Here is a 72,089-nt window from a genome sequence, read left to right on the forward strand (position 1 = left end):
TGACCTCTAAAAATCAAACTGCCATGGAAACTGCTTTACCCAAAATTTTGGTTCACAGCCTTCATTGGATTATCTATTGGGGCAAACAAAGTAAAACCAGTAAGCTTATATTGCTCTCTCAATACTAAGGTTCCAAGCTATTGGATCTTCATTTATGTGTGTGTATACATGTCTAGATGTGTTTATTTGTATGTACATTTATTGTTATATGTGTCTACCAAATTAGCTTATAAGTAAAAGAGCACACATAAATTAAATAAACAAGTCTAAGCAATTTTCAAGTTCATGTGATTTATACTTAAATCTTTACTGAACAAGCTGGCTTTAAAATTATTGGTAGAATAAAAATAGAAATGCCTTTAGAATTGCTAGCAGACATTTTGTCTGGATTTTATGTATGTCTTTGCTAGATATTTTAGGATGTCAGTGCTTGGCATAGAAGGTTATAAAACTATAAACACAGCTAATACAAGATGATCTTGGTTTGTATGCTTCCTTTTGATGAATAAGAGTAATTTATGAAAGGAAAATATCTTGGGCCCCCAAAATCACCCAGCTGAAGGGAAAATTCAAGCTGGGAATGCTTAGGCCAAACCTTCCTCCCATTCTATTCAAAGTCATCCCTCTGCTCACTGAGATAAATGCATATCTGATTGCCTTCTTTGGAAAGGCTAATCAGGAACTCGAAAGAATGAACCCTTTGTCTTCCACCTACCTGTGACCTGGAAGCCCCTAAGCCCTCTCCCCACTTTGAGTTGTCCCACTTTTCTGGACTGAACCAAGGTTCATTTGACTTATGTTGATTGATGTCTCATGTCTCCCTTGTTAAAAGTGAAAGAATTGAGTACAACGAATGGCATAAATGTTTTAGGTAAACTTTTTGTGTAAATTAAAATGTTAAAGTTATTTTTGATGCTCATTTAATATATGGGTAATTTCCAATTAAGGTTGTGATATGAGGAAATACGTTTCTAAAATTGTGGAATTGTTCTTATCTATAAATGCCCATATCTGATAGTTCAGGATTTCTTGCTTTTTAGGATTTCAGTAAAGTTTTAGGTTACTAAGGATAAGAATTCTAGTTAAGATATAATTCTGTATACAAAATGTGCCAGAAAGGGTTATGTTATTAGTGAGAAAAAGAATAATTTTGTCTAATTCAAAAGTTATCCAAAAGCAAGTTCAAATTACAGATTTTAAAAGGTCATGTATGAAACAATGTAGTGAGGAACCACTAAGTAGGGGAAACACATGAGAAAAGTTTAAATAACAGAATATTCCTTAAAACCTGATAAAAAAAATTGTCGATATTTGACTAACATTTTCATAGTTGAAGCTTTTAGTCTTTTTTAAAATTATTATTACACTTTAAGTTTCAGGGTAAATGTGCATAACGTGCAGGTTTGTTACATATGTATACTTATGCCATGTTGGTGTGCTGCACCCATCAACTCGTCAGCTCCCATCAACTCGTCATTTACATCAGGTATAACTCCCAATGCAATCCCTCCCCCCTCCCCCCTCCCCATGATAGGCCCGGGTGTATGATGTTCCCCTTCCCGAGTCCAAGTGATCTCATTGTTCAGTTCCCACCTATGAGTGAGAACATGCGGTGTTTGGTTTTCTGTTCTTGCGATAGTTTGCTGAGAATGATGGTTTCCAGCTGCATCCATGTCCCTACAAAGGACACAAATTCAACCTTTTTTTATGGCTGCATAGTATTCCATGGTGTATATGTGCCACATTTTCTTAATCCAGTCTGTCACTGATGGACATTTGGGTTGATTCCAAGTCTTTGCTATTGTGAATAGTGCTGCAATAAACATACATGTGCATGTGTCTTTACAGCAGCATGATTTATAATCCTTTGGGTATATACCCAGTAATGGGATGGCTGGGTCATATGGTACTTCTAGTTCTAGATCCTTGAGGAATCGCCATACTGCTTTCTATAATGGTTGAACTAGTTTACGATCCCACCAACAGTGTAAAAGTGTTCCTATTTCTCCACATCCTCTCCAGTACCTGTTGTTTCCTGACTTTTTAGTGATTGCCAGTTCTAACTGGTGTGAGATGGTATCTCATTGTGATTTTGATTTGCATTTCTCTGATGACCAGTGATGATGAGCATTTTTTCATGTGTCTGTTGGCTGTATGAATGTCTTCTTTTGAAAAATGTCTGTTCATATCCTTTGCCCACTTTTTGATGGGATTGTTTGTTTTTTTCTTGCAAATTTGTTTGAGTTCTTTGTAGGTTCTGGATATTAGCCCTTTGTCAGATGAGTAGATTGCAAAAATGTTCTCCCATTCTGTAGGTTGCCTGTTCACTCTGATGGTAGTTTCTTTTGCTGTGCAGAAGCTCATCAGTTTAATTAGATCCCATTTGTCAATTTAGGCTTTTGTTGCCATTGCTTTTGGTGTTTTAGACATGAAGTCCTTGCCCATGCCTATGTCCTGAATGGTATTACCTAGGTTTTCTTCTAGGGTATTTATGATTTTAGGTCTAACATTTAAGTCTCTAATTCATCTTGAATTAATCTTCTTATAAGGAGTAAGGAAAGGATCCAGTTTCAGCTTTCTACTTATGGCTAGCCAATTTTCCCAGCACCATTTATTAAATAGGGAATCCTTTCCTCATTTCTTGTTTTTCTCAGGTTTGTCAAAGATCAGATGGCTGTAGATGTGTAGTATTATTTCTGAGGACTCTGTTCTGTTCCATTGGTGTATATCTCTGTTTTGGTACCAGTACCATGCTGTTTTGGTTACTGTAGCCTTGTAGTATAGTTTGAAGGCAGGTAGCATATGCCACCAGCTTTGTTCTTTTGGCTCAGGATTGTGTTGGCAGTGTGGGCTCTTTTTTGGTTCCATATGAACTTTAAAGCAGTTTTTTCCAGTTCTGTGAAGAAACTCATTGGTAGCTTGATGGGGATGGCACTGAATCTATAAATAACCTTGGGCAATATGGCCATTTTCACGATATTGATTCTTCCTATCCATGAGCATGGTATGTTCTTCCATTTGTTTGTGTCCTCTTTTATTTCACTGAGCAGTGGTTTGTAGTTCTCCTTGAAGAGGTCCTTTACATCCCTTGTAAGTTGGATTCCTAGGTATTTTATTCTCTTTGAAGGAATTGTGAATGGGAGTTCATTCATGATTTGGCTCTCTGTTTGTCTGTTACTGGTGTATAAGAATGCTTGTGATTTTTGCACATTAATTTTGTATCCTGAGACTTTGCTGAAGTTGCTTGTCAGCTTAAGGAGATTTTGGGCTGAGATGATGGGGTTTTTTAAATATACAATCATGTCATCTGCAAACAGGGACAATTTGACTTCTTCTTTTCCTAGCTGAATACCCTTTATTTCTTTCTCTTGCCTGATTGCCCTAGCCAGAACTTCCAACACGATGTTGAATAGGAGTGGTAAGAGAGGGCATCCCTGTCTTGTGCCAGTTTTCAAAGGGAATGCTTCCAGTTTTTGCTCATTCAGTATGATATTGGCTGTGGGTTTGTCATAAATAGCTCTTATTATTTTGAGATATGTTCCACCAATACCGAATTTATTGAGAGTTTCTGGCATGAAGGGCTGTTGAGTTTTGTCAAAGGCCTTTTCTGCATCTATTGAGATAATGATGTGGTTTTTGTCTTTGGTTCTGTTTATATGCTGGATAACGTTTATTGATATGTGTATGTTGAACCAGCCTTGCATCCCAGGGATGAAGCCCACTTGATCATGGTGGATAAGCTTTTTGATGTGCTGCTGGATCTGTTTTGCCAGTATTTTATTGAGGATTTTTGCATCAGTGTTCATCAGGGATATTGGTCTAAAATTCTCTTTTTCTGTTGTGTCTCTGCCAGGCTTTGGTATCAGGATGATGTTGGCCTCATAAAATGAGTTAGGAAGGATTTCCTCTTTTTCTATTGATTAGAATAGCTTCAGAAGGAATGGTACCAGCTCCTCCTGGTACCTCTGATAGATTTCAGCTGTGAATCCATCTGGTCCTGGACTTTTTTTGGTTGGTAGGCTATTAATTATTGCCTCAATTTCAGAGCCTGTTATTGGTCTATTCAGGGATTCAACTTCTTCCTGGTTTAGTCTTGGGAGAGTGTAAGTGTCCAGGAAATTATCCATTTCTTCTAGATTTTCTAGTTTATTTGCGTAGAGGTGTTTATAGTATTCTCTGATGGTAGTTAGTATTTCTGTGGGGTCAGTGGTGATATCCCCTTTATCATTTTTTATTGCGTCTATTTGATTCTTCTCTCTTTTCTTCTTTATTAGTGTTGCTAGCAGTCTATCAATTTTGTTGATCCTTTCAAAAACCCAACTCCTGGATTCCTTAATTTTTTGGAGGGTTTTTGTGTCTCCACCTCCTTCAGTTCTGCTCTGATCTTAGTTATTTCTTGCCTTCTGCTAGCTTTTGAATGTGTTTGCTCTTCCCTCTCTAGTTCTTTTAATTGTGATGTTAGAGTGTCAATTTTAGATCTTTCCTGCTTTCTCTTGTGGGCATTTAGTGCTATAAATTTCCCTCTACACACTGCTTTAAATGTGTCCCAGAGATTCTGGTATATTGTATCTTTGTTCTCCTTGGTTTCAAAGAACATCTTTATTTCTGCTTTCATTTCGTTATGTACCCAGTAGTCATTCAGGAGCAGGTTGTTCAGTTTCCATGTAGTGGAGCGGTTTTGATTGAGTTTCTTAGTCCTGAGTTCTAGTTTGATTGCACTGTGGTCTGAGAGACAGTTTGTTATAATTTCTGTTCTTGTACATTTGCTGAGGAGTGCTTTACTTCCAATTCTGTGGTCAATTTTGGAATAAGTGCGATGTGGTGCTGAGAAGAATGTATATTCTGTTGATTTGGGGTGGAGAGTTCTGTAGATGTCTATTAGGTCCTGCTTGGTGCAGAGATGAGTTCAATTCCTAGATATCCTTGTTAACTTTCTGTCTCAGTTGATCTGTCTAATGTTGACAGTGGAGGTTTTAAAGTCTCCCATTATTATTGTATGGGAGTCTAAGTCTCTTTGTAAGTCTCTAAGGACTTGCTTTATGAATCTGGGTGCTCCTGTATTGGGTGGCATATATATTGAGGATAGTTAGCTCTTCCTGTTGAATTGATCCCTTTACCATTATGTAATGGCCTTCTTTGTCTCTTTTGATCTTTGATGGTTTAAAGTCTGTTTTATCAGAGACTAGGATTGCAACCCCTGCTTTTTTTGTTCTCCATTTGTTTGGTAGATCTTCCTCCATCCCTTTATTTTGAGCCTGTGTGTGTCTCTGCACATGAGATGGGTCTCCTGAATACAGCAAACTGATGGGTCCTGACTTTTTATCCAGTTTGCCAGTCTGTGTCTTTTAATTGGAGCATTTAGTCCATTTACATTTAAGGTTAATATTGTTATGTGTGAGCTTGATCCTGTCATTATGATATTAACTGGTTATTTTGCTCGTCAGTTGATGCAGTTTCTCCCTAGCATCGATGGTCTTTACATTTTGGCATGTTTTTGCAATGGCTGGTACCAGTTGTTCCTTTCCATGTTTAGTGCTTCCTTCAGGGTCTCTTGTAAGGCAGGCCTGGTGGTGACAAAATCTCTAAGCATTTGCTTATCTGTAAAGGATTTTATTTCTCCTTCACTGATGAAACTTAGTTTGGCTGGATATGAAATTCTGGGTTGAAAATTCTTTTCTTTAATAATGTTGAATATTGGCCCCCACTCTCTTCTGGCTTGGAGAGTTTCTGCCGAGAGATCTCCTTTTAGTCTGATGGGCTTCCCTTTGTGGGTAACCTGACCTTTCTCTCTGGCTGCCCTTAACAGTTTTTCCTTAATTTCAACTTTGGTGAACCTCACAATTATGTGTCTTGGAGTTGCTCTTCTCAAGGAGTATCTTTGTGGCATTCTCTGTATTTCCTGAATTTGAACGTTGGTCTGCCGTACTAAGTTGGGGAAGTTCTCCTGGATGATATCTTGAAGAGTGTTTTCCAACTTGATTCCATTTTCCCCCTCACTTTCAGGCACCCCAATCAGACGTAGATTTGGTCTTTTCACATAATCCCATACTTCTTGAAGGCTTTGTTCATTTCTTTTTCCTCTTTTTTCTTTAGACTTCTCTTCTCACTTCATTTCATTCATTTGATCCTCATTTGCTGATACTCTTTCTTTCAGTTGATCGAGTCGGTTACTGAAGCTTGTGCATTTGTCACATATTTCTCGTGTCATGGTTTTTATCTCTGTCAGTTCGTTTATGGCCTTCTCTGCATTGATTATTCTAGTTATCCATTCTTCCATTCTTTTTCCAAGATTTTTAGTTTCTTTGCGCTGGGTACGTAATTCCTCCTTTAGCTCTGAGAAGTTTGGTGGACTGAAGCCTTCTTCTCTCAACTCGGCAAAGTCCTTCTCTGTCCAGCTTTGATCCGTTGCTGGCGATGAGCTGCATTCCTTTGGAGGGGGAGATGTGCTCTTATTTTTTGTATTTCCAGCTTTTCTGCCGTGCTTTTTCCCCATCTTTGTGGTTTTATCTGCCTTTGGTCTTTGATGATGGTGACGTACTGATGGGGTTTTGGTGTGGGTGTCCTTTCTGTTTGTTAGTTTTCCTTCTAACAGTCAGGACCCTCTGCTGTAGGTCTGTTGGAGATTGCTTGATGTCCACTCCAGACCCTGTTTGCCTGGGTATCAGCAGCAGAGGCTGCAGAAGATAGAATATTGCTGAACAGCGAGTGTACCTGTCTGATTCTTGCTTTGGAAGCTTCATCTCAGGGGTGTACCCTGCCGTGTGAGGTGTGGGGTGTCGGTCTGCCCCTAGTGGGGGATGTCTCCCAGTTAGGCTACTCAGGGGTCAGGGACCCACTTGAGCAGGCAGTCTGTCTGTTCTCAGATCTCAACCTCTGTGTTGGGAGATCCACTGCTCTCTTCAAAGCTGTCAGACAGGGTCGTTTGTGTCTGCAGAGGTTTCTGCTGCTTTTCTTTTTTTTTTTGGTTTAGCTGTGCCCTGTCCCCAGAGGTGGAGTCTACAGAGTCAGGCAGGCCTCCTTGAGCTGCTGTGGGCTCCACCCAGTTCGAGCTTCCCAGTGGCTTTGTTTACCTACTTAAGCCTCAGCAATGGCGGGCGCCCCTCCCCCAGCCTCGCTGCTGCCTTGCCCTTAGATCCCAGGCTGCTGTGCTAGCAATGAGGGAGGCTCCGTGTGGGACCCTCTGGGCCAGGTGTGGGATATAATCTCCTGGTGTGCCCTTTGCTAAGACCCTTGGTAAAGCACAGTATTGGGGTGGGAGTAACCCGATTTTCCAGGTGTTGTGTGTCTCAGTTCCCCCTGGCTAGGAAAAGGGATTCCCTTCCCCCTTGCACTTCCCAGGTGAGGTGATGCCTCACCCTGCTTCAGCTCTCGCTGGTCGGGCTGCAGCAGCTGACCAGCACTGATTGTCCGGCACTCCCTAGTGAGATGAACCTAGTACCTAGTTGAAAATGCAGAAATCACCCATCTTCTGTGTTGCTGGAGCTGGGAGCTGGAGACTGGAGCTGTTCCTATTTGGCCATCTTGCTCCGCCCCCCCAAAGATAACAATTGTTGACAAGATTTTTTTTTTTTTTAGATGGAGTCTTGCTCTGTTACCCAATCTGGAGTGCAGTGGTGTGATTTCAACTCACTGCACCCTCCACCTCCCGGGTTCTAGAGATTCTCCTGCCTCAGTTTCCCGAATAGCTGGGATTAGAAGCATGCACCATCATGCCCAGCTAATTTTTGTATTTTTAGTAAAGATTGGGTTTTGTCATGTTGGCCAGACTGGTGTTGAACTCCTAACATCAGGTGATCCACCCACCTCGGCCTCTCAAATTGCTGGGATTACAGGAGTGAGCCACTGTGCCTGGCCAACAAGAATATTTTTAAAAGATAACTTTTGTATGTTGTTTTTTGGAATGTAATTTTTGCAATGTAAATTGGTGCAGCCACTATGAAATCAGTATGGAGGTTTCCTAAAAATTTAAAAATAGAACTACCATGTGATTCAGATGGTAAATCCAGATGAAATGAAATCAGTATTTTCAAAGAGATATCCGTACTTTCACATTTATATTTAAATAATTGTAAAATTTCATACTTATATTTAAATATGAAAGTACAGATATTTAAACATATCCATATTAATTGCAGCATTATTAACAATAACCAAGATAATGGAAACTACCTAAATCCCCATCAATGGATAAATGCAAAAGAGTGTATATATATAGATAGGTACATAAAGTGTGTTTGTATGCACATATATACATACGTATACCTACACATGCATTTTATATATCTGTACATATTCACACATTTATATATATATGTGTGTGTGTATATATAGATTCTCTCTATATATAGAATGTTGTGTGCTTGAATATATATATACACACACACATACATTCAATCTTAAAAAAAGAACGAAATCCTGCCATTTGCAACAACATGGGTGAACACTGAGGTTATTGTCCTAAGTGAAATAAGCCAGACACAGAGAAACAAATACTGCATGATCTCACTTATTTGTAGAATCTAAAATAGCCAAACAAATAGTCAAACTCATAGCAACAGAGAGTAGAATAGTGTGGTTGCCAGGGGCTGGAGGTGGAAGAAACGGAGAGATGTTGGTTAAAGAGTACAAAATTTCATGCCAGGTGTGGTGACTCACATCTGTAATCCCAGCACTTTCGGAGGTCGAGGCAGATCACAAGGTCAGGAGACTGAGACCATCCTGACTAAGACGGTAAAACCCTGTCTCTAATAAAAATACAAAAAAAAAAAAAAAAAAGAAAAAAAAAGTTAGCCGGGCGAGGTGGCGGGTGCCTGTAGTCCCAGCTACTCGGGAGACTGAGGCAGGAGAATGGCATGAACCCGGGAGGTGGAGATTGCCGTGAGCCAAGATCACGCCACTGTACTCCAGCCCGGGTGACAGAGTGAGACTTTATCTCGAAAGAAAGAAAGAAAAAGAAAGGAAGGAAGGAAGGAAGGAAGGAAGGAAGGAAGGAAGGAAGGAAGGAAGGAAGGAAGGAAGGAAAGGAAGGAAGGAAGGAAGGAAGGAAAGGAAGGAAGGGAAAGAAAGAGAAAGAAATTTCAGTTATGCAAGGCAAGCTCTGGAGATGTACTGTACAGCAGTGTGACTATAATTAACAATATTTTATTAATTGTGACCTTGAATTTTGCTAAGAGGATAGATCTTAAGTGTTCTCATCCCACCTCAAAAAAGAAAAAAAAAAGAACAGAAAAAAAAAATAGTAACTATGTGAGGTGATGGCTGTATTATTGGCTTAATTGTGGCGATCATTTCACAATGTATACATATATCAAAACATCAAGCTGCACACCTTAATTATATACAGTTTTATTTGTCAGTTTTACCTCACTAAAGCTGAAAAATAAACACAGAATTTCTAACTCCTGTTGGAACTGAGCTGCTTGACAAGTTCTTATCAAATCAAATCAAATCATTCACCACAGTGCCAAGAAATACAAGGGTGTTTTACCTAATGTACCATGATATCTAATCTTACCGAAAAGTGTGATTCAAACAGGCCAAAGTTTTTCTCACTTGTTGGATTTGTAAGTTTCACAAATAGATCACAGCAGTTAAATTACAAGGATCGTGAAGAGATTAGGAGAAAATCCAGAATGGAAAGAATCTGTCTATGACACTTTGCCTTACCTTTTCCACATCGCCCAGATCATTAATGGGTAGAAAAAGTAGTTAGAAAAGATGAATAAGGCCTAGTTTTTTATAGCACAGATGGAGACTATAGTCAATAATAATTTAATTGTACATTTTAAAATAACTAAAAGAATGTAATTGGATTGTTTGCAACAGAGGACAAATGCTTGAGGGATGGATACTGCATTTACAATGATGTGATAATTACACATTGCATGCCTGTATTAAAGTATCTCATGTTCCCCACAAATATATACAACTACTTAGTACTGACAAAAATTAAAAATTAAAATTAAAAATATATATACATCAGGGATATTGGCCTGTAGTTTTCTATTTTTGATGTATGTTTCTATTTCTATTTTTGATGTCATCTGGTATCATGATGTGTCATAATACCAGCCTTGTAGAATGAATTTGAAGTATTCCCATTTCTTCTATTTTTTTTTTGGAATAGTTTGAGTAGGAATGGTATTAGTTTTTCTTTTAATGTTTGGTAAAATTAAGCAGTGAAGCTATTGAATGCCAGGGTTTATTTGCTGGGAGATTTTTTATTATGGCTTACATCTCATTACTTATTATTGACTTATTTGGATTTTGGATTTCTTCATCTTGGTAGATTGTATTTGTCTAGGAATTTATACATTTGTTCTAGGCTTTCCAAGCTATTGGCATATAGCTCCTCATAGTAGTCTCTAATGATCTTTTGAATTTCTGTGGTGTCCATTGTCATGTCTCTTTTTTCATGTCTGATTTCATTTATTTGCATCTTCTTTCTGTTTTTCTTAGACTAATGGTTTGTCAATTTTATCTTTCAAGAAATCAACTTTGTTTTGTTAGTTTTTTGTATTTTTTTAATTTTCACTTCATTTATTTCTGCTCGGATCTTTCTTATTTCTTTAAGTCTACTAATTTTGGATTTGGTTTGCTTTTGCTTTTCTAGTTTTTTAAGATACATTATTATGTTGTTTACTTGACATTTTTCTACTTTTTTGATATAGATATGGTTTTCAATGATCACCTTATTATTCATTTCTATTTATAATTTCAATTTTTTAGACTGCTTTGTGGCCTAACATACTGTCTATTCTTGAGAATGATACACATGCTAAAGAGAAGAATGTGATCAAGCAGCTGATAAAGTTGTCAAAATCCATGTTCCCTCCTTCATCCAAGTAGTGTCAGAATATTATGTTGTAGTTGTTCATTCAGGTGGAACCCTGCTGCCCCAAAGGCCCCTGCAAGTTCACTGCTGCAAACGGTTCCAGATCAGTCAACATCAAACTGCTTGTATATTGTCTGTCACCTTTTGATGTTGTTCCACAAGTACTTGAATTCCTCAAAGTCCAGCTTGCCTGTGATGTCACTATCCATCATGGCCACCATGCTTTGACATGTATCAATGCCAAAACCATGAGTTTTCAGTTCAGTCCTACTGATAACAACCTTGTTGAGAACATTCATCAGTTCTGTGCCACTGACCTTGATGCCATCTCCAGCCAACTGGGCAAAGACTCTCCAGAAATGATGGACCTCCTCACTCTTGTTGGCCTCAGTGTTGGAGCAATGTGTGTGTGGAGGCAGGGGCTCTAGGTTGTGCTGTGTAGCCACCTCCATGATGGAGCTAATGACTCCACCTAGGAAGCACATGACCACTCTGCCACTTCTTCTGCCTCTGCTGAAGAACTGACTGCCAGACCTCTGGATGTGAGGAGACATGTTCCTAGTTAACTCATTCTTGAAGGGTGGAGGTGACAGTGGCAGGAATAGGAGAGATGAAGACCTGGATAGGGGCCTGGGGAATGTGCTTGGAGGCCTGATCAGTGGAGGATCACTCTATGTCTTTTGATTGGAGAGTTTCGTCCATTCACGTTCAATGTAATCATTGATAAGTAAGGATTTAATCTTGCTATTTTATGTGTTTTCTAGTAGTTTTGTGGTCTTCTTTTCTTTCCTGTCTTCCTTTTAGCAAAGGTGATTTTTTCTGGTGGTATGTTTTAATTTCTTGCTTTTTATTCTTTGTGTATCTGTTGTATGTTTTTTGATTTGAGGTTACAATGAGGTTTGCAAATAATATTTTATAACCTATTATTTCAAACTGATGACAACCCTGACTGCATAAACAAACAAATAACAAACAAGCAAAGAGAAAATGACTAAAAATTCTACACTTTAATTTCATCTCCATGCTTTTCAAATTTTTGTTGCTTCTATTTATTATTATACTGTGTATGGCTTGAAAAGTTGTTATAGTTATTATTTTAGATAGGTTTATCTTTTAGTCTTCCTACTTGCGATATGAGGAGTTTACACACCACAATTATGGTGCTATAATATTCTTTTTTTTCCTTGTGTACTTGCTACCACCAGTGAGTTTTGTACCTTCAGTTGATTTTTTTTAATTGCTCATTAATGTCCTTTTCTTTCAGATTGAAGGAGTCCCTTTAGCATTTCTTGTAAGACAGGTCTGTTATTGATGAAATCCTTCAGCTTTTGTCTGTCTGATATTATAAAATTGACTCACTTGAAAAAATTGTACATGGGATAATTTTATAGCATTATTTGCAATGAACCATTTATCTTTATTGTACATTATTCTAAATATAAATTGAAAGCAGTTCATAAATAAATCTTTGGTTACCTATACTTTTTGAAAATGGATTAATCCCGTTTGAATTTTCAATAATAATCTCAGAAAACACCCATATAATTTCCCAACGTTAAAATAAATTGATTTTGTTGAAATAAGTCCTATTTTTGTTTGTTTTTTAATTTAAATTGGTTACTTTAGGAATAATACAAAGGGATCTGGGGATATGATTTTTCCTCAAAATATAAATTATTTCCAATCTTCCAGATAGAATCTGTTGAGAATCTGATCAAAAAACCCCCAAATTATACCAAATTATAAACTCTTGATGGCAGTAAAACTATAAGCCAAATCTAGAATTCTGGTATGGTTTGAAGATGTCTAATTCTAGTTTCCTGATCTTCAAGTCCCTTCTTGTCAAGCCCTAATCTCATTTCCAGTCTCATCTTTCATTTCAACACACCTATTCAGTGCTTCAGTCAAACGGAATAATTCTACAGTACCTTTAGCAAGACCAACACTTTCTAACATATCTGACTTGGCTTATGCTGGTCTTTCCACTTGAATGGTCCCTTTATCTCTACAATTACACCTTGTATAACTTTTTAAAAGACCAGTTATTTTAAGCCTAGGGCTGTTTTTTATGGTCATAGTCTCTTCCTGTTCTGAACTCACAGAGTACTTGTTCCTCTTTATTGGAATTACCACATTTTCTTTTACATTGTAGCTTTTCATAACTTTTCTGGCAAACATTATCACCCTGGTTGCATTTATGTTTTTACTTGTTTATTTCCCTCACCAGAAAGTCATCTTTGTGAGGGCGAAGACTGGTATATTGAATCATACATAAAATAAAACGCAGTGCCTGGCATTTAGTGGATGAACAATAAACTTGTTGGGTTTAATTCATAGCATTTTAATCCTCAATACAGCCCATAACTGATAAAAATTTGCTAAAGAAATACTTATCCACATCTGAAGTTTGAACTTGACTGTCTTCAAAAATATGTGTTTTTTGTCCCATTATCTAGCTGTATATAGCCTAGCTGAAATAGCGAGTGAACAAATGAATGAATGAAGAGTAGACGCCTAAATCTCTTGCTGCCATACACTTTCTAGACTGATTGCAAGAACGACTTGTGGATTTTTGCACTGATAGTGCTTTCGAGTGGACACTGTGTCACAACACCATGAGCACCATCACTCACCAGGCTCAGGAGAAGCTGTGGCATCCTTCTAGGACCTGAACCACCATGATTTATTGATTTTACAGGAGTGGCAACTAAGACTGTTCCTCTTTCCTATAACTCAAAATCAAGATTGGAGAGAAGAGGATACAAGGCCAAGGAGAAGTTCATAAAACTTGTTTCTAAGTGATATTTGGAAATCGTGAGATAGAGTGCTTATCTTTCCTTAGATAAGGTCTATCTATGTGGTTGAACTAACAAAGCTAACCAGGGCACGATCCTCACTTAGAGTGGAGGAGAGAACTCCACTGAGTTTGGAATTTCTTTTTAGCTTAGTTTCAATTGTATGGGATTTTGTGCTGTAATGCCCATTTTGTGTTCAATGCCCCACTACCAGAGTTGACTATCTGAAGGATGTCTTAAAACTGATTCTAGGTGACAGAGCATGACCTTGGTGGTAGAAAATTCAATGGGAGGTGGGAATCAACCTAAAAATTTGATGTCAATTTTTAAGATTGATCAAAGCCTGTTTCAGTGCTGATTTCTGGTTGCTGAAAGGTGATTGATAATTTATTTTCATGGGTTATGATTCCTTGAGAAACTCCAGCAGCTAGAGTTTGAACACATTAAGGAAATTTGGGCCCAGTGTTGGATCAAGTGATTTTGGGCCAATTAGTACCATGAAATTTGTACCATATCCAGGTTACAATCAGTGTTATAACTTCTTAAGTCTCATATACATATATTCCTTAGTAAATACTTTTTCCGTTCTATATGAAGAAAAATAACTACAGTCATCCCTCAGTATACATAGAGAATTGGTTCTAGGACCACTGTGGATAATCCATGCAAAATCCTTGCATACCCAAGTCCAGCAGTGGCCCTGCAGAATTCGTGTATACCAAAAGATGGCCCTCCATATATGTGGGTTTCACATTCCTCAAACAGTGTATTTTCATACTGTGTTTAGTTGAAAAAAATCCATGTTAAGTGAACTCAAAGTTCAAACCCACGTTGTTCAAGGGTCAACTGTAATCAGATTGGAAGTTGCTAAGCACAGAATAACAATGAAATAAAATAAACTACTTTCAAAAACATATACTTACAGCATATTTTGCTAGAGCCTAGTTACATCTTTCAGAGAAAGAATATTTATACTTTAAAAAGTCAAGAAAAAAATAGACATATTCTTCCAGTAAGACAATACAAATCTTTATTTTGTATTTCTCATGTTATCACCTTCTTCATTCTTTAACACTATCTAATAAAAGATTAATTCTGTAAGAAAGGTCTGGCCCTCAACTGGTTCCTGGGACATAAAGGGTAGGCCCTTAGAATAACCAGCCTTATAATAAATGTTTGGACATGTTGAGGGCTTGGGTCATACCAGGTACTTTATGCTAAATATGTGATTTATGGTAGAAGTCTTAGGATATACCATACCAGTTTGACCTCTGAAGAGGGAGGAGTCTGAACAAATAAGATTAGCCACATGAGCACTCCATTCCTACATGACTGCCCTCTAATAAAAACACTAAATTTGTGTGACCATCCCTGGTTGACATGTGTCACACATTATTTGTGGGAGAATTAGATAATGTCTGTGCAACTCTCAAGGGAGAACACAAATGCAAGTCTATGCTTGGTGTCAGACTCTGGTCCATGTCCCTTTTGTTTTTGCTGGTTTCAATTTGTAGCTGTTCAATGTAATGAGTTGTAACTGTGAGCATAACATTTTTCTGAGTTCCATGTCTTCATTTTTTAATATTTTCAAATTGTACTTTAAGTTCTAGGGTACATGTGTACAACGTGCAGGTTTGTTACATATGTATATGTGTGCCATGTTGGTGTGCTGCACCCATTAACTCGTCATTAACATTAGGTATATCTCCTAATGCTATCCTTCCCCCTTCCCCGACCCCAGACAGGCCCCAGTGTGTGATGTTCCCCTTCCTGCGCCCAGGTGTAATCATTGTTCAATTCCCACCTATGAGTGAGAACATGCAGTGTTTGTTTTTCTGTTCTTGCGATAGTTTGCTGAGAATGACGGTTTCCAGCTTCATCTATGTCTCTACAAAGGACATGAACTCATCCTTTTATATGGCTGCATAGTATTCCATGATATAGATGTGCCACATTTTCTTAATCCAGTCTATCAATGATGGACATTTGGGTTGGTTCCAAGTCTTTGCTATTGTGAATAGTGCTGCAATAAACATACATGTGCATGTGTCTTTACAGCAGCATGATTTATAATCCTTTGGGTATATACCCAGTAATGGGATTTCTGGCAAATGGTATTTCTAGTTCTAGATTCTTGATGAATTGCCACACTGCCTTCCACAATGGTTGAACTAGTTTATAGTCCCACCAGCAGTGTAAAAGCGTTCCTATTTCTCCACATCCTCTCCAGTACCTGTTGTTTCCTGACTTTTTAATGATCGCCATTCTAACTGGTGTGAGATGATATCTCATTGTGGTTTTGATTTGCATTTATCTGATAGCTAGTGATGATGAGCATTTTTTAATGTGTCTGTTGGCTGCATAAATGTCTTCTTTTGAGAAGTGTCTATTCATATCCTTCACCTACTTTTTGATAGGGTTGTTTGTTTTTTTCCTGTAAGTTTGTTTTAGTTCTTTGTAGATTCTGGATATTAGCCGTATGTCAGATAAGTAGATCGCAAAAATTTTCTTCCATTCTGTAGGTTGCCTGTTCACTCTGATGGTAGCTTCTTTTGCTGTGCAGAAGCTCTTTAGTTTAATTAGATCCCATTTGTCAATTTTGTCTTTTGTTGCCATTGCTTTTGGTGTTTTAGACATGAAGCCCTTGCCCATGCCTATGTCCTGAATGGTATAGCCTAGGTTTTCTTCTAGGGTTTTTATGGTTTTAGGTCTGACATTTAAGTCTTTAATCCATCTTGAATTAATTTTTGTATAAGGTATAAGGAAGGGATCCAGTTTCAGCTTTCTACTTATGGCTAGCCAATTTTCCCAGCACCATTTTTTAAATAAGGAATCCTTTCCCCATTTCTGGTTTTTGTCAGGTTTGTCAAAGATCAGATGGTTGTTGATATGTGGTATTATTTCTCAGGGCTCTGTTCTGTTCCATTGGTCTATATCTCTGTTTTGGTACCAGTACCATGCTGTTTTGATTACTGTAGCCTTGTAGTATAGTTTGAAGTCAGGTAGCATGATGCCTCCAGCTTTGTTCTTTTTGCTTAGGATTGTCTTGGCAATGTGGGCTCTTTTTTGGTTCCATATGAACTTTAAAGTAGTTTTTTCCAATTCTGGGAAGAAAGTCATTGGTAGCTTGATGGGAATGGCATTGAATCTATAAATGACCTTGGGCAGTATGGCCATTTTCATGATATTGATTCTTCCTACCCATGAGCATGGAATGTTCTTCCATTTGTTTGTGTCCTCTGTTATTTCATTGAGCAGTGGCTTGTAGTTCTACTTGAAAAGGTCCTTCACATCCCTTGTAAGTTGGATTCCTAGGTATTTTATTGTCTTTGAAGCAATTGTGAATGGGAGTACACTCATGATTTAGCTCTCTGTTTGTCTCTTATTGGTGTATAAGAATGCTTGTGATTTCTGCACATTGATTTTATATCTTGAGAGTTTGCTGAAGTTGTTTATCAGCTTAAGGAGATTTTGGGCTGAGATGTTGGGGTTTTCTAAATATACAATCAGGTTATCTGCAAACAGATACAATTTGACTTCCTCTTTTCTTAACTGAATACCGTTTATTTCTTTCTCCTGCCTGATTGCCCTGGCCAGAACTTCCAACACTATGTTGAATAGGAGTTGTGAGAGAGGGCATCCCTGTCTTGTGCCAGATTTCAAAGGGAAGTCTTCCAGTTTTTGCCCAATCAGTATGATATTGGCTGTGGGTTCCAATCAACAGAAAAAGAGAGAATCCTCCCTAACTCATTTTATGAGGACAGCATCATCCTGATACCAAAGCCTGGCAGAGATACAATAAAAAAAGAGAATTTTAGACCAATATCCCTGATGAACATTGATGTGAATATCCTCAATAAGATACTGGCAAACCGAATCCAGCAGCACATCAAAAAACTTATTCACCACAATCAAGTGGGCTTCGTACCTGGGATGCAAGACTGGTTCAACATACACAAATCAATAAACGTAATCCAGCATAAACAGAACCAAAGACAAAACCACATGATTATCTCAACAGATGCAGAAAAGGCCTATGACAAAATTCAAGAGCCCTTCATGCTAAAAACTCTCAATAAATTAGATACTGATGGGATGTATCTCTGAGTTCCAGAGTCATTGATGACTCTGAATGACTAAAGAGTCATTGATCCTGAGGATGGCCTTGGGGTCTCTTGATCCCACTTTGCTGTCAAAATGGGATTCACTAGAATGTCTCTGAATCATTGAAACATGTCAAAAGCATGCTCAGAAAAAAAGGATGAGTGGTGCTTATAAGGTGTTCTTATTGTGCCCCGACTGAATAGTGTCTTAGTCTTCTTGAACTATAGTCCTTAGATAACATTAAATGAGATTCTTATTGCGAGCATCAAAGCTAACCGAAATAGATCTATCCAGTTTTGAAAGTATCAGATTTGACCTGATGTGAAATATCAGATATTGAAAGCTCTAAAATTGTCTTCATTTCTTTACAGATCTGGGTGAATCACTCTATAAAGCAGAGAGAAAAATTCTTTGATACAGTTTTATAGAGACTCTGATACATGAAGTTACAGATTTGTGTGAGCTCATAGATTTGTCTGAGTCACTGCATAAAGCACAGAAAAAAAAATTCAGTCTTTGGCCCAGTTTCACAGAGACTGTAAGACATGAGTTCGAGAGTACACTGTACCAGGAAAATTTCTTTTCTTCTCATAGCTTTTATTGTATTGTATTGTATTGCATATTATTTTTTGAGACAGAGCCTCACTCTGTCACCCAGGTTCTGTTGCCTAGGCTGGAGTGCAATGGCACGATCTCGGCTCACAGCAACCTCTGTCTCCCAGGTTCAAATGATTCTCCTGCCTCAGCCTTCTGTGTAGCTGGGATTACAGGCATGTGCCACCACACATGGTTAATTTTTGTATTTTTAGTAGAGACAGGGTTTCACCATGTTGGCCAGGCTGGTCTCAAACTCCTGACCTCAAGCGATCTACCTGCCTCAGCCTCCCAAGTTGCTGAGATTATAGGTGTGAGCCACTGCACCTGGCCTCGTAGCCTTTAAATCACCTCAGAGACCTTAACCTGGAGTCGATAATTCAAACAACTTATTACCACTGATCTCTGGGAAGTTCATGAGATTTTGCCAATTGAAAATAATCATGCATGCACCATCCTATTGTTTTTATAAAAGAAGCTTATTTAGCACATCCTATGCCTGAACATACTCCCAAGGGGATGGACAGAAAAATAAGTAAGGTATCTGTCTTCAAACAAACATTACCTTTTAATTTGAAACAAATACTATATTGCAATAAGTTTATGTGGGCCAAGACTATATTTATAACCTGGAGGCCCTAACTTCCTATTTTAACAAGTATTTTATGATGGCTTTCCATGATCTGGGTACCATGGGCAACTTGGATCCGGATTCCAAGGGTCCTTGAAATATTTGAGTGTTTGTATTTCCCTAGTATATGGGTATCCAGTAAATGGCTCCAGAGGTTTCCTAGGGGGAGAACTTGGGAAATCATCATCATTTATTTGAGTCCTCGAGTTGCAGTGTCCTTTTCCTGGGGTACTGCCCTCCACTCCAGCTGAGTTCAGGGTCTGAAATTAGCTCAGATCAAGGCTATGGATGTGACACTTTATCGGGGCTACCGCTCAACCTCCTGGTAGAAAGCATTTATTTCACTTGATTGTTTTCTCTCCTTCCCATTTAACCCTATGGCTGGTCCACTGCATTGGCCATCTACAGAATTATGTCAGCCATTCAGGCCTAGCTGTCTGCCACTCATTACTATAACTGAATCTTCTTAGACTCTAACAATGAAGGGTCAACACCAGGCCTCTATGTGTCTGGGTCTATCATCCCCCATCAGGGCGTTCAGTTCTGGAAAGGCACATTGTCCTTTCTATCTGAGCCTACTGCAAAGAGACCACTACTGACAAGGTTGGCAGGATCCCTGTTATCAGTGCTTAATCTTAATGTTTGGTAATTTATGCTTCTAACACCTTAAAACTTGAATTCAGAGAAAGGAAGTAGAGGCTACTATAGCTGAGATGTCAAAGGCCACAGAAAAGTGTATGCCTTAGTCTCAAAACAAATAGAAGCAATTGGAAAACCAGGCCAAAATGAAAACAAGAATAGGATTCAATTTTTTTTTGCATTCTAGTACTCAGATCTTAGTCTTAGACCCCTCATTGGGCTGGCTGATATAATTCCTGGAAGCAACAAGCAATTTCATCATCTGATAGCCAATTTCACTATTTTTTTATTGTTATCATTATTAGCATTTTCTCTTACATTTTCTTATCTATTTCTGAATAGGTAAAATAAGATTTCTTTATAAAATTCAAGAGTTTAAAGTGAAGAGTATGTGTTCCTTCAACCTCTACATTCACCTGGTTCTTCCCAGAAGGAGCTAATAATAATAGATTTTCATTAATCTTTCCAGAGATATATTTGCATGCTTGCATGTAATAATTGCATTTTTTCCTTGGTGATAAGATAATCTACATTGCTTTACAAATTGTTTTTTTTTTTTGTTTTGTTTTGTTTTTTCATTTTACAATATCTCTTCAAGACCATTCTTTACTGGTATAAAGAGAGCTTCACTGTCAATTTGTTTACTGGCTATATAGTATTCCAGTACATGCACATACTAAAATTTATCTTACCAATCTTATGTGAAGGACATTCAAGTACATTCCAATATTTTGTCATTAAAAGCAATGCCCCAGTGGACCTCTTGTATGTAAATTATTTTTCAAAATTATATTTTCTAAAAGAGAACATAGTGTTTCAAAGTGTGTATGGATCTGTTCTATCTCATGTGGGCCAGGCAGTGATATCCTCTAACAAGCACTTTTTATGTTTAAAACTTTGCTAAATGAGGGCTGGGTGTGGTGGCTCATGCCTGTAATCCCAGGACTTTGGGAGGCCAAGGCAGGTGGATCATTTACGGTCAAGAGTTCGAGACCAGCCTGGCCAACACGGTGAAATCCCGTCTCTAATAAAAGTACAAAAATTAGCTGGGTGTGGTGGTGTGCACCTATAATCCCAGCTACTAGGGAGGCTGAAGCAGGAGAATCTCTTGAACCCAGGAGGCAGAGGATGCAGTGAGCCGAGATTGCACCACTGCACTCCAGCCTGGGCGACAGAGTAAGACTCTCCAAAAAAAAAAAACAAAAAAACAAACAAACAAACAAAAAAAAAAACAAAGCAAAACTTTGCTGAATGAAAATGAAAAACATACAGATCAAGATCAAAAATAGTGCAAAGCATATATGTATGATCTATAATATCCTTAATAGAGGAACTCATGCTATTTAAAGAGCAAACTCACACCTTTGACAACCTGACCAATTAATTTAGGAGCAGACAATATTGAAGGTAGCTCATTGACAAATTTGTCCAAGATATGTGCAATCCAGGGAGTATCATCATTTTTTGTAGTATCAATCATATGTTTTAGTTGATTTATCTCTTCATTCATCTCCTCACATTTCTTCTTAAATCCTTCATCAAGCAAATCTTTCTGGACCTAAAGTAAATGTAGGAAGGAAAGTAAAATTTTAAAAATCCCTATTCTCTTAAGACTTAGATTTTGTATTTAAGACCTGTGTGAAACTTTCTTTATTTTACTCCTAAAAACGTTTTATCAATTATTAGAGGAGACTTTGGACCTAGACATTGTGAGGAAGCATAGTTTACAACTTTACTAATATTCATCCACATTATGGTTTTGCTATGGTGCTAACTCAGGTATTAGGACAAATTCTACATGTTCCTGCCCAAAAGATGCCAGTTGGGAGGTAGCCATTGGTCTGACTGCATAAATTCTCACTCCCAATTGGGCAGTACGGTCACCCATATTGTAGGAATAAAAGGAACTTATAAGCTGATACAGAAATTCCTTATGAGAGAACTTTCAGATGGACAATGAAGGAATTCTCCCTACACTGTGTGCTAATTTGGGCAGGCTACCCACACAGGGTGACAACTGCAGCAACTTTCCCTTTCCTGTCCTTTTAAGCCTGGAAATTTCTGAGAGTTGTATGTCAGCATGGATCTAACTCAGGGTGTTTGGGTGGTAGTAGAGCTCCTGGTAATATGTGCTTGGTGAAGGAAACCAGTTGCCGTTCACATCAAATACACTGTGTGGAATATATGTTTAACCTCTTGAGATTACTTTTAAAATCTCCCCAAACAGCAGCTCCAAACATATCTATATTCCCCAAGGACTTGTAGGGATCATAGTCAACCTTACCTCTCCAGAATCTAAGTACAGAGAATATAGAGAGGAATTCCAAGTCTTACTGAAACAATAAACACACACACACACACACACACACACACACACACACAGAGAGAGAGAGAGAGAGAGAGAGAGAGAGAGAGAGAGAGAGAGAGAGAAGGATTCAGGGCTTTTAGTGACTCCCAAGCAGCAAATGGTGTGCTTCCTTCCAAGATGCTGCTGTAACCTTCACCAGCCCTTCCTGAGGTACCTGGGCAAGGACCATCTGGCCTGCTGAGGCCAAGGGCAGACTTACCTTCAGCTTGTGCTCCAGCATCATATTCTGCTCTCTCAGCAGGTGTTCTCTCTCCATCTGCAGCTTCTCCTTCAGTTGGGCTATGTTTTCCTTGAGACTCTTCTCTTGAGCCTCCATCTGTTGCTGCTGCTCCTGTAATTTCTGTTTTAAAAGTTCCTGTTCCTTCTCAGCTGCCTCCTTCTTGGCCCGATCCACTGCTCCATGAAGGTATTAGAAAGAGAAGAAAATAATAGGTGACGATTCATCTCCACTTTTCTGAGCTGAGAGACTAAACCAAATCTGAAAGGCAGGGTGAGAAATCACAGAATTTACCCAGGTCCACACCATTGAGAGCACATTCGAGAATGTGATGGGAAAGGCTCTGCCTGTCTGGCTTATGTACAATCATAGCTCCAATCTTGTTATTTTCAGATTTAGCAGAGTGTGTGTTCCACAGAAGAGGAAATTCCTCAGTTTGGGAAGGTTTTCCTGTTAGATCTGTTGGAGGGCATTGTATAAACATACCCCTCCTGCTGTAAGCTAAGCCCTGCCCCATACCTGCTACTGCCTTCTCTCTATCAGTGAGGGCTTTATCCGACTGCAAGATGGATTTCTCTATCACCACCTGTGACTCCAGGAACCTCTGGAAGACCTCTTTTGCCTATGGAAGCAAGAAAAAGCACTTAGATTTCCTTGAAAATCGATGTTGTGTGTATTAGTGTTGCAAAAACAATTCTGGTCTTGTAACTTTTGCTTTATGCCTAAAATTCTAAAGTGGCCCCCTACAAAGTGTGCAGGCTCTTTAGTGTGACCAGAGCCCCACCTCAACTCCTGCTTCCTGTCTCCCTCCAGTGCCTCTCCCATGGCTATATCTCCCCATACCTGCTTTGGGTTCTGGCCAGGCAGAACTATGTACAGGTGTACAAACTCCCAATCTCTGATGCTTATATATGGTTGTCTTTCAGTGTGCAATGCTGCCTCTAACCTATGCTCTTGCTTTCTCCTGCCACTTGCTGGCTACAACTTTAGGCAAGTTATGTAATCATCCTTGGGTACTAAGTTCAGATCTGTAAAATTTTCAAAATAAGGGTGCTTCTTAAAGTCATTAGGAAGATGAAATTAAAATGTCTAGGGAAGAGTTTAATAGTACACTGTAGGTAATAACAGCTCATTGTGAGTTAGTTGTATTACCATCACCTAGGTGGTGGTAAGAAACACCAGGTAGGTAGCCCATTTTCCACAGGTCCGTAAATGTCATTACTCTCTATGTAATTGTCTATTTATTTCATACTCTCTCATTTTAATCAGCTTTGAATGCAAAGATTCTACTTTAACCACACAAATCATCAGCTCTTGGCACATGACGAATTTTCGTTCTGTCTCTCCTGGATTTCTGAATACTATATTCCTTGTTTGGGGATAAAAATTTTTATTCTAAGAATTAAATGATAAATAGTGGACATTGAAAGCTAAGGCGTTCTGCTATCCCTCTGCTCTCTTATTACCCACGGCTGGTGCTGAAGACTCCATTCACTCTATCCTATAAACTTCCCCATGTTCCCCTTATTCCTCACCTTTACTCCTTTCCTGGGGACTTGCCAATAGTCTTGTTCAATCTTTTCCTTTGTTTCCATGTAGAGCTTGTGCCCTCCAGGAACAGAGAAACTTCCTGCTGAGATACTTTCCATTAGGCCCTTTGAGAGCTCATTGAGTTTAGCCTGGCAGTATTGAATAGAGGACTCTTCATTCTGCAGCAAGAAATCCCCCTTCTTATTCATTGTGATTTCCTGCAAGGGAAATGTAGAGATGTCACCAGAAGAAACATATGGAGGAGATGAAATTCTAAAGAATCTGGTAGAAGAGTCAATCTAACTGTGGTCCTCATGAGAAAAACATTCTAGTGGAGTAGATGTGGAATCAGAAACACAAAATTTCACATATTCACAATACTAAAAATTCTCTTCAAGGCTATGGAAAAGTTCATTAACCTTCTGAGCTTCAGGTTCTTCATCTGTGACATGATGGGACTACATTCCATAATCTCTATGGTTTGTTGCAGCGGTAGCATCCTGTGCTCCTGTCCTCAATGGTACAAGGATACAAGAAGGAGCAATGTAAGTTGAACAATGGCCCGGAATGAAGATTTGGTAAGACAATCTTTGTTTCCTGGGAAAGGTAGACTATGCACAGAAAAACTGCACTGCTCAGGGATGACTTGTGCATGTTCAGAGCAGGCCAGGAATCCTTAGAAGTGTTCACTTAAGATCTTAAGGGATCTGTATTGACTTTTACCTTAGTTATCTGAAGGTTTTCTGGTTAAGTGCTTAAGGTTTGGGCAGATAAAAGAGGGATATGTAGTCTTTTGAAACTCTATCCCTCATGAGAATCCATAATAAGTTATTCCTCAGTGACAGATGAGCATTGGTGTCAATAAAGGCAAGTAGAGGCTTCATTCTTCAAGGGGAAGGATGATGAACAGCAATGACGAAGGCAAATTACCACGAGCTTCTTCTGGAATTCCTGATTTTCATCCTTGAAGGAGTGCTCCATGAAGACTGCAATGGCTTCCCTCTCACAGGCCGCATGCACGTCCAGCAGCTCCTGGAGCGTGTCTGTGGGGAGCTTCACTCGCTGGGCCATCTGCTGGCTGTAGTAGTCGGCTGCCCTCTGCATGGCAGCTGAGTTCTCACGCTGGGCCAGAGTTATCACTGCATTCTCCAGACAAGGCACCGCTCCACTGTTGATGGCATCTACATAAGTCACTGCCAGAGTTCCCAGACCTAAATGGACCAGGAGATTTAGGAGCTAAATATGAAATTAAAGCTCAATGGGATCCTAGGCTACATTTCTGAGCACACACACACGCATGCACACACACGCACGTGCACACATGCAAACACATACACCCACATCCCTACCTCCTTCTTCTATTATCACTTTTATTTTCATAATGACTCTTCATTTTTATGGATCTCCAGTCCACAGTGCTAAAAAATTTAAATATCTACTTTTATCTAACATACTAGAGGGTATACAGGAAGTACAAATTCTCATTTAAAAATTACAAGAAAAGTAGTTTACACAGATAAAATGATGAGGCAGGGCAAATAGTATCACATTTATTCCTTATTCGGAAGCTATCAATGTATTTTCAGGGAATTATGGGCTAATATTTATTTATTTCTAGACTTTTTTTTTTTTTTTTTTTTTTTTTTTTTTTTTTGAAGCACAGGCTGGAGTGCAGTGGTGTGATACTGGCTCACTGCAACCTCCGCCTCCCGGGCTCAAGTGATTCTCCTGCCTCAGCTTCCTAAGTAGCTGGGACTACAGGCATGTTCCACCATACCCAGCTAATTTTTGTATTTTTTGTAGAGATGGGGTTTCACCATGTTGTCCAGGCTGGTCTCGAACTCCTGAGCTCAAGTGATCTGCATGTCTCTGCCTCCCAAAGTACTGGGATTATAGGTGTAAGCCACCACCCCCAGCCTTCTAGAGGTTTTTAAACTTCAACATATCTTTTGTATTCTCTTTGCAAAGAATACTGAACACATAGGACTTACCCTAAGAAAATATTATGTGTCTGTTTTTATATTCAGTTAGTTATTTTATCAGTAGAGGATTTTTTTTTTTTAGATATGAGGAAGCCACAGATAGAGTTTGCAATATTGGAGAGGAATTTATAAATTGCTGTGTGATAATTATACACATTTCTTCATTGAGTGTGGATACCTGTATACACATAGTTCTACATGGAATCTAACAAAAATTCTGAGAAACACATTATACAATATAATCAACACACAGGAGGCACCACAGAAATGTAAAAAGGAGACTCACGATTCCCAGTGACTGTGATTCCCTCCCTGAGGGTCTTGCTTCTTGCATGCGTGAAGATGTAAGAACAGAAAATGTTTGTTTGTTCCTGGAATTTGGGATCCAGTTGTTTTTCTGACACCTTCTCGATATTGGCTAGAAGGACTTTGTCATGTGTTGGCCGGTCAAAGACAAAACACTTCCTTTTTGGAAAGAAATGCCTGATGCACTCCCTGGGCAAATTGGATGCTTGAACTTTGGGATTCTTGCCTGAAGGATAAGAAAAACGGAGAATATAGTGAAAACAGTCTTGGTATAAGGGAGCTAAAGGTATTTTTGATAGGGTTTATATTGTCTTTTTGCCATCTTGTAGGCTTACAGACCTCCTTTAACATAAACATTCATGCAAAGTGGACTAACACACACATATATTTTTATTAGATAGGCTTTTCTTTATAATTTCATGTCTAACAATGATCTGGTCAGTCATTTTCTAAACACAGAAAAGCAGAGGAGAAAACAGGGATCGCAAGCATCTTATTTTTAGAAAGTCTTAGCACCCATTGTAATCTGAATGCTAGAGTACTAATTGTACAAAGAACAAATCTGTCTTGAATAATTTATCCGCACTTTAGACTCTGCTTTTCTTAAGTGATCTAGGCTCCATTCCTAGAGCTCTTCGACATACCCCTCAGTCCCCATTTCTACAGACCTCAATCTAGTCTCAAATACAAATGAAACCCAAGAGATGACGGGCAGTGTTTAGCAGATCACACACCCACTGGACCACCCACAACCCAGGCCACTTGCTGATACCTGGAATCAGCTTCAAGGCATTCTCCAGGTACTCATCTTCTGTGATAGGGTCACCATTCAACTTCAGCTCCAGAGTGAAATCCCGTACAGTCCAGATAAAGTCTGGAAAGAAACTCACGAACTCCGTGGAATCTTCTACTCCATCAGGCCTTGGGTAGGACTTTGCCTTAATGAGTTCTGTGAGCTCCGTCACGTAACTAGGACTTAGGTAAGGAAAAGCAATTGTCTGCCCACAATTCACACATTTCTTTTATAAAAATATTATAAACACTCTCTTTTGTCTTGGGTTCCCTAGGCTGCATCAAAGGTAATTAAATTAAAGGGAAGGAGGAAATGACTGGATCTCCATTCCCATAATGTCAATGAAACTTGGTGATTCTGTTCTGTTCCTGGAAGGATACTGCAGCTGCTCCAGGGCCTGGTGGTTGATGGTGCTCATGCTGTTGTAGACGAAGCTGCTGCACAGGAGCACAGCCAGGGCGAAGATCCAGGAGTCATTCTTAGGGTCACCCTAAAAAGCACATTAGAGCAAAGGACTTAGGAGTGTAGTCTCTAGAAATTCACCGAGACATTTATTTTGTCAGTCTTTCATTTATGATTTCAGCTAATGTACTTGCTGTACAAAGAAGATAGACATGAATGTAAACAACAGTTTGACAGTACAATATGTCTTCTAATCAACAGTTTGACAGTACAATATGTCTTCTAATCTTTTTTTTTGAGACGGAGTCTCGCTGTGTCTCCCAGACTGGAGTGCAGTGGCGCGATCTCGGCTCATTGTAAGCTCCGCCTCCCAGGTTCAGGCCATTCTCCTGCTTCAGCCTCCCAAGAAGCTGGGATGACAGTCCCCTGCCACCACGCCCGGCTGATTTTTTTTTTTTTGTATCTAATCACAATTTCTTTACATATAAAAGGATTCTAATCTTCATAGGGTTTTTCTTTTCCTCAGTTGGATGAAATAAGATGCATATATGGAAAAACTAGTAAAATATCTGGTTCTCAGTTGGATATTCATGATGAGTATGAACACTTCTTCAGTCTACACATATTTACTGGCCATGCATCATGTAAAAAAACCATACCATAGTATGCATAACTGGCGATTGTAATTATATTCAATTAAATTCAGCAAACACTTATGGGAAACTGAAGAATGTTTCTCACTGTTCTTATGTTTAGAAAAGCAAATTTAATAAGTTTACTCTCAAGATGACTATTTCAAACATTCATAATGATAAATCCAATAAAAATGACAATTTTTTAAAGAGATAACATCTTAGTAATGTACATAAGAAGTGGAACCCATAGCTATAATGTTAAATTAAAAATTACAAGTCTATCCTAGAAGATAAGAGCTATGAAAATTGAAGAAAGTGTATGTGGTATGAAGACTTCCTGGAAGTCATAAGCTGAATGTTAAAGAATTGATACAACGTGGATTTGAAGAAATGAAGGTGATTCTGCAAGTATAAAGACCCACAGAAACAAAATTAGAGATTGTAGATTTCAGGAATCTTTGCAATAAGAATAGAGTTTATTGGTCTGACTGAGCACAGGGTAAGTGCAGAAGATAAGACTGAATAGGGAGCTCCAGTACCTGGTTGATTAAAGGCACTAAAGGTCAGGCTAAATTTGTTTTTATAAATTAGAGCATGTCTAAATTATAGATAGTCCAGGAATTATTTCTACCCTAAAAAGCATGTGTAACTGGTTCCTAAAGCAAAAATAAAAATTGAGATCTAGAGATTTCTACATGATTCCAGAAGATTCTATATGGGATTTTGGAGGTAGGAAGAACAGCCTATTCATTACTTTATGCCCAACAATCCCTAATTTTTAAAAAAGTAATCAATGAGGATTCTTCTTAGAAGTAGGACTCGTGACAAACAATAAACTATTTAGACAGGAGTATATTACTGTTTGATAGATGACTTTAGAGTACCTATAAAAATCCCAAAGGCATTTTGTTTATTATTATTTTTTTGTAGAGATGGGCTTTCATTATGTTGCCCACGGTGGTTTCTAACTCCTAGTCTCAAGCCATCTCCACTGTCTCAACCCGGCCCCAATAGTATTCTTAAATAAATATAAAAAACAATCCTAAAATTAACACAGAATCACAAAATGCCCTGAATAATCAAAGTAATCTTGAACCAGAAGAACATAGCCAGGGGCATTATATTTCTTCATTTCAATATATATTGCAAAGCCACAGTAGCCAAAATAGTATGATACTGGCATAAAAGCAGACATATAGATCAATGGAACAGAATAGACAATGCAGAAATAAATGTATACATCCACAGTGAACTCATTTTTGACTAATGTGCTGAGAACACACATTGAAGAAACAATGGTCTCCTCAATAAATGGTGCTGGGAAAACAGATATCCACATGTATGCAGGAGATCTATATTTGATCCCATTTACACCATACACAAAAACTACTGAAAATGGATTAAAGACTTAAATGGAAAGTCAGAAACTGGATCCAGAAATCCCACTACTGTGTATACATCCAAGGAAAATGAAGTGCCTATGTCAAAGAGATATCTGTTCTTTTATATTTATTGCTGTACTATTCACAATAGCCAAGGCATGGAGTCAACCTGTTTCCAACAACAGATGAAGGAATTTTTAAAAAATGTGAAATCTATACACAATGAAATACTATTAAGCCTCCAAAAAGAAGGAAATCCTGTCATTGGCAACAACCTGGAGGAATCTAGAGGATGTCAAGCGAAGTTAAATAAACCAGGCACAGAAAGCAAACACTGCATGATTTTACTTACATGTGAAATCTAAGAGTTGAACTCATGGCAGCAGAAAGTAGAATGAAGGTTACAAGGAGCTAGTGGAGAGGGGAAAAGGAAGGTTGGAAAATGTTAGTTAAAGGATACGAAATTTTAGTTAGATAGAAGAGGGAAAAAAAGATATAAAGCCGTAAAAATAACAGAAGAATATTTAGGGAAAAAACTTGACGTTGGTTTGGGCAATGATGTTTTTAGATATGACACCAAAAGCACAGGTGACAAAAGCAAAATTAGACAAGTGGGATTTCATCAAATTAAAATGCTTCAGGTAACAAAGGAAACAAGCAGCAGACTGAAAATGCAACCAATGGAAAAGGAGAAAAATATTTGCAAACCATTTATTTGATAAGGGGTTAATATCCAAAATATATAAGGAACTTATATAACTCAATAGCAAATAAAACCTCATACCTCATTAAAAATGAGCAAAGGTGCTGCAATAACTTGTGTGCATGTGTCTTTATAATAGAATGATTTATGTTCCTTTGGGTATATACCCAGTAATGGGATTGCTGGGTTCAATGGTAGTTCTGTCTTTAGCTCTCTGAGGAATGGCCAAACTGTCTTCCACAATGGTTGAACTAATTTACACTTCCACTAATGGTGTAAAAGCCCACAGCCTCACCAGTATCTGTTATTTTTTGACTTTCTATTAATACCCTATTCTGACTGGTGTGAGATGGTATCTTACTGTGGTTTCCATTTGGATTTCTGTAATGATCAGTGATGTTGAGCTTTTTTTTCATATGATTGTTGGCCACATGCATGTCTTCCTTTCATTACAGCACTATTCATAACAGCAAAGACATGGAATCAACCTAAATGCCCATCAGTGATAGCCTGGATACATAAAATGTGGTAAGTAAACACAATAAAATACGATGCAGCCATAAAAGAGAACAAAATCATGTCCTTTTTAAGGACATGGATGGGCCTGGAGGGCATCATCCATAGCAAACTAAAGCAGAAACAGAAAACCAAACACTGCATGTTCTCACTCGTAAATGGGAACTAAATGATGAGAACATACAGGCACATAGAGGGGAACAACGCACACTGGGGATTATGGGAGGGTGTGGGAGGGGAAGAGGGAGAGGAGCAGGGAAAATAATAAATGGACACTAGGTTTAATACCTGGGTGATAAAATAGCCTGTACAACCAACCCCCATGATATGCTTATCTACGTAACAAACCTGCACATCTTGCACATGTATCCCTGAAGTTAAAATAAACATTAAAAAATGAGTAAAGAACCTGAATACACATTTCTCAAAAGAAGACACACCAATGGCCAATATGTATATGTAAAGGTGTATAAAATTACTAATTATCAAGGAAATGCAAATTAAAACAAAAATAAGATATCACTTGACACATTTAAGATAGCTATTTCCAAAGGAATTAAAAATAACAATTATCAGCAAGAATATAAAATAAGGGAACATCTGCTGTTTTTTGGAGTGTAAATTCATGCAGCTATTAGGGAAGAAGTATAGAGATTCCTCAAAAAATTAAAAATAGAACTACAAAGTGATCCAGTAATCTTACTTTTATGTATAAATCCAAATGAAATTAAATCAATATTTTAAAGAGATATCTATACTTTCATATTTATATTTACATATGGAAGTATGAATATTTAAATATATCCATAATAATTGCAGCATTATTCACAATAGCCAAGATATGGAAACTACCTGAATGTCCATCAATGGACAAACAGAAAAGAAAACACAGAGTACATGTATGTGCATTGTATTAGTCCATTCTCATGCTGCCCAATAAAGACATACATGAGACTGGACAATTTACAAAGGAGAGAAGTTTGACTCAGTTCAGCATCTCTAGGGAAGCCTCAGGAAACTTACAGTCATGGTGGAAAAGGAAGCAAATACATCCTTCTTCACATGGTAGCAGGAGAGAGAAGAATGATAGCCAAGTAAAGGGGGAATTCCCTTTTAAAGCCATCAGCTCTCATGAGAACTTACTCACTATCATGAGAATAGCAGGGGGAAACCACCCACATCATTCAATTACCTCCCACTGGGTCCCTCCCACGACATGTGGGGATTATGGGAACTACAATTCAAGATGAGATTTGGGAGGGGACACAGTCAACCCATCCATAGAACGCATATATATATTTATTGAATATTGAATATTATATATATAATATATATTCAATCTCAAAAAAGGAAATTTTGTCATTTGCAACAACTTAGATGAACATTGAGGTCATTAGGCTAAGTGAAATAAGTCAGACATAGAAAGACAAATACTGCATGTTCTCACTTATTTGTGGAATCTAAAATAGTCAAATTGTCAAACTCACAGCAGCAGAGTGCAATAGTGGTTGCCACAGGCTGGGGATGGGAGAAATGAAGAAATCTTGGTCAAAGAGTATAAAATTTCAGTTATGCAAGATAAATAAACTCTGGAGATCTACTGTACAGCAATGTGACTGTAACATACTATACAATAACAATACTATATTGATTGCGACCTTAACTTCTGCTAAGAGGACAGATCTTAATTGTTCTTACCACACCAAAAAATAAAAAAAGGGCATAGAAAAAAGAAAATGATAACTATGTGAGGTAATGGCTATATTATTGGCTTGATTGTGGTGATCATTTCACAGTGTATACACATATCAAAACATCAAGTTTTACAGCTTAATTATATACAATTTTTATCTGTCAATTATACAACACTAAAGCCTGAAAAATAAACAGAATTTCCAATGCCTGTTTGGGCAAAAATAAAATGTATATGTACAGAAATATAGAAACTATTCCCAAATAAGTCTCAAACTAAGACAAAAAAATAGAAATTATTTATTTCACCCATTCATAAGAAGCTAAATGCCAAAAATTCATCTTATAATGTTTATTGTAGGAAGAACAAATACTTTTACATGACAAGCACAATCAGAAGTGTCTCAAAGCCTTCCAGAATGCTCTATGGGTAGCTGATGAGCTTCATCATGAGAAATATAAACTGAACTCTCTTAATTCCAACCCTCAAATGTACTCTTCACGTGGTAGCTCAGAAGGTGGGTGAGAGGCCTTTCCTCATCTCCTGAGATTGGAGTCAATACCTCTTCTCTTTCTTACTAAGGCACAGTTATACGCAACTGTACGTGGTGAAAGCTGTGAGGTGCTGTCTGGATCACAGGTGTCAGCTCTCTTAATGAGAAAGTTTTCCAGGACAGACTTCCAGTGATTGACCAGCATCAGGGATGAAGGCCTAGCATCCTTGTCCCAAAACATGATAACTCAAAAGGGCCATTCCAGCCACAGAGCTCCCTGTGGAATTGACGGAGGGCAGGGACTGCATTGCATTCCAATCTCCTCCCTCTCAGCAACCTACTTCTTTCCCAATCATTCTACACCCTGAGGGCTCTTTGTGGGCAGGACCTTTACTTTGTTCACCAATGTCTACGCTACTCAGCCCAAAGGCCTAGAACTCAACTGCTTAACAAGATTTTATGAAATTGAATCAAGTCATTCACCACTGTGCCAAGAAATAAAAGAATGTTTTACCTAATATACCATGATATCTAATCTTGTCTAGAAGTGTGACTCAAACAGGTCAAAGTTTGCCTTATTCACTGTAGTTGGATTTCTAGTTTTCACAAATATATCACAACAATTAAATTACAAGGATCATGTCTGGAATAAAAAGAACCTGCCTATGACTCCCTGCCTTACCTTTTCCACATCGCCCAGACCCTCAGTGTCCAGAAGGACCAGGGTGTGGTTTGGCTTGGAGGGGTGGGGCATGCACCACATCCAGATGCCCTTGGTTTCAGACTGCACCGTGGAGCCCAGAGGGAAGCCTGCAGGGAAGAGGAGGAAGTTAAGCATGGGGACAGAAGAACAGCCAAGCAGCCCTGGGGCCATGGATTCAGACTGGTTTGATTGTAACTGCCCCAGCATACAAGATGGTGCTTTCTGTATTTCCTCAAGAATGTCTCTCTCTGTGATTCATCTATTTCAAAAAGCAAGGGACATTAAATGTGAGAATGATGCCAAGCAAGTGCTCAAAATGGAGACGAAGAGGAATCCATGAATCAGACAAAATGGAGATCACTGATAACAAGAACATCCTGAAAAGTGATGAGGTTCAAAGTCAGACAGGAGTGGGTTGAAGAAAGACATGAGAAGCAAAATAATTCAAAAAAGCAGATTGAGACAATGTTTTTTTCACTGAAAGTGATTAAAGACAAAAACACAAAATCAAAACAGGATTTGGTGACCACTATGACATGTGAAATTCAGGAAGAGTTTTTAAGATGATACACCTTCAAACATCTTTGTATGTTGATGGGAATATTACATGAAGAAAGTAAAATATGTTATAAGAGAAAGGAGACACAATTACGGGAGCCCGGGACTTGAATACACAAGACATGGGAGCATTCTGAGTACTAGTAGGGGAGATTTTCCTTAATGGGAAAAAGGAAAAATATGGGGAAAGGTTACAGAAAGGTAGCGATTTGGTGGTGAGAATCAGAATGAGAAGGTTGGTTTATTGAAAGGAATTGGGTTCTCGCTTCACATGCCTAGGTTAGAGCATTAAGATACTGGAATCAAGCAATTGGCCTGTGTCCTAGGATACCACTCACCATGATTCTCTCCTGCCAGACAGGTTCATCAAGTAGGATTTGCCTGTACGGTACAGTCCAACAATGGCCACCACCACCACTGGCTGAGAAATCTTGTCAAGAATCTGTATAGCTTGCTGGTTCACCAACAGCTTGTCATTGTTGTTTTCCACCAGGCAAATGGGGGCCAACATTTTGGGTCCAGATTCCATGGCAACTGCCAACCTAGAAGAGCCTCCCAGTAGAAATAAGGTTACATTCTCTGCCACAGTAATGCAAGCACCCATAAATTTAGGACTGATAAGACTTTTGCATTTCTTTGAGACAACATGTAACCTAGCATTAGCGAACTGCAAAAGGCTTCCTCCATCATTCTCCCAAATCCGTAATGGTGTTAGCAATGAAACATAGTATATTATCATCTCCATAATTTTTCTTCAATAGTAATAATAAAACTCAAGTAATTGTTATCATAATAGAGAGTCTACAATAGTCCAAGCCCTGTGATGCCTGCCTTACATATCTGACCTCACTGACACTTATAAGAACCTGCAAGTTAGAGATGATTATATCCCTATATATGTAAATGAGATAAATGAGTCTCACAAAGACTGAGTGCATAAGTCATAGAGCCAGGATTACAAACCCAGACAATTGCGCAAAATGGCAGACTAAGAAGTTCCAAGTCCTTCTTCTCTCTTGGAGACATCAAAAAACAACTGAAAAAATGACTAAAATTATCTTATAGAAGCTCTAGAAAACAGTCAAAGGTCTACAGCACCCAAGAAAATGTCCAGTAGAAAAAAAAAAGGGCACCTTCAAAATAGTAGGAAATTCCAAGGTGTTTCATTTGCCCTTTCCCTATCCACTCACCTCAAGGCCATGGTTGTGGTCTGGAGGAGGTGGCAGTCCAGTTTCCACATCCCTTCCCTGAACTGAAGGGAGTAGAACAGACTTTATTTATAACCTGCTATTCTGACTGGGGGCTGTCCTTTCTGGTATATGTTCTGCCTTACTCAGATTTCCAGTATCATGATTTCTTGTGCATGATACCAAAACCACAGAAAACTGAAAAAAAAAAAAAAAAAAAAAAAGATACACCACACTTAATCAAAATTAAAAACTTTTGTGCATCAAAGAGCACTGTCAGTGTAGTAAAAAGGCGACCCATGGAATGGGAGAAAATATTTGCAAACCATATATCTGATAGACTACATGAAGAAGGCTTACAACTCAACAGTGACAAAATCCCAATTGAAAATGCCCTGAAATGAACATTTCTCCCAGGAGGACCTATAAATGACCTTAATACACATATGAAAACATGTGCAACATTAGTTATCACTGGGGAAATGTAAATCAAAACCACAGTGAGGTACCACTCCACAACCACCCATTAAAATGACTAATATTTTCAAAAAATAAAAATAAAATAAGCAGAAAACAAGTGTTAGCTAGGATGTGGAGAAATTGGAATCTTTGTCCATAGCTAGTAGAAATATGAATGGTATTGCCACTAAGAATAAAAGTATGGTGGTGACCCGGCGCAGTGGCTCATGCCTGTAATCCCAGCACTTTAGGAGGCCGAGGCGGGCGGATCACGAGGTCAGGAGATGGAGACCATCCTGGCTAACATGGTGAAACTCCGTCTCTACTAAAAATACAAAAAATTAGCCAGGCGTGGTGGCAGGCACCTGTAGTCCCAGCTACTCAGGAGGCTGAGGCAGGAGAATGGCATGAACCCAGGAGGCAGAGCTTGCAGTGAGCCGAGATCACGCCACTGCACTCCTCCAGCCTGAGCGACAGAGCGAGACTCCGTCTCTAAAAAAAAAAAAAAAAAGTATGGTGGTTCCTAAAAAAAGATGAAACATAGAATTAACATCAAAATATTTCATTTCTGATTGGGGTAATTCTAAGATGGCCAAATAGGAACAGCTCCAGTCTGCAGCCTCCAGCATGATCAATGCAGAAGAGAAGTGACTTCTGCATTTCCAACTGAGGTAGCTGGCTCATCCTATTGGGACTGCTTGGACAGTGGGTGCAGCCCACGGAGGGCGAGCCAAAGCAGGATGGGGTGTTGCCTCACCGGGGAAGCACAAGGTGTTGGGGGATTTCCCTTTCCTAACCAAGGGAAGCCATGACAGACTTCCTGGAAAAATGGGACACTACCATGCAAATACTGTGCTTTTACCAAGGTCTTAGCAACCAGCAGACAAGGTGACTCTCTCCCGTGCCTGGTTCAGTGACTACCACACACACACAGGCTTGCTCACTGCTAGTGCAGCAGTCTGAGATCCATCTGTGAGACCGCAGCCTGACTGGGGAAGGGGCGTCTGCCATTGCTGAGGCTTCAGTAGGTAAACAAAGTGGCCAGAGAAGCTGGAACTGGGAGGAACCCACTGCTACTCAACAAGGCCTACTGCCTCTAAACTCCACCTCTGTGGGTAGGGCATAGCTGAACAAAAGGCGGCAGGCAACCTATGCAGATGTAAATGTCCCTGTCTGACAGCTCTGAAGAGAGCAGTGGTTCTCCCAGCACGGTGTTTGAGCTCTGAGAATGTACAGACTGCCTCCTCAAGTGGGTCCCTGAACCCCATGTAACCTAACTGGGAGACATTTCCCAGTAGGGGCTGAGAGACACTTCATATAGGCAGCTGCCCTCTGGGACAAAGCTTCCCAAAGAAAGATCAGGCAGAAATATTTGCTGTTCTGCAATATATGCTGTTCTGCAGCCTTCACTGGTGATACCCAGGCAAACAGGGTCTGGAGTGGACCTCCAGCAAACTCCAACAGACCTGCAGCTGAGCAAGCAGACTGGTAGAAGGAAAACTAACAAACAGAAAGGAATATCATTAACATCAACAAAAAGGTCATCTACACCAAAACCCCACCTGTAGGTCACCATAATCAAAGACGAAAGGTAGACAAAACAACAAAGATGGGGAGAAACCAGAGCAGAAAAGCTGAAAATTCTCTAAATCAGAGCGACTCTTCTCCTCCAAAGGATCACAGCTCCTCGTCAGCAAGGGGACAAACCTGGATGGAGAATGACTTTGACGAGTTGGCAGAAGTAGGCTTCAGAAAGTCAATAATAAGAAACTTCTCTGAGCTAAAGGAGGATGTTGAAACCCATTGCAAGGAAGCTAAAAACCTTGAAAAAAGATTAGATGAATGGCTAACCAGAATAAACAGTGTAGAGAAGATCTCAAATGACCTCATGGAGCTGAAAACCATGGCACGAGAACTTCGTGATACATGCATAAGCTTCAATTGCCAATTTGATCAAGTGGAAGAAAGGGTATCAGTGATTGAAGATCAAATTAATGAAATAAAGTGAGAAAAGAAGGTTAGAGAAAAAAAAATAAAAAGAAATGAACAAAGCCTCCAAGGAATATGGAAAAATGTGAAAAGACCAAATCTACGTTTGATTGGTGTACCTGAAAGTGATGGGGAGAATGGAACCAAGTTGGAAAACACTCTTCAGGATATTATCCAGGCAAACTTCCCCAACATAGGAAGGCAGGCCAACACTCAAATTGAGGAAATACAGAGAACACCACAAAGATACTTCTCGACAAGAGCAACCCCAAGACACATAATTGTCAGGTTCACCAAAATTGAAAGGAAGAAAAAAGTGCTAAGGGCAGCCAGAGAGAAAGGATGGTTACCCACAAAGGGAAGCCCATCAGACTAACAACAGAACTCTTGGCAGAAATCCAACAAGCCAGAAGAGAGTGGGGGCCAATATTCAACATTCTTAAAGAAAAGAATTTTCAACCCAGAATTTCATATACAGCCAAACTAAGCTTCATAAGTGAAGGAGAAATAAAATCCTTTACAAACAAGCAAATGCTTAGAGATTTTGTCACCACCAGGCCTGTTTTACAAGAGATCCTGAAAGAAGTACTAAACTTGGAAAGAAATAACCAGTACCAGTCACTGCAAAAACAGGCCAAATTGTAAAGACCATTGATGCTAGGAAGAAACTACACCAATTAATGGGCAAAATACCCAGTTAACATCATAATGATGGGATCAAATTCACACATAACAATATTGAACTTAAATGTAAATGGGCTAAATGCCCCAATTGAAAGACACAGACTTGACTCTTGGATAAAGAGTCAAGACCCATCAGTGTACTGTATTCAGGAGACCCATCTCACATGCAGAGACACACATAGGCTCAAAATAAAGGGATGAACGAAGATCTACCAAGTAAATGCAGGGGTTGCAATCCTAGTCTCTGATAAAACAGACTTTAAACCAACAAAGATCAAAAAAAGACAAAGAAGGCCATTACGTAATGGTAAAGGGATCAATTCAACAAGAAGAGCTAACTATCCTAAACATATATGCACCCAATATAGGAGCACCCTAGATTCATACAGCAAGTCCTTAGAAATGTACAAAGAGACTTAGACTCCCACACAATAATAATGGGAGACTTTAACACTCCACTGTCAATATTAGACAGATCAATGAAACAGGAAGTAAACAAGGATACCCAGGACCTGAACTCAGCTCTGAAACAAGCAGACCTAATAGACATCTACAGAACTCTCCACCCCAAATCAACAGAATATACATTCTTCTCAGCACCACATCACACTTATTCTAAAATTGACCACATAATTGGAAGTAAAGCACTCCTCAGCAAATGTAAAAGAACAGAAATCACAACAAATGATCTCTCAGACCACACTGTAATCAAATTAGAACTGAGGATTAAGAAACTCACTCAAAACCACACAATTACATGGAAACTGAACAAGTTGCTCCTGAATGACTACGGGTTACATAACAAAATGAAGGCAGAAATAAAGATGTTCTTTGAAACCAATGAGATCAAAGACACAACATACCAGAACCTCTGGGACACATTTAAAGCAGTGTGTAGAGGGAAATTTATAGCACTAAATGCCCACAAGAGAAAGCTGGAAAGATCTAAAATTGACACTCTAACATCACAATTAAAAGAACTAGAGAAGCAACAGCAAACACATTCAAAAGCTAGCAGAAGGCAAGAAATAACTAAGATCAGAGCAGAACTGAAGGAGATAGAGACACAAAAAACCCTCCAAAAAATCAATGAATCCAGGAGTTGGTTTTTTGAAAAGATCAACAAAATTGATAGACCACTAGCAAGACTAATAAAGAAGAAAAGAGAGAAGAATCAAATAGACGCAATAAAAAATGATAAAGGGGATATCACCACCGACCCCACAGAAATACAAACAACCATCAGAGAATACTATAAACACCTCTATGCAAATAAACTAGAAATCTAGAAGAAATGGATAATTTCCTGGACACTTACATTATCCCAAGACTAAACCAGGAAGAAGCTGAATCCCTGAATAGACCAACAGCAGGCTCTGAAATTGAGGCAATAATTAATAGCCTACCAACCAAAAAAAGTCCAGGACCAGACGGATTCACAGCTGAATTCTACCAGAGGTACAAGGAGGAGCTGGTACCATTCCTTCTGAAACTATTCCAATCAATAGAAAAAGAGGGAATCCTCCCTAACTCATTTTATGAGGCCAACATCATCCTGATACCAAAGCCTGGCAGAGACACAACAAAAAAGAGAATTTTAGACCAACATCCCTGATGAACATCAACGTGAAAATCCTCAATAAAATACTGGCAAACCGGATCCAGCAGCACATCAAAAAGCTTATCCACCATGATCAAGTTGGCTTCATTCCCAGGATACAAGGCTGGTTCAACATTCACAGATCAATAAACATAATCCATCACATAAACAGAACCAAGGACAAAAACCATATGATTATCTCAATAGAGGCAGAAAAGGCCTTCGACAAACTTCAACAGCCCTTCATGCTGAAAATTCTCAATAAACTAGGTATTGATGGAGCATACCTCAAAATAATAAGATCTATTTATGACAAACCCACAGCCAATATCATACTGAACTGGGCAAAAACCAGAAGCATTCCCTTTGAAAACCGGCACAAGACAGGGATGCCCTCTCTCACCACTCCTATTCAACATAGTGTTGGAAGTTCTGGCCAGGGCAATCAGGCAAGAGAAAGAAATAAAGGGTATTCAATTAGGAAAAGAAGAAGTTAAATAGTCCCTGTTTGTAGATGACATGATTGTATATTTAGAAAACCCCATCGTCTCAGTCCAAAATCTCCTTAAGCTGATAAGCAACTTCAGCAAAGTCTCATGATACAAAATCAATGTACAAAAATCACAAGCATTCCTATACACTATTTACAAACAGAGAGTCAAATCATGAGTGAACTCCCATTCACAATTGCTACAAAGATAATAAAATAGGAATACAACTTACAATGGATGTGAAGGAACTCTTCAAGCAGAACTACAAACCACTGCTCAATGAAATAAAAGAGGACACAAACAAATGGCAGAATATTCCAGTGCTCATGAATAGGAAGAATCAATATCATGAAAATGGCCATACTGCCCAAGGTCATTTATAGATTCAATGCCATTTCCATCAAGCTACCAATGACTTTCTTCACAGAATTGGAAAAAACTACTTTAAAGTTCATATGGAACCAAAAAAGAGCCCACGTTGCCAAGACAATCCTAAGCCAAAAGAACAAAGCTGGATGCATCATGCTACCTGACTTCAAATTATACTACAAGGCTACATTAACCAAAACAGCATGGTACTGGTACCAAAACAGAGATGTAGACCAATGGAGCAGAACAGAGGTCTCAGAAATAACACCACACATCTAGAACCACCTGATCTTTGAGAAACCTGACAAAAACAAGAACCCAATTTAATAAATGTTGCTGGGAAAACTGGTTAGCCATATGTAGAAAGCTGATACTGGATCCCTTCCTTACACCTTATACAAAAATTAATTCAAGATGGATTAAAGACTTACATTTAGCCCTAAAACCACAAGAACCCTAGAAGAAAACCTAGGCAATACCATTCAGGACAAACCTAGGAAATACCATTAGGCATGGGCAAGGACTTCATGACTAAAACACCAAAAGCAATGGCAACAAAAGTCAAAATTGACGAGTGGGATCTAATTAAACTAAAGAGCTCCTGCACAGTGAAAGAAACTACAATCAGGGTGAACAGGCAACCTACAGAATGGTAGAAAATTTTTGCAATCTACCCACCTGACAAAGGGCTAACATCCAACATCTACAAAGAACTCAAACAAATTTATGAGAAAAAAAAACAAACAACCCCATCAAAAAGTGGGCAAAGGATATGAACAGACATTCTCAAAAGAAGACATCCACACAGCCAACAGATACGTGAAAAAAATGCTCATCATCACTGGTCATCAGAGAAATGCAAATCAAAACCACAATGAGATACCATCTCACACCCGGTTAGAATGGCCATCATCAAAAAGTCAGGAAACAACAGATGGTGGAGAGGATGTGGAGAAACAGGAACGCTTTTACACTGTTGGTGGGAGTGTAAATTAGTTCAACCATTGTGGAAGACAGTGTGGCAATTCCTCAAGGATCTACAACTAGAATTACCATTTGATCCAGCAATCTCATTACTGGGTATATACCCAAAGGATTATAAATCATGCTACTATAAAGACACATGCACACATATGTTTGTTGTGGCACTATTCACAATAGCAAAGACTTGGAACCAACCCAGATGTCCATCAATGATAGACTGGATTAAGAAAATGTGGCACATATATACCATGGAATATTATACAGCCATAAAAAAGGATGAGTTCGTGTCCTTTGTAGGGACATGGATGAAGCTGGAAACCATCATTCTCAGCAAACTATCACAAGGACAGAAAACCAAGCACCTGCATGTTCTCACTCATACTTGAGAATTGAACAATGAGAACACTTGGACACAGGGCAGGGAACATCACACAATGGGACTATCAGGGGGTGGAGGTCTGGGGGAAGGATAGCATTAGGAGAAATACCTAATACAAATGACGAATTGATGGGTGCAGCAAACCAACATGGCACATGTATACCTATGTATCAAACCTACACATTCTGTACATGTACCTTAGATCTTAAAGTATAATAAAAAAATTAAAAATATATATTTTATTTCTGTGTATATACACCAAAAAAATTGAAGGCAGGGACTCAAACAGATAATTGCACACCAATGGTCATGGCAGCATTATAATAGCTAAAAGATGAAAACAACCCTTATGTCCATTAACAGATGATATCAACAAAATGTAGTATATACCTACAGTGGAATATTATTCATCCATAAAAATGTCTGAAATTATGACACATGCTACAACATGGATCAGTCTTGAAGACATTATGCCAAGTGAAATAAGCCAGACACAAAAGAACAAATGTTAAATGATTCCACTTGGATGAGGTACTAGAATAGTCAAATACATTGAGATGAAAAGTAGAAGCATAATTACCATGGGCTGAGGGAGGAAGGAAGGGTGAATCATTGTTTAAAGGTAGAGAGACTCAGTTTACAATAATGAATAGATTCTGGAGACAGTTGCACAACAATACGAACATATTAGTGTCACTGAAGTATACTCTTAAAATTGTAAAATTTATTAATTTTATTATGCATATTTCACCACAAAACAAAAAAAGTAAAAGACAAAATCCTTGACAAACTGACAATCAAAGACAGTGGTTATCCTATATGTTCTTTGATCAGGAACCTGCAGTAACTTTTTAATGATTATCATACACTGAAACATGCTCTCTAATTTGTCAATGTGACTGTATGTGCTCATCTTTTATCTACAGGTTTAGAAGAGGGATAGAAATTGAAGGGAGAAGGGGAAGAAGCAATGTGGGATTAGAATCTTTTAGAGAGTGGAGGCTACCTTTTTCAAAAGGGAAGCAGAAACATGTCTAGAGCTAAAGAATTAAAATACAGGCTGAAGCACTTAGCCTAGAAGGGTCAGGTTCTCAGTGAGTTACTCCCACAGATGAGAAAAAAAAAGAATTAGAATAACAATACATATAACATTGCATATTATACAGAGAGATAAATTAGAGATATATAAAGAGAGAGAGGTTTATTTCTCTATACAGAGATAAGTTAGAGAGATTTCCTTTTGAGAGATAATGTCAGTGTCACTGTTGAGTGAATTGAGGTGAAAGGCATACGGGATTTCATTGCAAGTTTTTGAGAGGTGAAGTTTAATTCCATAAATTTAGTATTGAAAGTAAAATTATTCTGTAGATCTCCTGGCACATTTTTATTGCCATTATATTAAAATGATTTTCTATGATATTTGTATTTCTTTATAATCAGAATATGTAAACATAATATTGTCTTCAAATGCTTCAAATACTCACTTTTGTATTTATATGTCAAATATTCAAGATGCTTCTAATGCCATCAAAAATACCAGCTCTATCATTCACTACTTATATGGCCTTGACCAAGGAGCATCACCTAGATGAGCCTGTTAATTATAGGGGTCTGTGAGTTAAATCATACATCTAACCCGGAGGGTGTTTTAGTAATAAAATGAGACATTACAAGCTTATATCTTAACATGGCATACAGCACAAAATAGGATTTTAGTAAAAGTTGAATTAAATGGAGGTTAAGCTACATAATTACATTGGTCCATTAGCTTATACAGTTCAACAAAATATGCAAACTGTAAATTACTAAGAAACCAAAACTACAGATAAATTTTTCATCAGAGCAAAATAGTAAAGTTTAAGCATGCTGTTGCTGTACAACCTGCTCTTGTAGGATTCTTCACTGAGGGGAGGAAGGAGAATGGAGATCAAACATGAGGCCCTGATTTCTACGATGAAATGCATTGTAACATCTTCATCACATTAGAGTTACTGCAACTGTACATTCCCTTCTTTAAAGTAAGCAGTAAAGGAAGCTCTAGGAAGATGTGGCTGCTCCTGCAAACTTTATATAAATCAGGTCTCTGGTTTCTTAGCTGTGAGGAAACAGAGAACTTTTAACTTCTACTAAATGAAATACAGCTGTTCAATCCTAGTCAGGACTGGTTTTCAAACTCTGATTTACATAAGAATCACCTGAGGGGATGAAAACCCAGATTCCCAGGCCTAAGTATCTATCTGTTTATCAAGAGCTACAAGTAACTCTGATGATCCTGTGGGAAACTAACGAGAGAGAGAGAGAGAGAGAGAGAGACAGACAGTATGTAATTATTTTTAAGTCATAAAGACAAGCGATGTAGGGAGTAGCTTTTATTTCTACATAGAGACTTAAATAGAGCCCTTACTCTGAACCTTTCCTAAGTGTGACCACTAGAAAAATAGAAAAGAAACTCTCCCTTCAGGTTATAATTGCCTGGAAGCTCCTTGTTCTCTGCATTTCTGGGCCTGCCGCAGGACCTGAGAGAGACAGCCAGGCAGGCGCCCACCAGGGCTCATTCCAGGCCACTCACTGCTGTCCTGAGTTGATGATCAGGGAGGAGCACATCCAGGGGGACACGGTGTGCCTGGCTGTGACCTCTTGGCTGTCACTGGTTCAAGGGGAGAAGCTGAGCTTCCCCAGAACTAAAGCCAGTCACAGATTCCTGCAGGCCAGGCAGCAGGCCCCCTGCCCTTCCTGCCCATTCCTCAGCTGCCACTCTGAATCAGAAACCGAGTCTTGAGTAGGACCAAGTTGCGTGTAAAAGAAAGCAAACATACCTGCTCTTCAGCACCACAGGTCCAAGTTTTGAGTTTTCAGTTGCCTTTCACTACCCCCTTGCTGTCGTTCCTCCTTCCTCTTTTCTTTTGTGTCCCTCCATTATAAAGGAAAAAAAGAGAGAGAGCTGAGGAAGCTAGTCATTTCCACAAATGGGATGGTACAATAAAGCTGAAATTGAAAGTAAAAGCAATTCATGCAGTTGTTACGAATTAGCAGAGGCACATCTCAATTTTGTTGTTGTTGTTGTTGTGAGACAGAGTCTCACTCTGTCGCCCAGGCTGGAGTGCAGGCTGCGATCTCGGCTCAGTGCAAGCTCCTCCTCCCAGGTTCATGCCATTCTCCTGCCTCAGCCTCCCCCCGAGTACTGGGACTACAGGTGCCCGCCACCACGCCTGGCTAATTTTTTGTTTTTAGTAAAGACAGGGTTTCACTGTGTTAGCCAGGATGGTCTTGAGCTCTTGACCTCGTGATCCGCACACCTTGGCCTCCCAAAGTGCTGAGATTACAGGCGTGAGCCACCACACCCGGCCCTGATCTGAATTTGAGGATGGGTGTTGGGTGCAGGGGTGAGAAGAGGTCAGAAAAAGCCACAGATGCTGCACAGTCACACCTTAGCAAGCACAGTCCTGCCAGCTTTCTTCTGTCTTCCCCACCTTGGAAGTCTTCCTGGGCTTTCTTCTTGAAACTAAACCAGTTAGCTTTAGTTTCCTTGGCACACAAGAAAAATAGAAAACCCATATTAGAAACAATAAACAAACCTTCAGAAACCAAGAATATTGTAAGCATTTTTCTCTTAGTGGGGATTCTTGGGTTCTTTTGTTAACAAGTAGCTTTCAATGTTTTAAATATGTTCACTCACTTGCAAACACACAGACACAGGTATACTTCAAAAATATTGTAGATTTGGTTCAAGACCACGGCAATAAAGTAAATGTTGCAATAAAGTGAGTCACACCAAAGTTTTGGTTTTCCAGAACTTATGCTTACACTATTCTGTAGTCTAAGTTTAGTAAGTGTGCAATAGCATTATGTCTAAAAATAAAATTACGATCCTTAATTTTAAAATATTTTATTGCTGAAAAATGCTAATGATAATCTGAGCCTTCAGCAAGTGGTAATCTTTGTGCTGGTGGAGAGTTTTGCCTTAATTCAATGGCTGCTGACTGATCAGGGTGATAGTCGCTGAAGGTTAGGGTGACTGTTGGCAATTTCTTAACGTAAGATGACAGTGAAGTTTAATGTATTGATTGACTCTTCCTTTCGCAAAAGATTCATCTGTACCATGAGATGCTATTTGATCTCATTTTACCCAGTTGTTTCAAAACTGGAGTCAGTCCTCTCAAATCCTGTCACTGCTTTATCAATTAAGTTGATGTAATATTCTAAATCCTCTGTTGTCATTTCAACAATGTTCACAGCATCTTCGCCATGAGTAGATTCCATCTCAAGAAACCATTTCTTTGCTTATCTCTATGAAGCATCTCCTCATCCATTCAATTTGTCTCATGAGATTCCAGCAATTCAACCACATCTTCAGGCTCCACTTCCAATTCTAGTTCCCTTGCTATTTCCACCGTATCTCCAGTTACTTCCTCTATTGATGTCTTGAACCTCTTAAAGTCACCTATGGGGGCTGGACTCAACCTTTTCCCAGTTCCCATTAATGTTGATATTTTGACATCCTCCCATGAATCACGAATGTTCTTAATGACATCTAGAAAGGTAATTTTTTTTCAGAAGGTTTTCAAATAAATTTGCCCAGATCTGTCAGAGGAATCATTATCTGGTGTAGCTATAGCCTGACAAAATGTATTTCTCAAATAATAAGAATAGCAACTTGAAATTATTCCTTGATCCATGGGCTACAGAATGGATGTTGTGTTAGCAGATATGAAAACAATGTTAATCGCCTTGTATATGTCTGTCAGAGCTCTGGAATTATCAGGTGTATTGTTAATATTTTGAAAGTTTCTTTCTGAATAGTAGCTCTTAACAGTAGGGCTTACAATATTCATCACACCGTGCTATACACAAATGTGCTGTCATCCGGGCTTTGCTGTTTCATTTATAGAGCACAAGCAGAGTACATTTACATATTTTTAAGGGCCCTAGAGTTTAAGGGTTGAACATTGAATTCAACCTAAAGTTACAAACTGCATTAGCCACTAACAAGAGAGTCAGTTTGACCTTTGAAGCTTTGAAGTCAGGCATTGACTTCTCTTCTTTAGTTATGGAAGCCCTAGATGGCATCTTCTTCCAATAAAAGGCTGTTCCATCTACATCGGAAATCTATTGCTTAGGGTAACCACCTTAATTAATGATCTTGGCGAGATCTTCTGGATAACTTGCTGCGGCTTCTGCATCAGCACTTGCTGCTTTACCTTGTGCTTTTATGTTCTTGGAGACAGCTTCTTTCCTTAAACCTCATGAACCGACCTCTGCTAGTTTCCAGCTTTTCTTCTGCATCTTTGTCATCTCTCTCAGCCTTCACAGAATTGAAGAAAGCAATGATCTTGCTCTGGCTTAGAGTTTGGCTTAGGAGAATGTTGTGGCTGGTTTGATCTATCAAGACCACTAAAACACTCTCTGTATTAGTAGTTCGGCTATTTCACTTTCTCATCATTCCTGTGATCATCGAAGCTGCGCTTTTAATTTCCTTCAAGAATTTTTCTTTTGCATTCGTAACTTGGCTAACTGGCACATGAGGCCTATATCAGCTTTCAGCATGCCTTCCTCAGTAAGTGTAATCATTTCTAGCTTTTGGTTTAAAGTAAGAGATTTGTGACTTTTCCTTTCACTTGAACACAGGGGTAATTGTAGGATTATTAATTGTCCTAATTTTAATATTGTTGTATCTCAGGGAACGTGGAGGCCCAAGGAGAGGGAAAGCCAGTAGGAAGAACAGTCAGAATGCACACATTTTTCAAGTTTGCTCTCTCATAGGGATGCAGTTCATATAAGATACAGTATAAAAATAAAGTATCTGTGAAGTGCAGTAAAGTGTACTGTAATAAAATGAGGAATGCCTGTATGTATGTATTCTTATGTACACACACACATATACATACATGTATATACACATATATATGTGTAAATATAAATTTGGGGTGCCCTACATTGTTGAAGATTTTACTTGAGGGAGAAAAAACTCGTGAATTGGGACCCACCAAACCCAAAGAGGTTTAGTGTTTACAATGAGAAAGTGTCAGAGGCAAGTATTTATAGAGCAGTTATGGAAGCAAAATAAAGAAAATGGCAGTTACAAAATTGCATTTTTTTAAATTTACCTTGTTGGAAATTCCCTGGTCAAACAGCCATATTTTAGGTTGCTGTTTATGATTGAGTAAAAGCAGAAAACCCCCATGTTTATCCTCTTAGATCCCAGCTCAGTGCGGGAATTAAATTAATATAAGATAGAGTAACAGGAGAAAAGCACAAGATGAGTTTTATATGACATGAGAGCCCTCATAAAGAAATGAAGACTCGGCCAGGCGCGGTGGCTCAAGCCTGTAATCCCAGCACTTTGGGAGGCCGAGACGGGCGGATCACGAGGTCAGGAGATCGAGACCATCCTGGCTAACACGGTGCAACCCCGTCTCTACTAAAAAATACGAAAAAAGCTAGCCAGGTGAGGTGGCGGGCACCTGTAGTCCCAGCTACTCGGGAGGCTGAGACAGGAGAATGGCGTAAACCCGGGAGGTGGAGCTTGCAGTGAGCTGAGATCCGGCCACTGCACTCCAGCCCGGGTGACAGAGCGAGACTCCATCTCAAAAAAAAAAAAAAAAAAAAAGAAAGAAATGAAGAACTCAAAGAAGCCCCTGTAGTTAGTTACTTATATAGTGGATTGGACAAAGAGCAGTTAGAAATAGCTCTATTTCTAACTAGAAATGGCTAAATTATTAATATTTGGGGAAGCTTAAAAGATAAAAGCTATTTACAATGTCTGTACAGAATTCTGTTTGTTTCAACTTCTCATCCATGGGGCTAAAGATGTTGCCTTTCCTTCTAGTATAGAGAGAATATCTTTCACATGGGAATTTCATCTTCTGCTTTTAAAAAACAGTATGAAGATCAAAACCAGCTTTTTTTAAAAGTGTCTTTGCTTTAAACTTTCAGTAGGCCAGAAAAGCAAGTTTTAATGTCTTCAGTGGGCTGAGTTCAAGCTTTGTTTCTAACATAAGCATTAACCAGAAATGACCTGTTACTTTTTACTTATGTTTCTAGTAGAAGCAACGTTAAGGTTAGTTTTAAGGCCTGGGTGGTTTTGTTTGCTCAGGGATTTTGCAGGCCCAGTCTCCATTCTAATATTATGTACATTCTGTAATAAAATAATTAGAAAATAAGGATAATTAAAGATAAAAATGACTAATCCTTAATTAATTGCATTATCTAAAGATGCTCATTAGCATTTTGCTCAAACTCTTGCACATCCCTAGCACACAGACAGTATTTTAACATAGATATCCCCCTTCTACAGAAATTAGCAAATTGGCCCAGTTTCAAAGGAATTTACTTAGTCAGAAAATAAAGTGATTGCATGGACCTGTTTGTGGAGGAAAGAAACGAATAAAGTGAGTAATAGGAAAATGATAGGTGAAGTAGGGAAATGCCTGAGGACGCTGGGCTTTGTGAGGACAGAGGGAGTTCTCCTCCTTCCTTTTATTCTCCACTTACCCTACCATAGTCCTTATCTATGCAAACTTTTCCATAAAAGGCAAAATAACCAGGCCTATTGAGTCACATCTGTAGTTGCAGTGACTCCAAAGGCTGCGGCAGGATGATCCTTTGAGGCCTGGAGATGGAAGCTATAGTGTGCTATAATTGCACTTGTGAATAGCCGCTGCACTCCAGCGTGGGCAATATAGCGAGACTTTATCTTTAAAAAAAAAGAGCATCAAATAGTAATATTTTAGGATTTGCATACCATAGGTTTCTGTCACAACTAGAGCATCCATAGACAACATCTAACAAGTGTATGTGGCTGTGTTCTGAATAAAACTTTATTTACTAAAGTAGCCATTGGGATAAATTTGGCCTATTGACCACAGTTTGCTGACGTCTGGATTAGGTAAGTGTAATGCAACATGAACAGGATTACTACCTCCTCAAGTATCATTGTCTTACAAGTTGGTGGACCAGTTTCAGACTCCCAGTCTGAGTGTCTGCTTCTAAGGTGATTTGTAGTAAAAATCCTCACTGGAGCAGAGATACCAAAAAAGAATGTGTTTACTAACATCTACCTGATATCAGAGAAGGGAATTTCTACCTTGGTTCCTGGGCAATGCATTGATGTGTCTGCTCAACTAATTGTCTATCTCCCAAAACATAGCACTCCCCATAGCTCCTCCTAGATAAGCCATAGAGAAAGAAGTGGTGATGGAACATAATCAGTGGTAATGAGGAAGAGCCTGGTTTGGCTAGAGAGCACCTGCCCACTGTGAGTGAACAAGGAAGCCTAACATGTGGATGTACGTCATGATGACTAAAGCTAGTGGGTGGCAATGATGAAGGCTATAAATGCAGACTTTGCAGGCTTGCACTGGCTAGACTTGGCCTGTTCACCCCAAGCATAGATTAAGGAACAGCACAATTATCATGGACGTATCACAAGTGTATACCGAAAAGATAAGCGCTTACAGGCACTGCCATCATGTGGTACAATTTGGTAATTCATTTGGTAACATGAATTTTCCTATGCAAAGTGATTTGTGGATATCAATGTAAAATTTATAGAAATGTATTGATGTTAATATAGAATGTATAGAAATTCATAATAATTTGTTATAATACAGGCATTTTCTAATGTAAACAGTGGCTTTGATGGAGATTCTTTAAAGATTAATTGAAATGAGAAGAGAAATGGTAAGGTCTTAAGTTCCCATGGGGATAATGTGTTTCTATTTGATTTCTCCCTCCAACGAAAAGAGACTTGGATGTCTATAGTTCCTTTGGGAAATGATGACAGGAATAGGGAACACAAGAGTAAGACAGGGACGATGAAAAAGCCAAATGGGTGAATTAATGAGTTGGTTACTCTTGTGGGCAACTGGAGATCAGTCCCCAAAGTGGATATTCTGGAGAGTTATATAGAGTGTATTTCCTAATTGTCTCTTTGTGGGACAATGTGGAGTATTTATTCAGCAGCCCACAGTTTCCATTGGTTGAGAATTGCCCAGCGGACTTTAGCTCCTCTGAATTTCCAAGTTGTGCTTGGGCAAAACAGGCAAGCTTTCACAGCTGGGAGTAAAACCTGAGTAAGAAAAGGAGAAAGACCGTTGACAGAGGACACAGCAGCATGCTGGGACTGTCTGCCACGGCAGTACTGCTAGATGGATTTGAGAATAGAAGCAAGAGGTAGAATGCAGAGACATGAGTCTTGGCAGTAACTCAGGCTGAGGATTTGGGAAATGTGGTAGACTACTCTGAATAATCTATTCAAAGAGAGATGTGATGAACACAATTTAAAATTCTGAAGAAATGTTTAATATATTTTAAAGCAATATTAAAAAATTGACTGATTTGTAATCAATAATCTTAAAGGCCAAATTCCCAAACAAGGGGGGAGGCCAAAGAGTGTTTCAACATCACCAGAGACTCTGATTTAGTAAGTCTCGAGTTGAGGCTGAATATGAATGTTTTTTAAAGCCTCTCCCTACCTCCAAGTGGTGCCAATTGCAGTCATGGATGCAAAGAACTGCAGTAAATGTTCAGAGCAAGAGTAAACTAGAACTAGCAGGGCAAACAGATTTAGCATTGGCTAGTTTGAATAATTTCAGTGGGCTCTAGGGCAGAGGGATCGTTCTTACTTTCTGGTTCCTGGACTAGCAGTGATTAGGGCAGGTAGAAGGTGACCCAGAGTGTGGCAGCCACTCGGGAAAGTGGTTGGCGTATGGGCTCTAAATTGGTTGGCTTGCATTTTACCTGCAGGAGGATCCCTTAGTGTCTTTAAGAACTGGCTAGCCCTGGGAGGGTCAGTCTCTCTAGGATCAGCAAAGCCCACAGATGTCAAAACTTTAAATACAGAAACTAGAAAATGTGGTTATCACAGGGTTGCATCTTGTGGATGGTCCACAAACTCAAGCCAAGAGCTTAGCACAAAACACCCAAAATAGCCAAGGCGATCTGAGAAAGAAGAACAAAGATGGAGGCATCACACTTCGTGATTTCAAAATTTATAACAAATCGACAGTAATTAAAGCAGTGTGGAACTAGCATAAAAATACACATACAGACCAATTAAACAGAATCGACAGTCTAAAAATAAACTCACACGTATGCAGACAGTTGATCTTCGACACGAGTGTCAAGAATACACAATAGAAAAAGGATAGGTTCTTCAACAAATGGTATTGAAAAAAATGGACATCCACATGCAAAAGAAGGAAACTGGACCTGTATCTTACACCATAAAGAAAAATCAATTTGAAATGGATTAAAGGCTTAAAAGTAAAACCTAAAACTACAAAACTTCTAGAAAAAAACATAGGGGAAAATCCTCTTGACATTGGTCTTGGCAATGAGTTTTTGAATATGACACTAAAAGCACAGGAAACAAAAGCAAAAATAGAGAAGTAAGACTAGATCAAACTAAAGAACTTCTGGCAAGCAAAGAAAACAATCAACAGAATGAAAAGGCAATCTGGACTCGTGGAAATATTTGCAGACCATATATCAGATAACAGGCTAATATTCAACATATATAAGAAATTCCTACAACCCCATAGCAAAAAACAAAAACAAAACCTAATTTTTAAAAAGTGGGCAAAGAACTTGAATGGATATTTTTCTGAAGAAAACGCACTAAAGGCTAACAGGTATATATCACAGTTTTAGTCTGATGTAATCCCAGTTGTCTATATCCAACTTTCCCAACACCATTTGTTGAAGAGACAGACTGTCCTTTTTCTGTATGTATTCTTGACATCCTTTTAGAAGATGAGATGACTGTCTATGCCCAAATTTATTTCTGTGCTCTCTATTCTGTTCCATTGGTCTATACCTTTGTCCTTACACCAGTATTCTACTATTTTCATTACGGTGAATTTTTAATATATTTGAAAATATACTGAACAGTGCTCAACATCACCAATAATCAGAGAAATGCAAATCAAAACCACAATGACATAATACCTCACTCCTGTTAGGATGGCTATAATTTTAAAAGATAATAAATGTGATAAGAACATGGAGAAGTTAGAATCCTTGTACATTGTCGATGAGAATGTAAAATGTTGTGACTGATAGAAAAGAGTATGGAGATTCCTCAAAAAATTAAAAATATAACTACCATGTGATCGGGCAATACCACTTCTATTACTTTGATTTTGGTAATTGGTGGGTGAATGTATATGTTGAAATCCATCAAATTGTATACAATAAAAATGTGCACTTTTTAATACATCAATTACACCTCAATAAAGCTGTTTTAAAAATAAATATATGAATAATTTTGTTGGCAGCTGGTCAAGATGGGGAAATTAATAGTTGAAGTAAAAACCACACCTTGCAAAACTGTACTGTGCTTCACAAATAAACTGCACCAAATCATAACGTGCAGGACAATGATCTAAGCTTGAACTCTTAGCTTGAACTCTTATTAAAACCAGCTCATTCAGCCACATAGATTCCAGAAGAGCAACCCACCTAGTTTATAAATTCTCACCATCTCTGCCAAGATCATCCTGTGTTTAGCCCCAAACCCTGCACCTTTCTTAAATCCCCACCTTTGAGATGCCCTATGGTTCTCTAGGGTGTGCCATACTCCCTTGCTGCAAAATAAATCTAACATTTTCATCAGTGTATTTTGTTTGCTGAGTGTTTAAAATACAAACATACAATAAAATATGTTACAAAAAAATCTTATAAATTTGAACTGAAAAATAAAATCATATATATGCATATATATATATATATATATAGAGAGAGAGAGAGAGAGAGAGAGAACACTAAAAAATTGTTGAAGCAATAGCACCCCAATAGTTACAAGTAGAGCCAGTATTCAGATTTTTGTTTGCAAATAATTTTTACTCATTTTAAGAAACGTGAAACAAAACAATGCTCCTTGGAGAAATCTCAGGCTTCAAGAATAGGGAGAAAACACAAGGTATAGCTATGACATATTTCTGTGCCAGAAAGGAAAGGAACACTCAAAGATGAACAGGATCACATGAAAAAGGTACAGAAGCTAGCTTGCAGACGCTTCCTGCAGACGCTTCCTGCAGACGAATTCGAGACAATGTGAATATCAAAAAGAATCATGCCTATCAGTGATCAACACCACATGCCCTGGGCAAGTACCTAGCTTCAGTGATTAGGAAACAGACGGGAAAGAAAAATAAGCCAAACTACACCATGAGGATATAAGAAGGTAAATCATGAGGAACGTGAGAAAACTGATCTGGATTTTTCAAAAAGTAATTGAGATTTTAAAATGAATAATACTAAAAAGAAAACCTAGTTATTCTAGATCGATTCTAAACATATACAAATATAAGCCATAAACCTTGGTTTGCTCCTGACTCAAAGCTGTAAGTGAATAAAATACCTCTAAAGTATTTTTAGAGACAAATGGAAAATTTCAGTATGGGCAGGTTATTAAATTATATTGAAGAGTAATTGTTAACTATTAACTTTCCTAGGTATGCTAATAGCACTGTATTTATTTAGACAAATGTTCTTATTCTTAGGAGATACATGCTAAAGCATTTAAGGGTGAAGTATCATGAAGTTTGCAAATTACTTTTAAATGGCTCATCAAAAATGTGTGCAAAGAGACAGTTATGCCAAAATATCAACACGTTTTTAATCTTGATGAACATAATATGGGTATTTATTGCTCCATTCTTTCTACTTTTCTATATGTTTAAAATGTTTCAAAGTCAAATTTTGAGAGGCAGAAAAGAACTGTTCTAGTGTGCAAAGACACTTTTGTAATGTTTATAAAAGTACTAAAAAGAGGGCTAGAGATGGCGGCTCATGCCTGTAATTCCAGCACTTTGGGAGTCCAAGGCAGGAGGGTCGCCTGGTATGGTTGGCATGCAGCTGTAGTACCAGTTACTCAGGAGGCTGAGGTGGGAGGATCATTTGAATCCAGGAGTTCAAGGCTGCAGTGAGCCATGATGATGCCACTGTACTCCAGCCTGGATGACACAGAAAGACCTCGACAAAAATAAATAAATAAATAAGAAAATTAAACAACTGGGTACAATCAAGAGCTCTGCAGTAAAAAATTGTTTGAATGCATTTGGTACATTGGTCCAGCCACTGAGTAGACTCAGTGTGTAGTCCAAATATCAACTGAATAAATTCTCTGCATGAAATAAGATTCTAATTCCTGGGGATGGAGTGGTAAAGATAGAGAAGCTCCCAGGGAGCTTACATTCTACTTAGGAAAGAGCCAAAACAAGCAAACAAATAAATGAACAAGATCATTTCAGGGAATGAGTGATTCATAGGATGAAGGAAATGACAAGCAAAAGACAAGTCTTCTCAGACTGAGAGAAGCCAGGTTGAGGTGGTGGTGTTTGAGCCGAAGCTTGAAAGACAAAAAACTAACTGGGGAAGACCTCCTAAATCTTCCTGTCCTCACAAATAGAAACTCAAGTGCAAAAGCACTAATGTGAGCATGAAAAAGGCTAGATGGTGTTAAAAAGATGATGCTAATTATGTATCGTTGCATAGAAAAATGTTTGCAATATGCTTTTTGTGAAAAGAGTGGTATAAAACCACTTCTAATCTATAGTGGGATACAATGTTTCTGAGATGTATATCCATATAGAGGATGACAGAATGCAAACTTTTTTTTCTTTTTTTGAAACAGAGTCTCTCTCTATCGCCCAGGCTGGAGGGCAGCGGCCAGATCTCAGCTGACTGCAACTTCTTGCTTCCCGATTCTTATGCCTCAGCCTCACCACAGTATGACAGTCTGTTGAGATTCACAGGTGACTTTTATTGTCTTTCTTTCACCATCTGCTTTTCCTTAAGTATGTATAAATAAACATGTGTTACTGTTATAACTTTAAAAATAGTTTATGCCCACGCCTGGAGAAAAATAAGAGGCAGCAGCAGGAGCCCACAGACACTCTCTGGTACCCAGGAAGAAGGTCTGGACACCAGAGAAGGACCATCCTTATCCGACCTAGAAACAATCCAACAGGTGGCAGCCTTTCTCATTCCAAAGACAGCCCTCAATGCTCAATGAGGAAATTGCTTTTCCTTTCTCCCTTGACACCAAACCTTAGTACTAAGACAAGAAAAGAAGGAAAAACTACTCCTATACAAACAGCACCAGGAAACGAGCTGAGTCTATCAAATTTACCAAAGACCTGGTAAAGCTATGACTGTGGGTCAAAGTCCTGGCCGCAGCCTGAGACAGAGGCAACTCACAAGGAGCCCATTGATGGGAGCCAGGTGATAATTCCACCAATTCCTTATTAACCATTTGGTCATCAGATTTGAGAAGCATGCCAGCTTCTCAGCAGATGTCCACATGAGGGCAGCAGAGGGATTTTAAGAGAGTTGAATTGATCCTTACAGAACTGGAAGACTGAGAAACACAGAGGTTTAGAGGGAGACAGAGACAGAGAGAGAGAGGCAGGAGGAAGCCAAAGAGAGAAAAAGAGAGGGAATTAATAAACAGCTATGTTTACATACTTCTCTTTTGCAGGACAAGACTGGATTTCCAAGAAACAGCACACTGTGCTTCCAGAGGGGAAAGTTCTTGCCTGGAGAAAAAAGTTTATAAGATGAAAATTGATAGGAAGAAATTCAGGGAGGATAAACCAAAGGTGATAGAAGAAAGAGGTAAGGAAATCTGAATCCACCAGAACCTGCATATTACTAAGTAAAAGATGCCAACTTGACAAGGCTTAGTATATGTGATTCCAACTATATGACATTGTGGAAAGGGCAAAACCTTGGAGACTCTAAAAGGATAATGATTTCCAGGAGTTGAAGGGAGGACAACGTGCATAGACAGAGTACAGAGGATTATTAGGGCAGTGAAACTATTCTGGATGAGGCTATAATGGTGATTACCTGACATTACGCATTTGCCCCCATAGAATGCACAACACCAAGAGTGGCCCCATGTAAACTATGAACTTTGTGTGATAATGACATGTCAATGGAGGTCCATAAATTGTCACACAACCACCACTCTGGAGCAGGATGTCAATAATTGGGAAGGTCGTACTTGCATGGGAGTAGTGGGTATACTGGAAATCTCTGTACCTTCTGCTCAGTATTGCTTTTAACCTAATACTGTTCTAAAAATACAGTGTATTTGAAAAAAGAAAAAAGAAAACAATTACTCAATCTCAGATATTCCTTTATAACATGGCAAAATGGACTAACACATACACATATATTTTTATTTGTAGGCTTTTCATTGTAATACTATGGCTAACAATCATCTGGTCCATTGTTTTCGTAAACACAGAAAAGCAGAGAGGAAAATAGGGATGACAAACATCTTGTCCTTAGGAAGTCTTAGCATCTATTGTAATGTGAAATCATCTATTCAAATGTTGCCCACTTTTAATTGGATTATTAGATTTTTTCCTATAGAGTTGCCTGAGCTCCTCATATATTCTGGTTATTAATCCCGTGTCAGATAGGTACTTTGCAAATATTTTCCCCAATTCTGTGGGTTGTCTCTTCACCTTGTTGATTGTTTACTGTGCTGTACAGAACCTTTTTAACTTGGTGTGATTCCATTTGTCCATTTTTGCTTTGGTTGCCTGTACTTCAGGGATAATACTCAAGAAATTTTTGCCCAGACCTATGTCCTGGAGATATTCCCCAAAGTTTTCTCTTAGATTTAAGCCTTTAAACCATTTTGACTTAATTTTTGTATGTCATGAGAGCTAAGAGTCTAGTTTCATTCTTGTGCATATGGATATCCAGTTTTCCCAGCTCCAGTTATTGAAGACACTGTCTTTTCCCCAGTGTATGTTCTTGGCATCTTTGTTGAAAATGAGTTCACTGTAGATGTGTGGATTTGTTTCTGGGTTCTCTCTTTTGTTCCCTTGGTCTATGTGTCTGTTTCTATAGAAATACCATGCTATTTTGGATATTATAGCTCTGTAGCATAATTTGAAGTCAGGTAATGTGATTCCTCCAGTTTTGTTGTTTTTGCTCAGGGTAGCTTTGACTATTCTGGATCTTTTGTGGTTCCATATGAATTTTAGAATTTTCTTTTTGTCTATCTGTGAGGAATGTCAGTAGATATTTTGATAGAAATGCTTTGAATCTGTAGATTTCTTTGGGCATTATAGGCATTTTAATAATACTGATTCTTCCAGCCTATGAATATGGAATAGCTTTCCTTTTGTATGTGACCTCTTCAGGTTCTTCCACTGGTGTTGTATAGTTTTGATTATAGAGATCTTTCACTTATTTGGTTAATTCATACATATTTAATTTTATGTGCAGCTATCGTACAGGGGATTTTTTAAAATTTCTTTTTCAGATTGTTTACTGTTGTCATACAGAAATGCTACTAATTTTCATATGTTGATTTTGTATCCTGCAACTTTACTGAATTTGTTTAGCAGTTTTAATAGTTTTATTGGTGGAATATTTAGGATTTTCCAAATACAAGATCATGTCATCTGCAAATAGGGATAATTTGACTTCTTCCTTTCCTATTTGGATGCTCTTTACTTCTTCCTCTTTCCTAATTGCTCTAGCTAGTACTTTCAGTACTATGTTGAGTAACAGTGGTAAAAGTGGGCAGCCTCGTGGTGTTCCAGTTCTCAGAGGAAGGGCTCTCACTTTTCCCCCATTCAGTATGATACTAGCTGTAGGTCTGTCATATATGACTTTTATTATGTTGGTGTATGTTACTCCTATACTTAGTCATTTTAGGGTTTTTATCATGAAGGGATGTTGAATTTTATCAAATGCTTTTTCAACATCAATTGAAATGATCAAATGGGATTTGTCCTTCATTCTGCTGAGATAATGTATGAATTTAATTGATTTGTGTAAGTTGAACCACCGTTGCATCTCTGGGATGAATGCCACTTGGTCATGATGAATGATCTTTTAAATATATTGTTGAATTTGGTTTACTAGTATATTGTTGAGGATTTTTGCATCAATATTCATCACAGATATTGGCCTACAGTTTTCTTTTTTTTGGTGTGTCTTTGGTTTTGGTGTCATAGTAACACTGGCCTCATAGAATGAATTTGGAAGTACTCTCTCCTCCTCCCTACTTTGGAACAGTTTGAGTAGAATCATATTACTTCATCTAAATGTTTGGTAGAATTTAGCAGTGTAGCCATCAGGTCCCAGACTTTCCTTACCTGGGAGACTTTTTATTATGGCTTTGATGTTGTTATTGGTCTGTTCAGGTATTGGATTTCTTCATGGTTCAATCTTGGTAGGTTGGATGTGTCCAGGAGTTTATTCATTTCCTGTAGATTTTCCACTTTATTGGCATATATTTGTTCATAGTAGCCGCTTATGATCTTTTGAGTTTCTGAGGTATCAGTTGTAATGTCTTCTTTCTCATCTCTGATTTTATTTATTTGGCTCTTCTTTTTTTTTTTTTTTCAAAATCTGAGTAAAGTTTTGTCAATTTTTGTTATCTTTTCAAAAAGCCAGTTTTTTGTTTATTTTATCTTTGTATTGTTTTCTTCATTTCAAATACATGTGTTTCTTCTCTGATCTTTATTACTTCTTTTATTCTATCAAATCTGGGTTTGGTTTGATTTTATGCTTGTTAAGATGCTTCATAATTAGATTATTTATTTGAAGTTCATCTTGTTTGGTGGAGGCATTTATAGCTATCAATTTCCCTCTTAGTACTGCTTTCGCTGTATCACGGGGGTCGTGGTATGTTGTGTTTCCACTCTAATTTGTTTCAAGAAATTATTCAGTTTTCTTTGTAATTTCTGCAGTGACCGACACATCATTCAGGAGCATATTGTTTAATTTTCACGTGTTTATAGATTTTAAAAAATTTATATTGGTGTTGAATTCTAGTTTTGTTTCATTTTGATCAGATAAGATTCTTGATATTATTTCAAATTTTTGAATGTTTTAAGACTTGTCATTAACATGTGGTCTATCCTTCAGAATGATCTAAGTGCTGAGGAAAAGAATGTGTTCTGCCTCCTTTGGATGAAGTGTCTTGTAAGTATCTATTATGTCCATTTGTTTTGTAGTGCACATTAAACTCAGTGGTTCTTTGTTGAGATTCTGTCTGAAAGATCTGTCCAATGCTGAAAGTGGGATACTGAAATCTCTAATTAATATTGTATTTAGCTCTATTTCTCTCTTTAGCTCTAATAATATGTGCTTTATATTTCTGAGTTCTCCAGTGTTGCATGCACATATATTTACAGTCAAATCTTGTTGCCATAATTACTTATCTCTATATAATGACCTTTTTTGGTCTCTTCTTATGGTTTTTGTCTTGAAGTCTATTCTGTCTGATATGTTTAACCACCATTGGCTTGGAACATATTTTTCCATTCCATTATTTTCACTCTACATGTATGTATATAGATGAAGTTTGTTTCTTGTAGGCAACAGATTATTGGGTCTTGTTTTTTCATCCATTCATCCACTCTACGCCTTTTGACTGTGGAGTGTAATTTATTTACATTCAATAGTATTAATGATAAATAAAAACATACCCCTACCATTTTGTTATTTGTGTTATGGTTGTTTTGTGGTCTTTTCTTTTTCCTTCCTGCCTGCCTTCTTCTACTATACAGGTAATTTTCTCTGGTGGTATGATTTAATTTCTTGCTTTTTATTTTTTGTGTCTCCATTGTGTGTTTTTCCATTTGAGGTTACTCTAAGGCTTGAAAATTCTTTTTTTTTTTTTTTTTTTTTTTTAGTTTTTCCCAAGTATCTGTTTTTTTTTATTTTTTTAATTTTTTTATTTTATTTTATTTTTTTTATTTTTTATTATACTTTAAGTTCTAGGGTACATGTGCATAACGTGCAGGTTTGTTACATATGTATATTTGTGCCATGTTGGTGTGCTGCACCCATCAACTCATCAGCACCCATCAATTCATCATTTATATCATGTATGACTCCCCAACGCAATCCCTCCCCCCTCCCCCCTCCCCATGATAGGCCCCAGTGTGTGATGTTCCCCTTCCCGAGTCCAAGTGATCTCATTGTTCAGTTCCCACCTATGAGTGAGAACATGCGGTGTTTGGTTTTCTCTTCTTGTGATAGTTTGCTAAGAATGATGGTTTCCAGCTGCATCCATGTCCCTACAAAGGACGCAAACTCATCCTTTTTTATGGCTGCATAGTATTCCATGGTGTACATTTTCTTAATCCAGTCTGTCACAGATGGACATTTGGGTTGATTCCAAGTCTTTGCTATTGTGAATAGTGCCGCAATAAACATACGTGTGCATGTGTCTTTGTAGTAGAATAATTTATAATCCTTTGGGTATATACCCAGTAGTGGGATGGCTGGGTCATATGGTACATCTAGTTCTAGATCCTTGAGGAATTGCCATACTGTTTTCCATAATGGTTGAACTAGTTTACAATCCCACCAACAGTGTAAAAGTGTTCCTATTTCTCCACATCCTCTCCAACAACTGTTGTTTTCTGATTTTTTAATGATTGCCATTCTAGCTGGTATGAGATGGTATCTCATTGTGGTTTTGGTTTGCATTTCTCTGATGGCAAGTGATGATGAGCATTTTTTCATGTGTCTGTTGGCTGTATGAATGTCTTCTTTTGAGAAATGTCTGTTCATATCCTTTCCCCACTTTTTGATGGGGTTGTTTGCTTTTTTCTTGTATATTTGTTTGAGTTCTTTGTAGATTCTGGATATTAGCCCTTTGTCAGATGAGTAGATTGCATAAATGTTCTCCCATTCTGTAGGTTGCCTGTTCACTCTGATGGTAGTTTCTTTTGCTGTGCAGAAGCTCTTTAGTTTAATTAGATCCCATTTGTCAATTTCGGCTTTTGCTGCTGTTGCTTTTGGTGTTTTAGACATGAAGTCCTTGCCCATGCCTATGTCCTGAATGGTACTACCTAGATTTTCTTCTAGGGTTTTTATGGTATTAGGTCTAACATTTAAGTCTCTAATCCATCTTGAATTAATCTTCTTATAAGGAGTAAGGAAAGGATCCAGTTTCAGCTTTCTACTTATGGCTAGCCAATTTTCCCAGCACCATTTATTAAATAGGGAATCCTTTCCCCATTTCTTGTTTCTCTCAGGTTTGTCAAAGATCAGATGGCTGTAGATGTGTGGTATTATTTCTGAGGACTCTGTTCTGTTTCATTGGTCTATAGCTCTGTTTTGGTACCAGTACCATGCTGTTTTGGTTACTGTAGCCTTGTAGTATAGTTTGAAGTCAGGTAGCGTGACGCCTCCAGCTTTGTCCTTTTGACTTAGGATTGTCTTGGCAATGCGGGCTCTTTGTTGGTTCCATATGAACTTTAAAGCAGTTTTTTCCAATTCTGTGAAGAAACTCATTGGTAGCTTGATGGGGATGGCATTGAATCTATAAATAACCTTGGGCAGTATGGCCATTTTCACGATATTGATTCTTCCTATCCATGAACATGGTATGTTCTTCCATTTGCTTGTGTCCTCTTTTATTTCACTGAGCAGTGGTTTGTAGTTCTCCTTGAAGAGGTCCTTTACATCCCTTGTAAGTTGGATTCCTAGGTATTTTACTCTCTTTGAAGCAATTGTGAATGGAAGTTCATTCCTGACTTGGCTCTCTGCTTGTCTGTTACTGGTGTATAAGAATGCTTGTGATTTTTGCACATTAATTTTGTATCCTGAGACTTTGCTGAAGTTGCTTATCAGCTTAAGGAGATTTTGGGCTGAGACGATGGGGTTTTCTAAATATACAATCATGTCATCTGCAAACAGGGACAATTTGACTTCTTCTTTTCCTAACTGAATACCCTTGATTTCTTTCTCTTGCCTGATTGCCCTGGCCAGAACTTCCAACACTATGTTGAATAGGAGTGGTGAGAGAGGGCATCTCTGTCTTGTACCAGTTTTCAAAGGGAATTTTTCCAGTTTTTGCCCATTCAGTATGATATTAGCTGTGGGTTTGTCATAAATAGCTCTTATTATTTTGATGTACGTTCCATCAATACCGAATTTATTGAGCGTTTTTAGCATGAAGGGCTGTTGAATTTTGTCAAAAGCCTTTTCTGCATCTATTGAGATAATCATGTGGTTCTTGACTTTGGTTCTGTTTATGTGCTGGATTATGTTTATTGATTTGCGAATGTTGAACCAGCCTTGCATCCCAGGGATGAAGCCCACTTGATCATGGTGGATACGCTTTTTGATGTGCTGCTGAATCCGGTTTGCCAGTATTTTATTGAAGATTTTTGCATCGATGTTCATCAGGGATATTGGTCTAAAATTCTCTTTTTTTTGTGTGTGTCTCTGCCAGGCTTTGGTATCAGGATGATGTTGGCCTCATAAAATGAGTTAGGGAGGATTCCCTCTTTTTCTATTGATTGGAATAGTTTCAGAAGGAATGGTACCAGCTCCTCCTTGTACCTCTGGTAGAATTCAGCTGTGAATCCATCTGGTCCTGGACTTTTTTTGGTGGGTAGGCTATTAATTGTTGCCTCAATTTCAGAGCCTGCTATTGATCTATTCAGGGATTCAACTTCTTCCTGGTTTAGTCTTGGGATAGTGTAAGTGTCCAGGAAATTATCCATTTCTTCTAGATTTTCTAGTTGATTTGCGTAGAGGTGTTTATAGTATTCTCTGATGGTAGTTTGTATTTCTGTGGGGTCGGTGGTGATATCCCCTTTATCATTTTTTATTGCATCTATTTGATTCCTCTCTCTTTTCTTCTTTATTAGTCTTGCTAGCGGTCTGTCAATTTTGTTGATCTTTTCAAAAAACCAACTCCTGGATTCATTGATTTTTTGGAGGGTTTTTTGTGTCTCTATCTCCTTCAGTTCTGCTCTGATCTTAGTTATTTCTTGCCTTCTGCTAGCTTTTGAATGTGTTTGCTCTTCCCTCTCTAGTTCTTTTAATTGTGATGTTAGAGTGTCAATTTTAGATCTTTCCTGCTTTCTCTTGTGGGCATTTAGTGCTATAAATTTCCCTCTACACACTGCTTTAAATGTGTCCCAGAGATTCTGGTATGTTGTGTCTTTGATCTCATTGGTTTCAAAGAACATCTTTATTTCTGCTTTCATTTCGTTATGTACCCAGTAGTCATTCAGGAGCAGGTTGTTCAGTTTCCATGTAGTGGAGCGGTTTTGATTGATTTTCTTAGTCCTGAGTTCTAGTTTGATTGCACTGTGGTCTGAGAGACAGTTTGTTATAATTTCTGTTCTTTTACATTTGCTGAGGAGTGCTTTACTTCCAATTATGTGGTCAATTTTAGAATAAGTGTGATGTGGTGCTGAGAAGAATGTATATTCTGTTGATTTGGGGTGGAGAGTTCTATAGATGTCTATTAGGTCCACTTGGTGCAGAGATGAGTTCAATTCCTGGATATCCTTGTTAACTTTCTGTCTCGTTGATCTGTCTAATGTTGACAGTGGAGTGTTGAAGTCTCCCATTATTATTGTATGGGAGTCTAAATCTCTTTGTAAGTCTCTAAGGACTTGCTTTATGAATCTGGGTGCTCCTGTGTTGGGTGCATATATATTTAGGATAGTTAGCTCTTCCTGTTGAATTGATCCCTTTACCATTATGTAATGGCCTTCTTTTCTCTTTTATCTTTGATGGTTTAAAGTCTGTTTTATCAGAGACTAGGATTGCAACCCCTGCTTTTTTTTGTTCTCCATTTGCTTGGTAGATCTTCCTCCATCCCTTTATTTTGAGGCTGTGTCTCTGCATGTGAGATGGGTCTCCTGAATACAGCAGACTGATGGGTCTTGACTCTTTATCCAGTTTGCCAGTCTGTGTCTTTTAATTGGACCATTTAGTCCATTTACATTTAAGGTTAATATTGTTATGTGTGAACTTGATCCTGCCATTATGATATTAACTGGTTATTTTGCTCGTTAGTTGATGCAGTTTCTTCCTAGCCTCTATGGTCTTTACATTTTGGCATGTTTTTGCAATGGCTGGTACCGGTTGTTCCTTTCCATGTTTAGGGCTTCCTTCAGGGTCTCTTGTAAGGCAGGCCTGGTGGTGACAAAATCTCTAAGCATTTGCTTATCTGTAAAGGATTTTATTTCTCCTTCACTTATGAAACTTAGTTTGGCTGGATATGAAATTCTGGATTGAAAATTCTTTTCTTTAAGAACGTTGACTATTGGCCCCCACTCTCTTCTGGCTTGTAGAGTTTCTGCCGAGAGATCTGCTGTCAGTCTGATGGGCTTCCCTTTGTGGGTAACCCGACCTTTCTCTCTGGCTGCCCTTAAGATTTTTTCCTTCATTTCAACTTTGGTGAATCTGGCAATTATGTGTCTTGGAGTTGCTCTTCTCGAGGAGTATCTTTTTGGCGTTCTCTGTATTTCCTGAATTTGAAAGTTGGCCTGCCCTACTAGGTTGGGGAAGTTCTCCTGGATGATATCCTGAAGAGTGTTTTCCAACTTGGTTCCATTTTCCCCCTCACTTTCAGGCACCCCAATCAGACGTAGATTTGGTCTTTTTACATAATCCCATACTTCTTGTAGGCTTTGTTCATTTCTTTTTCTTCTTTTTTCTTTTGGTTTTTCTTCTCGCTTCATTTCATTCATTTGATCCTCAATCCCTGATACTCTTTCTTCCAGTTGATTGAGTCGGTTACTGAAGCTTGTGCATTTGTCACGTATTTCTCGTGTCATGGTTTTCATCTCTGTCATTTCATTTATGACCTTCTCTGCATTAATTAGCCTAGCTGTCAATTCTTCCACTCTTTTTTCAAGATTTTTAGTTTCTTTGCGCTGGGTACGTAATTCCTCCTTTAGCTCTGAGAGGTTTGATGGACTGAAGCCTTCTTCTCTCATCTCGTCAAAGTCATTCTCTGACCAGCTTCGATCCGTTGCTGGTGATGGGCTGCGCTCCTTTGCAGGGGGAGATGAGCTCTTATTTTTTGAATTTCCAGCTTTTCTGCCCTGCTTTTCCCCATCTTTGTGGTTTTATCTGTCTCTGGTCTTTGATGATGGTGACGTACTGATGGGGTTTTGGTATAGGTGTCCTTCCTGTTTGATAGTTTTCCTTCTGCCAGTCAGGACCCTCAGCTATAGGTCTGTTGGAGATTGCTTGAGGTCCACTCCAGACCCTGTTTGCCTGGGTATCAGCAGCAGAGGTTGCAGAAGATAGAATATTGCTGAACAGCGAGTGTACTTGTCTGATTTTTACTTTGGAAGCTTCCTCTCAAGGGTGTACTCCACCCTGTGAGGTGTGGGGTGTCAGACTGCCCCTAGTGGGGGATGTCTCCCAGTTAGGCTACTCAGGGGTCAGTGACCCACTTGAGCAGGCAGTCTGTCTGTTCTCAGATCTCAACCTCCATGTTGGGAGATCCACTGCTCTCTTCAAAGCTGTCAGACAGAGTCGTTTGCATCTGCTCAGGCCTCTGTTGCTTCCCCTGTTGTTTTTTTAGCTGAGCCCTGCCCCCAGAGGTGGAGTCTATAGAGACAGGCAGGTTTCCTTGAGCTGCTGTGAGCTCCACCCAGTTCGAGCTTCCCAGCAGCTTTGTTTAACTACGTAAGCCTCAGCAATGGCGGGCGCCCCTCCCCCAGCCTCGCTGCTGCCTCCCGGTTAGATTGCGCAGACTGCTGTGTTAACAATGAGGGAGGCTCCGTGGGCGTGGGACCCTCCCGGCCAGGTGAGGGATATATTCTTCTGGTGTGCCCGTTTGCTTAGAGCGCGGTATTGGGGTGGGAGTTACCCAATTTTCCAGGTGTTGTGTGTCTCAGTTCCCCTGGCTAGGAAAAGGGATACCCTTCCCCCTTGCGCTTCCCAGGTGAGGCAATGCCTCGCCCTGCTTCAGCTCTCGCTGGTCAGGCTGCAGCAACTGACCAGCACCGATTGTCCGGCACTCCCTAGTGAGATGACCCCAGTACCTCAGTTGAAGATGCAGAAATCACCAGTCTTGTGTGTCGCTCGCGCTGGGAGTTGGAGACTGGAGCTGTTCCTATTCGGCCATCTTGCTCCGCCCCCCCCCCCCAAGGCTTGAAAATTCTATCTTATAACCCATTATTTGAAATTGATGACAATTTAACACTGAATTCATAGACATGCAAAATGAAAACTAATAAAATGTCTGTGCTTTAGCTTCATCCCCCTGCTTTTAAACTTTTTATTGTTTCTCTTTATGTCTTATTGTACTGTCTGTGTCTTTAAAAGTTTCTGTAGTTATTGTTTTTGATTTGTTGATCATTTCATCTTTCAATTTAAAATAAGAGTAGTTTGAACATCACAATTAGTGCTACAAATGCTCTGTGTTTTTCCATCTGCTTACTATTACCAGTGAATTTTGTTCTTTCAGATGATTTCTTATTGCTCATTAACATCCTTTTCTTTCAGATTGAAGAACTGCCTTTAGTATTTCTTGTAATACAGGTCTGGTTTTAATGAAATCTCTCAGCTTTTGTTTGTCTTGGAAGACAAAAATCCTTGAAGGATTTTTGGAGGATCCTTGAAATAATGTGTGAAGCATATTTTCACAGTGGCATTTTTGTGGTGGGGAAGGAGAACAGTGTAGGCTTCTATTCTGCCATTTTGTTCCCTCTTCTATGGTTTTTAAGCCTAGAGGTGACTGACTGTTCATTGGAAGGCTTTGGGTTTTTTCCAATGAACTTATGTCTGCACAACCTTCAAGACTGAGGGGTTTCACAGCATAATCAGATCATGAAGCTACTCCCTGTACCAGTATACTGCTGTTATTGCATTATTTAACAAATATTAACTAAACATTATTTACTCTGTGCTGGGCATTGTGCTACATGTTAGGGAGTCAAACAAGAAAGACATTGTATCTACCTTTAGAAAGATTCCGGGTAGCTAAGAAGGAACAGAGTCAAAGTTTTTAAAGTCCACAAATAACTTTCTGGGTCTTTTGTCATAAGCAATCGATGTATCTAAAATATGCTGCCAAATGTTATCATTTACCTCTTGATCCAGGGTTGACACGTGTTCTTGTCACCATTAAAACGTTTTCAGAATGGCTGAGTTTTCCCCCATGATACATTTTTACAGTTTTAGTAGTCATTTTGCCCCAGTGATTCTGTGTGCAGCCTGGGACAGCAAGGTTTAGTAAAGCATGCCCCAAATCCTGAGCTGAACTCAGCATAACCTTTGTTTCATTTCTCCCATCAGCTCTTTCCAACTCCAATATGTATTTGAAAGCTCAGTCTATACTTGGCAGAAACTAGATGCTGACTGATTGTTGATGTAAGTTTTTTTTTTTTTTTTCGAATCTTAAGTTGAATCACTAGGAGTAAAATTCAAGCAAAACAACAATCATATTCCTTAGAGTTGAGCTGCTATAGGAACCAAGTAATGCAACTTCTATATTTACTGATGTAGCTGGAATAAGACTTTTCTGCAACTGGTTACTTTTCAGAAAGACAAAATAAGACCATATAGGAGAGCATCTTTGTTATCTTGAGGTAGAAGAGATATTTCTAATAAGACTCTTAAAAGCACACACGATAGAAGAAAATTTGTTGCATTTATTTTCATCAAGAGACCTCCCATCCAATCTGTAAAATATAGGTGATTTGACAAAGCTAGTTACAGCACCTACATTGACACAATGTCTACATCTGGATATATCTACAAAATCTAACATTATACACACACACACACACACACACACACATATGTTATAACGTTCACAAAAAGATGAGAGAGTTGGACAGGAAATTTTAAATGCCTTCACCCAACAAGAAATAATATCTAGAACATTCAGGGGACACCAACAAATTAACAAGCAACAAACATAAAAATCAGGTTAAACGAATAATAAGCAAAGGGTTTACATCCATATAAATTATATATATAATTTGTATATACATAAATGTGTGTGTGTATATACATATATATATAATATATATTATATAATTTGTATCCATAGAATGGAAAAACCTGAAAAGTAGTAAGCACATAAACCTCAACTCTACTAGTGGTAAATAATAATAAAAAAAATGACACAACTTTGTACCACTGCATGTAAAAGGAGAGTCAGAAAACACTAAATGTCAACAAAAAGATGCTGAATATGTATTCTTCTGGTAGAAGAAGAGGTAATAGAGTCTTTCTAGAGAACAATTTGACAATACTTAAGTCATAACCCCATACATATTCCAATTACAGGATGTACGTCCCAGAGCAACCCTTTCCAATTTCTCTATGAAGACATGCAAATGCATATGCATCTGTGGCAGGGTGCATTGGAACACTCTAGAAGCCCCTCACCACAGAGTGGAAAAGTAGCATGCTGGATGGACACATCTTGAGCAATACAATAATAAGTGGGAAAAACAAGAAGCCTTAAATATATTATAAAACCTGTTTAATTAAAAAGGCATACACGTATAAAATAATGCTGTATATTTTCAAACAATATGCATATATCTAAAGATACATAGAAAATACACTAGAAAGGATTTATTGAGAAGCCAGTGGATGAAATAGGAATGAGAACTGGAAGGGAAGAAATAAGAATATTAAAATTAAATTATCATTAAACAAAACTGAAACCTTGGACAGACTAATACTGAGAAGTACAATGAACTTATCTCTACACATGCAAGACTCTATTTTTAAAATAAAAGGTAGAGGGGAAGTGCTAGAGGTTACACACTGAATTAGAAGAAAGGCCCAAGCTTTAGTAGTATTAATAGCCTCATTTACTGAGACCTTGATGTGTACTAGTTAATGTAACAATAGCTTCACATATGTTATCTCCTTTAACCCTCACACACAATAACACACACACATATATAAAACCCATATTATAATTCCCATTTTACAAACGAGGAACAGAGACTCAGAGAGGTTATGTTATTTGCCTAAGGTCTACCAGCTAGTAAGTGGTATAGCTGGGATTTAAATCCAAGTCTATATGACTCTGAATTTCATAGAGTATATTTCCTGCTATCTGTTCACATATTGAAGAAATAAGCAAAGCTACTGAAAATAAGTTCATTGTTTCCGACTCCATTCCACAGTCCTCTATCATTGGCCACTTTGATTACTGTGGTAGGCTGAATAGTGGCCACCAGATTTGTTCACATTCTAATCTCTAAAACTTCTGAATGTTTTCTTGAATGGCAAAAGAAACTTTGCATGTATGACCCAGTCGAAGACCTTCAGATGAGGTTATTCTCCTAGGTTATCCTGTTGGGCCCAATGTAATCAGAATGGTATTTATATGAAGAACATAGGAAGAGTCAGGGAGGAGTAAGAGCTGTGATGATGGGAGAAACAGGTGGGAGTGATACCAGGAAGGAGCCATGAACTAACGAATTGAAAGGGGCCTCTAACAGCTGAAAACAGCGAGGAAATGAATTTTTCCCTAGAGTATTCAGACACCTTGATTTGCAGCCCCATAAGACCCATTTTGGATTTCTGACCTACCTCCAGAACTGTAAGAGATTACATTTGTGTTCTATTAAGCCACTAAGTTTGTGGTAATATTTTACAGCACCGATAGGAAACTAATACAGTTAGAAATAATTCAAACTCACTTCAAGATATTTCAAACTGTCATTGGAGTAGCAGTTATGCTTTCAACACTGTCCAACAGCTAGGTAATGCCAAATCTGGAACTGGAATCATTGGATCTCTTGACTGCCTCAGTGCTAGGCTCTTTCTACTATCTTTTGCAGTCAACACCTGTAATCTTCTGAAGTAATAGCTACAGGGAATTTAAAATCAAGTAACATGTAGATAGTAAAAGTGTATAATTTGTTTCCAAGGGAGCACAAGCTGGAACACCAGGCAAAGAGAACAAATAATTCCTATAGTTATCTTACTGAGAGTAGTCCAAGATATACAAAGAAAACTTTCTGTACCTAAACACTCCTATGCCTGGCTATTTATGATGTAAGACAATTCAGGTTTGATTCAATTGCTCCAGCAATGCTATCAACTCATACTAAAGTGCTTTTAATACAAATCACCTCTACAGGGCAAGGACAGGTAAAAAATAATGCTATTATTGAGAGTACTATAATACTGTGCAAAAAGTACTGGCTTTGAGAACAAAATTGAGTTCAACTCCCAACTCTGCCATTTGCTCTGTCACCTGAGAAAGTCAGTTCCCCACTCTGGGTCAGGTTCCTCTTCCATGGAACGACCTGCATAGTTCATTACAGCTCTCTTGTGCTAGACTAAATCAGCCTGTGCCTGCCTAAGGAAATAGTACCTTCCTAGCACAGACACTGGGCTGAAGCCAGAAAGAGGAGCCTTGACATTCACCAAGTGCCTCCTGTGAGCCATGCTCCACACTTCACTTCTGTCACTTTGGTCTATATTCAGAATACACAAGGTTGCATTATAATACATATTTTACAACTGAGGAGACACATACCCAGAGAGTTCAAGTAACACACTCAGATTCATGCAGCACATGTTTGTTAGTTCTGTCTGACTTGAAATGTGGTCTATGACCCATTTCAAATGCGATGACAGCATCACCTACCTAGAAGGTGAATAATAGTGACTAACACTCTGACAGCACTTTTCAGGTTACAGACACTTCCACACTCATTAGTTAATTTTAACCCACCAAACCCTGTGTCAAGGCCAAGGCACGTGAGAAACAGGCTCAGATAATTTTCAAGAACCTGTCCAAGATAGTACAGGAAATGAAGGAGATGGTAGAACTTGTATCCAGGTCTCTCTGATGCCATACCCTTTCCACTATGCCCCAGCACCCTATGCTACCACCACTAAAGGGACCTTGGACAAATCACTTAACATCTCTAAACTCACTCCCTCTACTAGAAGCTCTCAATTATAATACTTGCCTCTGAAGTCATACTGATGATTAGAGAAGCTCTAGGAAGTATATTGCAAGTGTTTATAAACATACAAATGACAGGAATGTTTCAACTTCTCTTCAGCAATGACTGTCTGTGTCATGCAATTTAGTCCTTTGTTAAAAGTTTAAACAGAACTATCAAAATAAATTGGGGACTAAATACCTCTATTAAATACAGTTTTACACTGCCTGGCACAGGATTAGGGCTCAATAAACATGTGTTTTCTATTGTTTGTAAGAAAAGAGCTTTTAATCAATAGCTGTCCAGAAAGATGACCTTAGCAAGTTCTGATCATGGATAATGGCATCTAGAACAATAGCCAATCCATCATCTGGTCTGAAAC

The 72,089-nt window shown here is 38.6% G+C and overlaps 1 protein-coding gene and 1 pseudogene across 1 annotated transcript; both read right to left on the minus strand.

Moving 5' to 3' along the window:
• Positions 1–10,554: 10,554 nt before the first annotated feature.
• LOC104662653 lies at positions 10,555–12,062 on the minus strand (annotated as a pseudogene).
• Positions 12,063–20,761: 8,699 nt separating this feature from the next.
• Positions 20,762–45,099, minus strand: LOC104662641 (guanylate-binding protein 6-like). The gene is given in 12 exon segments (XM_030913774.1): positions 20,762–21,155; positions 22,165–22,358; positions 22,702–22,804; positions 23,718–23,930; positions 24,643–24,923; positions 25,981–26,226; positions 26,773–26,969; positions 27,174–27,283; positions 33,300–33,427; positions 34,217–34,235; positions 34,237–34,430; positions 44,837–45,099. Coding segments are annotated over 11 exon segments (1,881 nt in total). The 5' UTR covers positions 34,408–34,430; positions 44,837–45,099; the 3' UTR covers positions 20,762–20,936.
• Positions 45,100–72,089: the final 26,990 nt, after the last annotated feature.

Source organism: Rhinopithecus roxellana, chromosome 12, assembly GCF_007565055.1.
Source record: "Rhinopithecus roxellana isolate Shanxi Qingling chromosome 12, ASM756505v1, whole genome shotgun sequence".
In the NCBI taxonomy this organism is placed as follows: domain Eukaryota; kingdom Metazoa; phylum Chordata; class Mammalia; order Primates; family Cercopithecidae; genus Rhinopithecus; species Rhinopithecus roxellana.